General features: G+C 36.1%; 4 protein-coding genes across 4 annotated transcripts; all 4 read right to left on the bottom strand.

The window, feature by feature from the left end:
• Window positions 1-21,481: 21,481 nt before the first annotated feature.
• LOC140835442 (WUSCHEL-related homeobox 3-like) lies at window positions 21,482-25,016 on the bottom strand. The gene is made up of 2 exons (XM_073200937.1): window positions 24,660-25,016; window positions 21,482-21,541 (listed from the first exon to the last, which is right to left on the bottom strand). The coding sequence occupies exons 1-2, from the start codon at window positions 25,014-25,016 to the stop codon at window positions 21,482-21,484; spliced, it is 417 nt and encodes a 138-aa protein (XP_073057038.1).
• Window positions 25,017-46,304: 21,288 nt separating this feature from the next.
• On the bottom strand, window positions 46,305-46,953 carry LOC140834041 (ubiquitin-ribosomal protein eS31 fusion protein). Its single transcript, XM_073198636.1, has one exon. It carries the CDS (start codon window positions 46,909-46,911, stop codon window positions 46,441-46,443), a length of 471 nt encoding a protein of 156 aa, XP_073054737.1. The 5' UTR covers window positions 46,912-46,953; the 3' UTR covers window positions 46,305-46,440.
• A 19,210-nt stretch (window positions 46,954-66,163) lies between these two features.
• Window positions 66,164-67,131, bottom strand: LOC140835441 (uncharacterized). The gene is made up of 5 exons (XM_073200936.1): window positions 67,063-67,131; window positions 66,908-66,977; window positions 66,752-66,850; window positions 66,470-66,553; window positions 66,164-66,327 (listed from the first exon to the last, which is right to left on the bottom strand). Exons 1-5 carry the CDS (start codon window positions 67,129-67,131, stop codon window positions 66,164-66,166), a joined length of 486 nt encoding a protein of 161 aa, XP_073057037.1.
• LOC140835440 (uncharacterized protein At2g29880-like) lies at window positions 66,851-68,872 on the bottom strand. The gene is made up of 3 exons (XM_073200935.1): window positions 68,546-68,872; window positions 67,063-68,454; window positions 66,851-66,977 (listed from the first exon to the last, which is right to left on the bottom strand). The coding sequence occupies exons 1-2, from the start codon at window positions 68,870-68,872 to the stop codon at window positions 67,855-67,857; spliced, it is 927 nt and encodes a 308-aa protein (XP_073057036.1). The 3' UTR covers window positions 66,851-66,977; window positions 67,063-67,854.
• Between the last annotated feature and the right edge of the window lie 3,217 nt (window positions 68,873-72,089).

Genomic DNA, 72,089 nt, shown 5'->3' with positions numbered 1-72,089 from the left:
TTTTTCTGTACATAACTTTATATTCACATTTTTAGTTAATATGAGCAATTACGTTCCGCATCAGTTTTTCTCTTCAATCAGAGTAGTGATAAAGTGAGGATTACATACGTGAAAATGTAGGCTCCTCGCCAGTTTTTCTCTTTTATCAGAGTAGTGATAAAGTGAGGATTATTTGTTCATTTGTGAACATCTGAAATATTTTATTTTCTAATACTATATTCACATCTTACTTCATATGTCTATTTCAAATTATAAGCAACTTAATATAATTTAATATGAACATAATGTGATTATTGATGTATCAATTAATTTTCAATATTATTTATATTTTAAATTTCAAGAATAAATACAAACATAATATTAAATTTGCATGTACACATCAAACACCTATCCATAATATTTGACATTATATCTAACAAGCAAAAATAATTTCTAAACATTTATATAAATTACGTCGAACTTGAAATTATTTTATTGTGTACAAATTATTTAACCAAATGCTATATGTATACCAAATTATATATATAATTTAATAACACATTAATTATTATTTATTTTTTTATTCTTTTTATTTTAAAAATAATAATAAAAAAACAGACAATGTAGACCAATTTGAAAAAAACTTAATCATTTACCGACAATTGCATTTAATTTAATTAGGTTCCCACACTAATTATTATTTTTAAAAAAAAACTTAATCATTTAAGGACAATTGCATTTAATTCACATTAATTATGCAGATAATTTAATTCTCATTCACGTGAAGACCATTTCATTATATTGAAGCATCGTCTTCTCCCTTCAGCAGAAATTTCAAAAACTTTCGTCTTAAAATTTCTTTTCTCACAAATTTTGAAAAAAAATCAGAAAACTGAATGTAAATGAGATATATGTGTCAAGTGGGAGAATGTAAGAAAAAGTGACACATATCAGAAGAAGAACAGATATGTAGGAAATAACGACGACCATTTCCTACAATTTTCGACAAAACATGCGTACGCAGCCTCAACTTTAGAAAATTGAGATGCGTACACGCTTCTTCTTTTAACTCTCTGCTCCCGCAATAACTCATCGATGGTACGAGATGCCTGTAAATAATAGCGATTGAGGTCCTTAAACACACATAATATAAGAAAATTATACCCCATCTATAGAGTGTGTGAAGTGTTTAGAAGACTTCAATCGGAGGAAAAACAGAGAACTTACAAATTTTCAAAAGCCGAAGATAATACCCGATTTATTTCTGCATATTGATTATCATGTTTATACACGTGCAGAAACATGATTTTAGAGAAAAATTCTAACACAAAGATCCTCCCAATCCAAGGTTCACCTAGATATGCTAAAATGGAAATTCTTGCTCCTTAATTGTTTCAATTTTTAGCTCCCATTTCAGCTATTTTAGGACAGAATAGATGAAGCTTCTTTGAGCTAAATAATCAAGTTTATGGGCAGGGGGTTTGAACTCATGAGCCGCTCAAATTCAGTCTCTGCGGTTTTGCGACATCTCGAGCTCCTCTATGCCGAATCTTATGCACCTTAAGATGAAATTTTAGTCTACACACTTAAGCTTTTGATTTGATAATTTTGAACTAATGGTTTTGTGTCCATCCTTACATGTTTTGCGCTTTGAAATTCCGAGGTATCACAAAATATCTTGAGGGAAACATTGATCGAGAAGAATGGGCTAGAGCATACTTTCCAGGTTCTCCATATAATATTATGATGAAAATCGAAATCAATCAATGCAAAGTTGGTGTTTGCAGGCGAGCTACCAATGATTGTTTTGGATGCTATTCAAAACCTTAACTCATTGTGGTCATCGGAAATTTGTTGCTCCTTCAACATGACATATCCCTATCGGCTGAGAGGACCATGCTATCCAGATTTATTGAGATGTACAAAATAGAAGTTTTTCAGATGAATACTTTTGAATACTATATACGTCACTGGAGTTGGTCATGATGCAGTTGTAGAATTAAATTGAAGAACATGTCGTCGAGTTTTCGACATTGATAGATTTCTGTTTGTACAGGCTATTTCAGCTACTGGTCACCATGGTATGAACATATATGAATTGTTCGGTGACCCTCAGCATTCAATCCAGGTCTTCGGATCTTGCTGTCGCATCCACCACGATGATGCATTCTACCAAGCTACCCCGGATTAGCCAGGTTTGTACGGTTTCAGTTTCTATTCTATTTTTTAGATTGATTTTTATTCTATTAGTTTAATTTTTTTTCCTTTTTCTAATGTAATAAATTATCGTAATTTTGAGGCCATGTCGATCAAGGGAACAAATGTTTTTTTTAAAAAATAAAAGTATTTAGTATTTTGAACAACATTGATGGAGAATTTTTCAATTAATTGTAAGAATAGATGTTCTAGATTGTTGGTGGTGAATTAATAATGCTTATTGTTCATAATTTTCTCTTGGTTATATCTGTTTTTACAGCTTTTATACTTGTGTGGTTTTTCAATTTGGATTCTGTCATTTTGTCGTTAAATTTGAGGTAACCAATTTCCTTATATCATGATACCTTGTAACAGGAAGCAAGATATTTAAATTGACATGTATTTTTATTTTTCTTAATTGTATTTCTCAATCACCAGTAAATTTATTGGTGATTGATTAGTTTACTTTTCTTATTGAAGGAACTTGCATTATCCTCTTTATAGATTTGATGGCCGTTCCCTTCTAGACTTTATTCGCGATACCAGTTCACGAAGATCTTGAGGCCTTGATTAAAACTGAAGAAGAAGAAGAAGAAAAGAAGAAGAAGAAGAGCTAGATGTTAGGTGAGTTTTTAATGAGGTGGGGCCCACGCGGAATTAAAAAATCAGAAAATGAAATCCCAAATCGGGAGATTTTCAATTTTGGCTTAAGAATTCTGTTATAAATTGAGTCTTCCTTATTTACTTTCAGTATCTCAAAATCAAAAGCTTTTCAGCTTTGATAAAAAGAGAGTGCATAGAAAAAAGGTGTATTTTTTTCTTGAGTGCGGGAATTCTCTTTTGTGAGTTAGAGAAATTATTTTCTCGGTATACTCGGGTTTTGGAGTGAGGAATATTGAGTGTATTGGTGTATACACTTGTTGTAATATTTCTTCCGGTTATAAAAGTTCCAGTTCTCTGTGGACGTAGCCTATATTGGGTGAACCATGTAAATATTTGTGTTCTTGTTGATTATTTATTCCGCATTTTGGGTACTATTATCATCGTGATCGACATCGCTTTGGTGTAATTCTGCAACAACTGGTATCAGAGCCTTGTTGTGAAAATTCTTAAGAATTCTGAGTATTCTCTATGGTTGCAGCTTTGTCTGATCTTCCACATCAGAAAAGATTTTTTAGATTTTTTGTTAAGGCTAGAGAAGTGATGGCCGGAGATGATGGATCGGAACCGGGAATCAACAAGTTCGACGGAATAGATTTTTCGTTCTGGCGGTTACAGATAAGAGATTATATGTACAGTAAGAAGCTGCATCAACCTCTATCAGGAAAGAAACCGGAAAAGATGGAGGATGATGATTGAGAGCTTCTTGACCGACAGGTTTTAGGTGTCATACGATTGACCCTAACAAAGAATGCGGCACTTAATGTGGCGGAGGCTCAAACCACAGAAGAGATGATGTCCATTTTATCGGACATGTACGAGAAGCCATCAGCAAACAACAAAGTGCATCTCATGAAGAAGTTATTCAACTTGAAGATGGGAGAAGGTATTTCGGTGACTAAACACATCAATGAGTTCAACACGATTGTTTTTCAGCTAACATCGGTTGAAATTAATTTTGATGATGAGATTCGTGCACTTATTCTTTTGGCGTATTTACCAAATATTTGGGAACCAATGCGGGCAGCGGTTAGCAACTATGTTGGAAAAAGAAAGCTTCAATTCAATGATGTCAGGGATCAAATTCTTACTGAAGAAGTTCGCAAGATGGATTCGGGTGAAGGAACATCATCGAGATCTGCTCTAAATCTCGAGAACAGAGGAAGGGGCAGGAGTGGCGAAAAGAGTTTTAACCAATGGCATGGTAGATCGAAGTCAAGAAATGGAAAAGACAACAACACATTTGAAAAGAATGTGAAGTGCTGGAGCTGTGGTGCGACTGGTCACATGAAAAAGAATTGCAAATCAACAAAGAACGACGTTAATGTTGTTACTGAGGAGGTACATGATGCTCTATTATTATCCATGGAAAGCCCAGTTGATTCTTGGGTTATGGACTCGGGAGCTTCGTTTCATATCACTGGTAATCGTGATGTATGCGATAATTACATTGCGGGAGATTACGGAAATGTTTTCCTGGCTGATGGAAAACCTTTGGAAATAATTGGTATGGGTGATATCCGGATGAAGATGACAAATGGATCTGTCTGGAAAATCAACAAAGTAAGGCATGTACCAAAGTTGACACACAATTTGATTTCAGTGGGACAGCTTGACGACGAAGGTCATAAGGTGACCTTTGGTGATGGTTCCTGGAAAGTGAAAAAGGGAGCCATGATCGTTGCTCGGGGAAAGAAAACTGGAACACTTTATTTGACTTCCAGTTTTAGAAATAAATTAACGGCTTTGGATGCTGGAGCTAATTCAAGTCTATGGCATAGTAGGCATGGGGATACGAGTGAGAAGGAAATGAAAATGCTTATTTCAAACGGAAAGCTACCGGAATTAAAGATCTTTGAACACAAGCTGTGTGAAGCTGTATTTTTTGGAAAGCAGAAAAAGATGAGCTTTTCAAAAGAGGTTAGAGAACCGAAATCAGCTGATTTGGAGCTGGTACATACTAATGTATGTGGACCATCTCCTGTGACATCCTTGGAGATCACTCAAGATATTATGGCACTACTGTTGACGATTCGAGCAGGAAATTTTGGGTCTATTTTGCGAAAATTAAATCGGATGTTTATGAGACCTTTACACAGTGGGAGTCAACCATGGAAGATGTGATAGATTCACTGTCATCCAATCACATGTGGGAGTTGTCGGGACTTCCTGAAGGTAAAAAGATTTTACATAGCAAGTGGGAGTACCGGTTAGAGAATGATGGTAGCAAGCGGTACAAGGCAAGACTTGTTGTAAAAGGCTTCCAACAACGGGAAGGAATTGATTACACCGAAATTTTCTCTCCGGTGGTTGAATTAACCACTATCAGGACAGTACTTGGGCTAGTGGCGAAGGAAGATTTACATTTGGAGCAGTTGGATGTAAAGACTGTGTTTCTTCACGGTGACTTAGATGAAGAAATTTATATGAATCAACCACAGGGCTTTGAAGTACGGGGAAAAGAGAGAATGGTGTGCAAACTTCAGAAGAGCTTGTACGGTCTCAAACAAGCTCCAAGACAGTGGTACAAGAAGTTTGATGGATTCATGAGTGAAAATGGTTTCCTAAGGTGTCAAGCTGATCACTGCTGTTATGTGAAAATGTTTGACGGTTCTTATATCATACTACTGCAATATGTAGATGATATGCTGATAGCTGGAGCTTGTCTAGAAGAAATTGATAAACTCAAGAAAGATTTATCAAAGGAATTTGCCATGAAGGATTTGGGTGCTGTAAAGCAAATCCTTGGAATGATGATCTTTAGAAACCGGGTGAATAGATTCTTGAAGTTATCTCAAGAAGAGTACGTGAAAAAGGTGGTTAGCATATTTAATATGGATGAAGCTAAATCTGTTGGTACTCCTTTGGCTAGTCATTTCAAACTAACCAAAGCACAATCACCATCGACGGAGCAGGAGAAGGCTTATATGAATAAGGTTCCTTATGCTTCTGCTGTCGGAAGCCTCATGTATGCAATGGTGTATACAAGACCAGACATAGCACATGCAGTGGGAGTTGTGAGCAGGTTTATGAGTAATCCAGGAAAGCAACACTGGGAAGCAGTTAAGTGGATTATAAGGTATTTGAAAGGTACTGCTAGTTGTTCTTTATGCTTCAGGAGGTCAAAATTGGGCTTACAGGGTTTTGTCGATGTCGATATGGGTGGTGACCTGGATGGCAGGAAAAGTACTACTGGATATGTGTTCACATTAAGTGGTATAGTTGTAAGCTGGGTGTCTAAGCTGCAAAAGATTGTTGCGCTTTCGACTACTGAGGCTGAGTATGTTGCAGTTACAGAAGCTAGCAAGGAGATGATAGTGTGAAGACATGATTGAAATCAAGTCTTCAAGTGGGAGAATTGTTAGGTGAGTTTTTAATGAGGTGGGGCCCATGCGAAATTTAAAAATCAGAAAATGAAATCCCACATCGGGAGATTTTCAATTTGGCTTAAGAATTCTGTTATAAATTGAGTCTTCCTTATTTGTTTTCAGTATCCCAAAATCAAAAGCTTTTCAGCTTTGATAAAAAGAGAGTGCATAGAAAAAAAGTGTGTATTTTTTTCTTGAGTACGGGAATTCTCTTTTGTGAGTTAGAGAAATTATTTTCTCGATATACTCGGGTTTGGGAGTGAGGAGTATTGAGTGTATTAGTGTATACACTTGTTGTAATATTTCTTCTGGTTATAAAAGTTGCAGTGCTCCGTGGACGTAGCCTATATTGGGTGAACCACGTAAATCTTTGTGTTCTTGTTGATTATTTATTCCGTATTTTTGGGTATTATTATCATCGTGATCGGCATCGCTTTGATGTAATTCTCCACCACTAGAGGAGTTTGCTTATTGATGGCACTTGCATTATTCTCAAATTTCAATGCACTTTATCTCATGCTCGCAATTTGTGTTTGTTTCAAAACAAAACAACTGGTATAGTATTCTGAATAGTGTCTGTTTTGGACAGATCAAGGTCTAGATCTCGATCATACTTCTTGTCATAATCAAATGTTATCTCCAGTTGGAATATCTTTCTTCACTGCTTACTCCACTTTATGTTCACTTTGTTCCCGGTAATCAAAGCAAACTTGTTTCTGCTTCTGTTGATTGTTTGATGCGCCTTTTTTTTAATACGAGTGGAAGCATAAACAACGATTATCACTTGGTGTCCGTAAGTGAAACATCTTTCCTCTGGGTTCTCACTGTCTTCTGATATCTGTACACCTTCATCAAGTTTTTCTTTGTGGCAGTAGTTCACACAGTTTTCGTACTTGGTTGAAGTATTGGAAGACGTGGTAGTCTATGCATTTGACATTGTGATAGAATTGCTTGCAATGTCCAAAAAAAATGAATCTACACTACAAGAAAATATTGAATACACAACACTTAGACAACGGTTTTCGATCCATTTTCCTCCACCACGTCCAGATAAATATTTCTCTTTTAGACGATTTTAGTTTCGATTTAAGGTAACTTTTTTTGCTTCAATTCTTGGTAAATTTCTAAGTGTTAGTTAAGGTCATGAATATTATTAGTTTAGTCAGATTGTAAGTTTTTTTGATAGATTTATTAATTTATAAAAATAAATTTTTTAATTTTATTTAAAAATCAGCGACAAATTAGGTCTAAACCGTCGCTAATTAGCGACGATTTTTCTCTAAATCGTCGTTAATTAGCGATGAGTTAGTCAAAAACCATCGCTTATTAGCGACGAATAGCGACGAATTAGACATAATTCGTCGCTAATTTTAGGGATGGTATATCTTAAACCGTCGCTAATTTTAGGGACGGCTTGTCAGAAACCATCGCTAATTTTAGCGACGGTATCGACAACAGTTTAAAACCGTTTTCGTTGAGCGCACTTTCAACAACATTGCCAATTACAATGGTTTCCTGGCAGCTACGATAACGAGTAATATCCATTGTCGATTTGCGTTTTTGTTGCAGTGCTATATAGTCTTACCTCATAAAATAGGTTGAAATGTCCAATTTTCTTGACATGTTATGTCTTATTGTGTGTTCTTAGTAAAAATATATCTTTCGTATTTCAGTTTTGGGGGATCAATAAAGAACTGGTATTACAATCAAGCTCATTATGATGAAACAAGAAGTGAATGGAGTGATTTCGTCTAATGCTACTTGGGTACTTAACTGACTATATTTATTGATAAATTTTTGGATGGTACTTGTGATAAATTTGTGGGTGTCAAACATGTCTTCTCAAAAGTTTGTAGTGGACACATTTGAATAATTTGGTATGATTTTTTATGACTAGCTAGTACCTATACCATATTCTGCTTGAATGATTTAATGAATCTAATTCATTTTAGTAGTAGATATTGTGGTAATTCGTATATTTGTTAAAATTTTTGTGAAGTATTTCGAAAAAATGAACAATTACTTCATTAATTTAAAATTATGTCGAAGTCACTACTTCAGAAACTTATTAAATTCGTGCGGTTGTAATCAACGATTACTTCATTAATTTAAAATTACGTCGAAGTAAAATATTTCATAACACTTCTTTACTACAAATAAATGGTAAAAGTAATAAAATAAATATAATTCGACAAATTCAAAATTGTCGCGAAGTGGAAGAAAATATTGACTTCGGCAGTCAACATAACGTGTGAAGTAATTAATATGTGATCTTTCGCTTCGATAATTTATGAAACTGATGAAGTAAAAGACATTTTTATTTCAGAATCGGTCCAACTTCGAATGGGTTTTGCAAAATATTAAATGATAAAATCTGAAGGAGTAAATATTTAAAATCAAGAGACGGTTATATTTCTAAGTGAGAGTCCAAAGAATGTTATTTTTCTTAAATATTCCCTATCATCACCACCACCACCACTTCCACCATCGCGATAATATTAGAGAGGCGATTTTTCAACAAGACCCTCAAACCTAAACCTAAATTTATAAACTTTTCATATAAAGCAATTCCTAATCGTGTGATTTAGAAAAACCAATTTATGGTTGGCAATAGTGGAAGCAGACCACTTACAAATTGGCCTGCTGCCGATTTTCCGCATGAGTCATACCACTTTCGATGACTTTGCCTCATTTTTAAAAATTTATTCAAAATTTTTCATATGCTGAAATTCAACATCTCTTGTGAATTTAGACATATTAGGATTGTCTTATTTACGATGGCCTACTTGATACTCACGGAAAATCTAGGGTCCGCTTCCAGTAAGTGACACTAGTCCAGACGCAGGTTTCGAAATTGCCCTGAGCCTGAAATCATGAATAAGACTGTTAGAAGGGGGACAGGAGGGTGTCTCGGCGTAGCTCCTACGACGCTCAAGTCAGAGACTGAGGATATAAGTGGAGAGCAGCTAAGGATGCTGCTGAAAAATAATATCGTGAATAAATAGATTAGACACCCAAACCTCGTATTTATAGGAGAATACCTAGACCTATGATGAACCTTCTACCTTGGTTGGGGATGGGCCAAGGAGTTTGAGCTTGACCTTAATGGCTCATCCATAGAGTATCACTACTATTCTTTGATTCCTTTCGGAGATTTTACCCTAATCATCCAGTATTTTTATTTCAATTAATAGAAATTCCAATATATATTTTGGAGATTTGTTTTTTTTTTTAAAAAAAAAAAACAAATAAAATCAAAAGAATGACCCATTTGTAACCGAAGTAATCTAATATGCATTATTGTGAAAGTGGGTTTTCTTGGAGGAAAAAAAAAAGGGGGAAGAGTTGAATATCATATATGTCCAAAACAGGATTTCCTATGACTTAAAACTTTCCTTTATGTTGAAAGAAAAGATAGATGTGTATGGAGTTCCTTTTGGTTTGTATTAGTCAATGACAATTGACAAACACAAATAAGACAATCACGAGTTGACCAATATCTCACCCGCACATATCAAATTCTTGGATTCATAAATCAGTTGACTTTATATATAATAACAGTTCACTGAAATTTCTTGACTATTTTGACATATTGGCATCTAAATTAATTCATATAGTGCAAATTAAATAGTTGACATTCGCCACGATTTGATAGATAAAGTCTATTTTTTTAGCTTCATCACCTTCAAAGTCGTACTTTATATATATGGGGGAAAAAGAAAAAATTTGGTACACTAACTTGTTTTTGTTTTGTTTTAGTCTTCTTAAAATTTCAATTTTTGGTCTTGATATAGTAATTTTGGCTATTTTGATCCATCTACCACCGAAATAATTAATTTTTTTGTCTGAAAACGCTGGTTACATTTTGGTGTTATAATCATTGAATTTTTTTCTTGATTTGTTTATTTTTTTTTATGTTAAGTTGGTTCCAAATAAATATTGGAATTTTATTAAACGATGTCATTTGAATATATATATATATATATATATATATATATATATATATATATATATATATATATATATATATAATTAATTTTGATATCCTCCACACCTACCGTGCACACCTTTGTGAGCACTGATGAGGTGTCACTCACCCATTGGATGTGATGAAATATAGAAAAATCCGCTTTGATATCAACAAAAACCCGCTTTGATATCGCTTGTTAGGATTGGAAATGTGTTTAAAATGAGTGAATAAATACTATAAAATTTACTTTACAAACTTAATTAAGCTAACCTTGATAGTTTTTAGTTATTAATGTCTTTTTCTTGAACAACTAGAGATAGCTAAACTACTGAAAATTATATATATATATATATATATATATATATATATATATATATATATATATATATATAATGTTAAGAAATAATTAACGCCACGACTAGATAAAAAAATGAAGGTAGACAAAAAGATAAAGTGTAAAATAAATATCAAAAGGCTTTTATGGTAGTTCAAAGGCAAAATCCTTATACGTCTCTCCTTCTTCCACTTAAAAAATAATCAATTAAAAGATTTTTATTTATCCAACTCTTTCTACAAATTTACTTCGATTAGAACTTATCACTGACTAAATCGAAACACTTATTATTAGGGGTGTCAATCGTGTCGGGTGGGTCGGGTTTCGGGTCAACCCGCAAATTTTTTTTTCAACCCGAACCCGAAGCAACCCGAAAACCTCCAACCCGAACACGAACCCGTCTAACCCGCCAAACCCGAATTTTATTTATTTTAAAAAAAAAATTAATGAAAAAAATTCGAAAAAATAAAAAAATAATAATAATATTTTAATTTAAACACATAATAACAAAATTTTCGATTTAAATTTGAAAGTTTAATTGTAGAAAATTAAAAGTATATTTACTAAATCAAATAAACAATTATTAAAAAATAAAAAATATAAAAAATAAATATTAAATGCTGAAAATTTATTATATAAATATACAATAAATTTTGTTCAAGCATATAATATATAAAAATATAGATAATATTTTCAAAAAAAAAATCGGGTCAACCCTTGACCCAACCCGAAACTCGTCTAACCTTTCACTAACCCGAACCCACCCAACCTGTACCCAACCCGAACCCGAAAAACCCCAACCCGAACCTGATTTTTTTTCGTGTTGGGTTGTGTCGGGTTGACGGGTCGTATTGCATTTTGACACTCCTACTTATTATTATCATAATAACAATACAAATATCTAGATGTCTATGGAACCCTCAGTTCAAATAGATAAAACTTCAATACTTCTAAAAAGTAGCTTGAATGACTAGAGTTAAAATTAAAGGCAACACAAATTGATCTTTGATGATCTAATATGGAGAATGAGCATATGCTATAGTGAGTGGTTTGAGATTGAGAGATGTAGAGTTAGCGAAATCTAGCATATAGAATTTACTTAATCAATAAAATTCATTTTTTCCTTCAATTTTGAGTATATGTACTGGCTTCTCACTTGAAAGCAAGCTGTCTTTTGTCTCTTTTCTTTTATAGTACACACAATTTATGTATATTGACATGTTTCCAAATATGATAACTAACTAATTCTGAAAAGTTGATTTATGAAAGAGAAATATTCTGCAACAAATTGTCTTTCTAGAAGACATACTTTTCAACTGGAGATGTCGGATAATGTACATCGATTAGTCAAAAATAAAAAATTTTAAATTTGAGTTGATATGCATATGGATAGACTTTATTGTGCGAGCATTGCCATCTAAAAACCAATATGCAACTTGAAATTCTAACATGGTCTGGTTAGAGTCTTAAATACTACTGGTCCGGTTAGAGTCTTAAATACTGCTTGAACTGAAACAGAGAAAAGTGCAACCTGACTATAGGATATTTAGACTAGTACAATTTAACTTGAATATGTAAGAGAACTTTTTTCGACTTGACTTCATAATATCTAGCTAGAAACCATAAGTATATGCAGATAGCGTTGGACTTTGAAACTGGAAGCATTTTCAATCTATTGTTGGGGTTGATGACAAGTGTTCGATCATAACAAACAATTTAAATTATAGTTTCATTATTAATTATAAAATTTAAATAATATGACTGTGAAAAAACAGAAATATAAAACATTTTTTTTGACAAACCATTATATTTTTAAAAAAATATAATTACATCATTCTATGAGATATTTATATTTTATGCTATGGACCAGTTCTTCAATGGGCATGCTGGTGCTAACATAGAAACCCATTTATTAAAACTTCGGTCCAGCCCATAGTGACTATTCTCCTGTCTTGTCTACTTTCATGGCGTTGAATAGAACAAATATTTCAAATTAGTCAAAACGATACTCTAAATTTACAGTTGTTTCATAACTAATCAAAATTGAATCATGATTAGGGATGTAAATGAGCCGAGCCGAGCAGTAGCTGGCTCGGGCTCGGCTCGTTTCATTATTTTCTCGGCTAGGGCTCGGCTCAAGCTCGTTACGAGCCTCGGGTTTGAAGCTCGGGCTCGGCTCGTTCGGAATTTATGAAGCTCGGGCTCGGCTCGAGCTCGGCTCGTTAATGGCTCGTTTAACTTGTTTAATGAGCTTGGCTCGGGTTCGCTAATAGCGACGGGTTTTGAATAGCGACGGGTATTGACACAAACGTCGCTAATAGCGACGGGTATTTACAAAAACGTCGCCGATCTGGATCGGCGACGTTTTTCTTAAACCGTCGCCAACAGCGACAGTTATGCATAACTGTCGCCGATCAGATCGGCGACGTTTTTCTACAACTGTCGCAAATAGCGCTAGTTACAGACATCGTCGCCAAAAAGCGACGGTTCATTTAGACCGTCGCTATTATAGCGACAGTATGTCAAACCTGTCGCTAATGTCGCGACGGTTTGAACAAAAAACCGCCGCTAAATGTTTTTTTTTTAAATATTATAATTATTTAAATCTGAAATAAAAATATATTGTGTTGTATAATCGAAAAAAATTAACAAAATTTGATAAATGTAATCATAGTATTAATCTGCAAATAATAATACAAGTGTTTCATACAAAATGAATCAGCCATGTAGCGCTACATCTCCTCCTGTGATGTTGATTTAAAATGAATCAAATTGAATTTTCTTAATGTAACGTTGATGAGAATAACGAAATTTAATAAACTTACGTGGAGCAGGCGAATCGCGTGTCAACGAAAGATCCATCTGCATGTCGATGTGTGTGAACGTATAGCTCCCATGACGTTGGATCTCTGCCATGTCGTGCTCGCTAAAATAAATTCAATAATTGTAAAACATTAACATTTATAATTAATGAAATATATATTTTTTCCAAAGTACAACTCAATAAATGTCACGAACATCGTCGCTCGAATATTGAACCTCTTCTATTTCACTTTCAGTTCAAATCAATTTCGTTGTCGTACATAAACATCGATTAGAATTTGAGACGATAAAAAAAATTGAGTTGAGATGTCATGAGGTCCACTTTCGTTGTTTTGAAATGCATCGTTCGCATCAATTTGATTATGCTCAGTATTTGGCTCAACATCAGTGACATAAGCTCGCCTACATAGAGTACTCACATGCATCCAATCTGATTCTGCTCTCTTCGTTGTTGTATAAGTCAAATACACAACTTGCGAGGCTTGCGTAGGAAACACAAATGGTTCGTAGTATCCAAGACTTTTTTTTCGATTGACATCCACAATTTTGTACTTTTTATTAGAAAACACAAATGGTTTGTAATTTCGTCTAAATATGGTTTGTTCTGACATTTTTTTCGATTGTAAGGACAACGGATATATCCATTTAATAAACACTCAAGATGACTAAGTGCAAATGTTACAAACGACTCTAAACGCGACAATTTATAGACAGTTTGCTAAAACCCTAAACCCTAAATCCTAAACCCCAAAACCGTTGCTATTAGCGACGGTTTGCTAAAACCATCGCTGATATTAATCGGCGACGGTTTATTCATAACAGTCACTATTATAGCGATGGTTTTATGTAAACCGTCGCTATAATAGCGACGGGTTTTAAGAAACCGTCGCTTAATTTATTATGCGACGGTTTTAATTAAAACCGTCGCTATATAGCGACGGTTTAGTAAAAACCGTCGCTGATATCCCCTTTTTTTTATACCAGCAACTTCCGTGAACCACTTAAACGAGCCGAGCTCAATTTTGAGCTCACGAACCTATTATCGAACATGTTCACGAGCTAACGAGCCGAACATCATTAATCTCAAGCTCGGCTCAACAAAATTGTCGAGCCCAAAATAAGGCTCGGGCTCGGCTCGATAAGCTTAACGAACGAGCCCGAACGAGCTTTTTAACGAGCCGAGATCCGAAAAACTCGCGAACAGTTTGGCTCATTTACATCCCTAATCATGATCATGTAAGTTGTGTATGTTTTTGCCTTTTAGTCACTTATTGAGTCGTAACATTGACTTAAATCTCGAAATACTTTCTTGATGCGATGTTTTTGCCTTTTAGTCACTTATTGAGTCGTAACATTGACTTAAATTCGAAATACTTTCTTGGTGCCGAAAAAATTAGACATATTTATAGAGTTAGGAGATGAATGGTGATTGCACGGACCACATCTCAAAATTTCTCAAAAGTTTTTTTATATATATAAATAAAAATAAACTAAATAATAATTGATATTTTGGATTCTTAAATGTTGTTTTTTCATTAAAGTTTCTTATAGTATAAACCAAATATTATTCATTTTTATTATAAATTGTTTTTAGCTTAAGTTAATTAAATACTATATTTATGTTTTAACATTTTAATGATTATTGATTAAATAGTATACAAAATTTGATTTTGCACCCAGCAAAAAAATTATGATCCTGTCACAACCGACATGATATCGAAAATGCAGATGTGACTAACATCACATTATCATTTTTGCGAAGTAAGAGTAAAAGCCAAGAAGACCTAAGTCATAGGGCTAAATAAAATTTTAACTAGTTAAAGGGTATAAAACCGAAATTGGTAAACTTAGAGCACTATCCAATTTTAAATTATCTTCTTGGATATTTATCTTTTTGTCAAATTGCATAATAAATGAATAATATTCAATCAGCTTAATAAATGATTTAGAAACTTATGACAAACTTGGCATAAATTAGTGTCACTACAAGAAAAACGTCCAACGACAACGCACCTAGGACAACGGTTTTTTTTTAAAACCTTTGTCGTATAGTTTTTAACGACGGGTTTCGTGAAAACCGTTGTCGTAGGTGTGTTTTGACAACGGTAAAAACCGTTGTCTTTTATGGGGTCAAAGAAAACAATTTTGTAAAAACCGTTGTCTTTTAAGGTGTCAAAAGATAACGGTTTTTTAGGGCGAAAGACAACGGTTTTATGAACTGTTGTTTTTTGGCGTGTTTTTTTGAACAATCGACAACGGTTTTCAGAACCGTTGACGATTAGCTTGTTTTTTGGACAAACAACAACGGTTTTGGAAAAAGTTGTCATATTTAGCGACGGTTTTAAGTAAAGTCGTCGCATGTTTAAAATTAGCCACTTTTTTACATCCAAACCGGTTTACATCCAAACCGTCGCATAATCAAAACATGCATGCGATGGTTTTTTTAAACCGCCGCTACATTTATCGACGTTTTTTCGAAAACCGTCGCAACATTTAGCGACAGTTTAATTAAAACCGTCGTTAATTTGAAATTAGCTACGGTTTAACCAAATACCGCGCAAACTTTCTATAAATATCTCAATTTTCGGTTCATTTTCCTCCACAAAACTTAAATTTTTTTCCCTCTTACACAATTTTATCACTTCACACAACACTTAAAATTTTTTCTCTCTTACACAATTTTATCACTTCACACAACACTTAAAATTTTTCTCACTACTTCATAACACTTAAAATTTATCTCTCTTACACGATTTTGTTACTTCACAACACTTAAAATTTTTCTCTCTTACACGATTTTAGTTTCGATTGTTAGTTTCTTTTTTATTTATTAAATTATTAAAAGAATTCTTTCTTATTTTTCGAAACAACTTAGCGACAGAAATCATGATTAAAGACCATCGCTAAAATTAGCGAAGGTCTTTATATGACCGTCGCTAAATTTAGTGACAGTGAAAATTAAAACCGTCGCAAATTCTACCTACCATAACGGGTAAAAATCGTTGTCGTTGAACGGACTTTCAACAACACCCTCAGTTACAACAGTTTTAAAAAGGCTATGACAATGGATTTTATCCGTTGTCGTATGTCGTTTTTGTTGTAGTGTGTCCAACCCTTATCTGTATAATAAACGACTTAGATAAAGTCTTTGAAGATTCTACAGTAACACGAGGTCTATCTTGCAACATAGATCGTGAAATTCGTTCACACATGTGCGCCACGTTATAATGACATGAGTATGAAGATGTCCAATCATTAATGCCATGTTTCATTTATATGGATATGAAGATGTCCAATCATGCACATGGGTAATCATATGATGATTATATTGAACAACCCTCTCTCGAACTTTTCAAGAGGTTATCACTTATCGAGTGGATTAGTTCGCGGTTATGATTATACACTATTATTTCTTTGACCCGGGACAAGACAGAGGCACCATGTACTAGTGTTATACTTTGACTCATTTACCGACTCCACGGGTGTCATCAGATGACGATGTTGGGTATAGTTTTGACATACGTAGTTGCCGAAACATTGTAGACGAGGATTCACCGCTCATCTACGGGTGTGAATATCCTATGTGATCTGATGAGTTAATAGTTCAAGGAATATCTGGCTAAAGTATGAGTTACGTTGTGCTTTAAAGGAAAATATTTTCTTAATTGCACACACGATGCCACTAATATTACTCAAATATACACCACATTGTTATCGAATTAATGTGCAACTCTCAATGAAATAATAGTTGCAGATTCAATCAGGATATATGAGTTGAAGATACTGTATTGTACGCTAATAATAATAAATTAGTTCTTGCAGACACTATCAGTGATTAAAGACCATCGCTAAAATTAGCGAAGGTCTTTATATGACCGTCGCTAAATTTAGCGACAGTGAAAATTAAAACCGTCGCAAATTCTACCTACCATAACGGGTAAAAATCGTTGTCGTTGAACGGACTTTCAACAACACCCTCAGTTACAACAGTTTTAAAAAGGCTATGACAATGGATTTTATCCGTTGTCGTATGTCGTTTTTGTTGTAGTGTGTCCAACCCTTATCTGTTTAATAAACGACTTAGATAAAGTCTTTGAAGATACTACAGTAACACGAGGTCTATCTTGCAACATAGATCGTGAAATTCGTTCACACGTGTGCGCCACGTTATAATGACATGAGTATGAAGATGTCCAATCATTAATGCCATGTTTCATTTATATGGATATGAAGATGTCCAATCATACACATGGGTAATCATATGATGATTATATTGAACAACCCTCTCTCGAACTTTTCAAGAAGTTATCACTTATCGAGTGGATTAGTTCGCGGTTATGATTATACACTATTATTTCTTTGACCCGGGACAAGACAGAGGCACCATGTACTAGTGTTATACTTTGACTCATTTACCGACTCCACGGGTGTCATCAGATGACGATGTTGGGTATAGTTTTGACATACGTAGTTGCCGAAACATTGTAGACGAGGATTCACCGCTCATCTACGGGTGTGAATATCCTATGTGATCTGATGAGTTAATAGTTCAAGGAATATCTGGCTAAAGTATGAGTTATGTTGTGCTTTAAAGGAAAATATTTTCTTAATTGCACACACGATGCCACTAATATTACTCAAATATACACCACATTGTTATCGAATTAATGTGCAACTCTCAATGAAATAATAGTTGCAGATTCAATCAGGATATATGAGTTGAAGATACTGTATTGTACGCTAATAATAATATATTAGTTCTTGCAGACACTATCAGTGATAATTAGATGAACATGGAGAGGTGCTAGTAGACGCTTCTAGCACGATCCAAGGGGTGCAATCAGACTTTAGTTATGATGTTTTTTAGCAAAGAGTTGATGAAAAGAATGTGGTTAATTAGGGTAAGCCTGAACAAGTACAAATATTATACAGAATCAAAATAAGTTTTGAACTCGCAACTAGCTATAACTCAGAACCATTGAGGGTCATATCAATGATTTAATTTTGTATTCCCGTTGAGATAGTTGAATTCAATGAGTTGAATTTGATGACTTACTTTGATGAAGATCAAACAAATTATTTCTAAATAAGTTTACAAGCAGATCCCATATTTAAAAGTTGTGGAAGTTAACATGAATGCTAATTTTGTGAGGAGAGTGCCACTGCCAAATTTAGTGAAAGAGTTTCAAAATGGCCAGTTGTAAAAAATTGAACAGTGGAAATTTTTGAACTTCAAAATTTTCACTTTTATTATAATATAAGATTTGTACAGAGACATCGAAGCTTTCTGTTCATCGATCGGGATTACAATGAAATCACAATTATTTAATTAATAAATTTAGAATATGCCAATTAAAAATTAATTAAATAGTTTTGACTACTATGTAAAAATTCTCAAGGAATATTCTAAAAAATTCTAAAATCAATTAATTAAATAATATTTATTAATTCTATCATGTATTGTCAAAATTTGAAAATACTAAATGAGATATTTGGCAAGAGAGACACACTTGATTTAGAAGAGTTCTAGTAGGATCATGACCCAACCATGGAGTGTTTTATAAGGATTATAAATAAATGGTTGAGATAAAATAAATAATGATTATCAAAAGGTGATAACACACAATGCAAGAAAATCTAGTCTTGGATTTTCTTTTATCTCTCTGTCACCTCTAAAAATCACCCCCTGAGTTATACGTCACGGTCAATCACCAACTTCAACCTCCACATGTCACCGCGTCACCGCTGAATCGCTTCCGCCTTCCGATCGTTGATCTCAACGTAAAATTACGTCTATATCTCTAATGCGATCTAAACGAGTATTACAGTATTCAATTGAGGTTCGTTTTTGGAGGATTGAATAACAAAGTAAATTTAGTTGATCGTTCATAGTGACTTATAAAAATAACTATCTCCGCTAATTCCAAAATAATTTGGTATCCAATATTTGGAATAGAAAGTTAAATAATCCTCAAAATCCTATGTATGAATTTAATTATACGACGCCCAAATCATATTTTGAATGTCAATGCTAAAAATTGTTGGAAACTGAATTTCGGATGTTTGACAAACTGAGCATCTAAACCGATCTAAAAGAATGATAACTGATCTAAAATATGAAAACTATATATTGTCATTAACTGAAGGATAATACGTAGATTTTCGAAGGCAACTGAACCAGCAACTGATCTACGTAGACAACTGACTGATCAGTTACTACAAATAATTGTGAGCTTATCAACTACATTCAATCAGCTGATCCCTCAACTGAACATGTCATCAGTTAAGTCATTCAACCGAAAAAAACTGACTGCAACAAGTATTGGGATCGTCACATTTCAGAAAAGCTGCAGTGTACGACTGTTAGAAGAATGTTGGCGTGGCATGCAACAGATAGAAAGGTTCAAATTGTATTTAATATTACCATTGGAGGGAAGCCTATAAATAGCAGAGAAGAGCAACTGAAGAACAACTCTCGAACTTTTGAATCCTTGAACTCAGAACATCTATCGATTCAGTTACTTTGCTGAAATCCTTGCAAATATCGAAGTTCACACTTATTGTATACATTCATAGCTTTCAGGCTATACTTCGACCTTCCAACACAAACTGTAACATTCGATATTGAAGAAATCAGTTGTGTTAGATTACTTTAGTTCTATTGAGTATTGTAAACAAGTTTATAACTAAGAGTTTTAGTTTGGCATTGTTAAGTCCAAAACTGAAGTGGGTCTGTACATTCATTTGTATCGATCAAAGTCTTTTAGTGGATATCATACGCTTGAGATAGAAGGGGTGACATAGGAGTGTTTGAAATCTCCGAACATCCATAAAATCTTATGTCTTCGTAATTCAGTTTATATTCTATCTATCAGTCAGTTTGTTTCCGCACACTGTTTGTTAACTGATTGATATTAACTTTACAAGATTCCGAGTATTTGTTTATTACTAAACTGACTCATCAGTCAAAAAGGTTTCGAAAATCGTAAGTGTTTATTCAATCCCCCTTCTAAACAGTTTTCCTCCTTTAAACCGATCATATCAAGTGGTATCAGAGCGGTTGAATCTTTTTTCTGAATATTTCTATATGCAAACTGATCAATATGTCTTCATTCAACAAAATTTCAATGTTCTCTAGAGAAGACTTTGATGATTGAAAAACCAGAATGTAGGCTCATCTAGCTGCACAAGACCATGACATGTGGTACATTATCACAGACGGAACCATGAATATATTGAAGGCAAACACAGCTGTTGCCATAACTGATGGGGCACCACATCGCATTGAAAACCCCCGAGATGAATGGACAAGTGAAGACGAGATAAAATCCAACTTGGACAACGTGGCTAAAAACATCTTATACAAAACGCTGGATAAATTCACTTTCAGCAAGATAAAAACGTGCAAAACTGCCAAGGAAATTTGGGAAAAACTAATTCAGCTCTGTTAAGGCAATGAGCAAACAAAAGTGAACAAACTATCTGTTGTTGTTCAAAAGTTTGACAATATCAAGATGAGGAGTGAAAAATCCATGCATGAATATGATGAGAGATCAGCAGCATAGTAAATGAACTGAATGCACTCGAAAAATGTGTACTCAAATAAAGAGGTGGCACTGAAAGTTGTCAAAGGTCTTCCCAAGGAATGGGACGTTAGGACCATGACAATGCGAGAATCAAAGGACCTGAACAAGGTCGAATTTCATGACTTATTTGCTGACTTAAAAGTTTACGAGTTTGTTTTACAAACTAGAGAAGTGGAACCTTCTACATCAGCTGCTACAACTGCCTTAACTGATGTCAAACTAGAATCAACCGGTTCAATTGACAAATTTGCTGATCAGTTAAATAATGACGCTATGTCATTATTCGTCAAAATTTTGGGAAGATTCATGAGAAGAAATCAAGGAAACACGTTAAGTAAACGTGTTTTGGTTGATGAGTCAGAAAGGACTCTTAAGTATGCTCAAAAATCTTGGAAATATGCAGAATCTTGACTTCATGAAAGTTTCAGCAATTTGAAAAACACTTCGATTGCCTTCTCTTTGAAATGCACTGCATTTTTATAGTGGAGTGCTCAATGATCAAAATTTCTTTTCGACGATCATCTATACTATTTCTCGACAATATGTGCATACTCCATACTTATCATTAAATGCTTATAAATTCTCTCTTAACTTTAAGTCCACCATATCCAAATAGAGTGGCTTCCTGTCATTTTGGGATTTGGTATGATACTGCGTAATCTTTCTATATTGAGCTTTCAACTGAACGACTTGAAATGCATCATCTTTTTGGAAATCCTCAATGCTGACCTTCCTGCAGTACGGTTGGAAAACAATTGTTCGAACTCGTGCACTGCATTTAATAATTTGGACCAGTCACTTGTGAGATGATGTCTTTTAACTGGAGTTCAATTGAGTTTAGTGGTTTAATTTCTAGACAGAACGACTTGTACTCCTTAATGGTTTGAAATAATCAGGCGGTTTGAAAAACCTGTTTTACAATAAAGTGAGCAGCTGGATCCTGAAATAGCTTGATGTTGTTTATTTTGTCAATCACTAAAACTTAGAGATAATAAAAATATTCTAACATAATGCTTAAATAATTATTGCAAAAATCTTTATATAAATTCGCTTTTAAGTTAAAAATATTAATTGTTATATTATTTTCTATAAAACATACTCGACACTGTAAAACATAAAAAATTTATTTTATATTGTACATATGTGTAGGACCGAGTGCTTACCGCTTTACCAAAAGCTATAGCTAGTAGTAATGGTGTAACTCAAATCTTTTAAACCGCACAGCAGCTCAAGCACCACGGTTCGATCGCTTTACCAAGCAGGGACAATTATTGCACCCAACAATCTCCCTCCCAATAATTGCACTCCTTGCAGTCAATGGGAATCGAACCCATGACCTTGGCTCTGATACCAATTGTAGGACCGAGTGCTTACCGCTTTACCAAAAGCTATAGCTAGTAGTAATGGTGTAACTCAAATCTTTTAAACCGCACAGCAGCTCAAGCACCACGGTTCGATCGCTCTACCAAACATGGACAATTATTGCACCCAACAATATGTGCCCAATAATTTATACTTACAAAATAATAAAATATCAACCTCTTAAAGTAAATAACTTGGTCATTTTAATAGACCGACAAAAATACTCTTTCTTTCATTTAATAAAAATTATTATTTAAAGTAAATGATTTTTTAATCATAATCCATTAATATTAATATATAACTTCAAATATTAAAAAGTAATTGGTTATGTTAAAATATATATGTGCACAAGATAATTAGCGTGAGTGAGTTTCTAGTGCTTGTAATCTAATGTATTATTCGACTCCAGTGGACGCAAGTTCTGAAACATGCAAGACAAAAACAGTGGTGAAAACTGGAAAGTACACTACAAAATAGAAGCAAACTGCGAGTAAATACTGTTAACTTCAAACTTGGACAATCGGTACATTGCTCCAGCTTGTAGACACATAACAGAAACAGATTTTTTTTTTTAAAAAAAAAAAAGAAGAACACACACACACACACAATGTTGTATAACCAACATGTCACTAGGGAGGGAGGGAGGAACAAAAATGTAGGTGAAATAAGGAACGAGACTATAAGATTCTATATTTAATCCGTAACCTTTCGAAATTTTAAACAAAATACACCAATCGAGTTGCTTTCTTCGAGTTTGGAGAATATATATTGTTGAACCGTGAACACACTCTGGTGACTAATTAAGAAGCTGTTTCTTGATTCTTGGCATGTGCTGATATGAGAGGGAAGAGTTGTAGGGTTTGAAGCGGCCTGTTTCTGCAGCAGGTGAAACCGGAGCCAATATTCGTTGCCATCGCTAGATCGTGGCCGTATGTTGGCTTCATCGAGCAATCTTTTGTGAGATCGTATATCCATGACATGTTGGGGAAATCTTTTGGGAGGCAAACTGCACCCTGCAATATTTGGTTTATTCTATTATACTTTCTTTTGAAGTTATAAACAGTATAAATGACAAAAGTATGCTCTTGTCTAACACCTATTTTTTCATGTTTTCATACTCTTCCTCTCCCTACAATCATCAATGAAGCAAAGCTGATTTTGACCATTTACCATAAACATATATCAAATCATTTAAATCAACGTCGCGCATACCGCCGGAGCATCCCTATCGATTATTTATTATCATTATCTTACTTATAATTAATATTATTACTCATTTATTGTATCGTCTTTTCATCTTTTCTCTAAAAAAATAGTTGCGATCTCTATTTTTTTATATATTCTTTCGACTTTTTAGGAGTTAGTACTTAGTAGTGAACACTAATTTTCACTGGTATGAAAATTAACAAGATCCAATTATGATTGTAAAGCTGATTCTCTTGTTCATTCTGCAAGAAGTAGATGGCAAACGTAGGATAGTATTTAATGATTTTTATGAAGATTGTCGACTGTACCCTGCTTCAACACCCAATACTCAACATTTAACTTCATATAGTATATACGTACAGATATATTTTTTGTACTTAATTTATGATGTATTTTTCAGAACCTGGAAATTAAATCTCCCGCTGTGCCAAGTATTTTTCAAATCCTAAACTTTAATTTTGTGTCAATCTTGGAACAATATTAATTGATCCTATTTTTAGGCGATTGTAATCAAAATCAAACAGATAAAGAAGTTATTGTGAAGAAAAATACGGGTTTTTACCCTAAAGTAACCGATATAATCATAGGAAAAAATTAATTCAAATGATTTTTACTTAAATATGATTATATACATTAATTACGATAGTAATATAAAGTTAGAAGTTTTTCTCGCGATTAAATAAAATCTCAAAGTCAGCCTAGTCGAGCTAGAATCCACGTCTGAGTCACAAATTGAGTTACAAAATATATTTAAAACTACAAAATTATTCATGCACTTTATTAGGAAAAAAATCTTTTCAAAAATGCATTTAATTAAGATAGTATTGTAATTGTAAATGTACTTTGTAACCTAATTTATACATGTTAACATGCAATTTTTTTAAAAAAAATAGTATACTAATGAAAGATAGAGAAAATCTAACATGCAAATTGAAAAAATGTTAAAAATAAATGAAAGATAAAGAAAATCGTTCGTGAGATGAAACGATGAAAGAATTGTCATGAGTAATATGAATGATAAATATTAATAGATATAAGAAATTATGTAACGCAACTGTTTGCTAGACAAACTGATATAAGAAATTATGTAGCGTAACTGTTCGCTAGACAAACTACTGCTAGCTTATCCATTATACCAAACAGTGATAACAAGATACATGTGAGTAAAGATGTACCTGGTGCGGAATGAGAATCTCTTCTGTAGAAGAAATGGAAAACCGATGAAACCCAGAAGGAGAATGAGATTGAAGATTGGTACTAAATAGGTTCTGCGTCACAATAGGGTATGCAGGGTTCGGTTGGTGAAGTTGCTTAGCAAGTTTCTTCCTCAGCTTCTGCCTATCCCTGGCTTTGTGGTTCTGAAACCAGTAAAACACGCTTTTCCCTTGAATCTTTCCGTAAATGGAGAGATGGTCAGTGATTTTCTGAATCTGAAAAGAGTTGGGACTTCTCAGTCCAGTTCTGTACAGTTCCTCCAGTATCATGAGCTGTTCCGGGGTCGGACACCATCGGGTCGAGGGGGATGGAGACATGGTGCGTGCTGTAACTCAACTGCAGGGATAAATAATTTGTGTGGGATTAACGAAAAGGGTATAAATAGAGAATCGTTATGAAGGAAGAAATTAGAGAAATAGAGATAGATAGGGCTTTCGATGTTTAATGTGAATATAAATTTGTACCAAACTATGTGTCATGCTGATGTCCTGCACTGACAAATGTAGGGTATTCTTCCGTTTGCGCACGTCAGTTCGGCCATTTAATATTTGTCACATACATACATATATATTTTATATATATATATATAATATATTTTAATGTTTTTTTTTTTAAAAAAAATAGCATATCTTAAATCTGAAAAATAATTATAGCTTCTATTGAATTATATCATATTTATGTATTTCAATTTGTATATTAATCATACATGATACAGAGTAGGTCTATTGTATGACGGTCTCACGAATCATTATTTTCGAGACGTATCAACCCTGCCGATATTCAAAATAAAAAGTAATAATATTAGAACGAAAAGTAGTATTTTTCATGGATGACTCAAATAAGATATCTGTCTCACAAAATACGACTCGTGAAACCGTCTCACACAAGTTTTTGTCCATTATACATACATCATATTTCCAGACTCATAGGTGCAACAAGCCTTTTCGGCATGCTGCGTGGGATCGCTTCAAAGTAAAATAAGACAAATCTTTATTTTTATAGGATCTTAGACAATATTGAAAGATTTTGTAGCGAAGCTTAGAATTGTTTATAGACGCAACCCGTAAATAAAACATGCATGCGTGCATATGGTCGTGAATGTGGAAGTAGCTGAAGCGGATATATCAGAGGAAATAAAGTGAGGAGGTCGCTGCTTAGGGGTTAACGGGTGCCTTAAGGACATATAGTATGCTACTCCGCAGCAAATGGACGCAGGACTTGCCATGCTGGTTGGCAAGCACAAGAAACCAGGGTCATGCTGCTTTCCCCATTGCCATCATTGTGATATTCCAAAACAAGATCTTGTTTTACGAGAAACCGTCGCAAAATTTAGCGACGTCGCGATAAACCGTCGCTAAATGTCATTAAGCGACGGACAAAAACCGTGCCATTCTTTTTTTTTTTTTGTAGTGACATAAAGAAAGACAAGACATGGTTGAGCAATCACGTAAGATATCGAGAGTTATCCCAAGTACATAAATATGAAGACTAGTACCTCAATTAATCAAGGGATAATGGATCAAGATGCATGTTGACTGATCTTTTCGGTTGGGAAAAACTAGCAACTGGACCATGTGAAGTTAGGATATAGCAAGTTAAAGTCCAAGTAGATCTCATAAAGACTAATATTTAATTATTAGAATTTTAACTACTTAACTTAAGTTAGACTGACTAAATTAAAAAAAAAAAGATAAAATTATATTGATCAAAATTAACAAACTAGGGAATATTTCCAATTAAATCTAACGATACTCAATGATCAAGGAAGAACCTTGAATTCAAATAAAGGAAACACGTACACACAAATGTACCAAACTCTACTATATTGACAGATGTTGAAATCCAATTAATTATAAATTCCTTGCAAAATCACAGTGAAATCTTCCATTTATTTATTAAACAATTCAACATATTTATAAATTAATACTAATTTAAATCTAAAAAGTCTATTATTCCTAATTGAATTTAATTAGATATAAAAGAATTAAATCTTTATAGAATTTCTGTTTTCACCTAAAATCGTACATAGAAATCGAATATATTCCTACTCAATTTTACTAGATGTTGATTATTGAATTCTTTGTTGCAAGCTATATTTAACTAATCATCTTCCGATTTCTGATTAATCAATAAACTTGTAAAAGTCATAGTCAAATCCACAAAAATATAGTAGCAAATCGAGTTTTTGACCCATACACTAACAAAAACAATGCAGGAATGTTATCGTCGTAAAAATTGAATTCATCAGCTGTAAAAGATAATTTTCTACTCTAAAACTACTCTCTAACCCGAAAACACCTGGAATAAGATCCCATGAATTTGACAAAACGACGACTTCTAGTTTTGTGCAATTTCCAATCTCACTTCGTATACCACTACCAAAATCATCTAGCACTTAAATTTACATGATCGTGTCACCAAATTTTGACTTGGTATATGACTAGTTTCAGCAACTCACATTTCCAAATGAACAAGAAAATAGATTACTAATCATCATGGCTGCAAAAATGATGATGCAGAAGCTCCCCTCCTTCCATTAAATTTCGCAAATTCTACATAAACCAAAAAATTATTTCAAATTTGTGAAGAAACTCATAAATCAGTCGTAATCCAACGATATTTTCTTCCGACGCCGAAATGATTTTAGGAATTCTCAGCAGCCTAATTGCGTTGAAAAAATTAATGGTATTCATGGGAAAGCTCGAAGATTGGTCCAAGAATTTGACCCCAAAATTCCGATAGAAGAAGCTTGGACCCCGCCAAGTTCTTGGTACATTGTTCACGATTTATACGTTCTTGAGATCGATCAAGTCTTACTCGAAGAATATCAACTCATTAGTATTCTTTTTGACAACAATTTATATTTTGGAAGAAATATTTTTATTATGTATTAATTTATTATAGTTTAAAACTTTAAAAAAAGCATCAATGTGCAATTTAATTGCAATGTGGAGCTAGAACTAAAAACTTTTGATAATAGAGAACCCTTAATATGAAAATCTGACCACTGATTCATAAAATGAAATATGGCTAAGTAGCTCTTAATAAATATTTTTGACAGAGAGATTGGCTAATAAATTGAAAATGTGGGTGAGGATTTTAACCTAAATTTCCCATAATATATACGAAGTATAATAAAATTCTTATAAAATATTGTAGATAGCTGGCTTTTACGAATATGAAAGTTTTGAACTGTAAATTAGTGTATCTATCTGGTTTATGGAAATGCACGCAGTAAATATGAATGCCACCTCAACTCACTGAAAGACATGGCTTAGAAGTTCAAAGCGCAGGAGACGAGGATTTCAGCTATGGAAGCTAACAGGAAGACAAGTATTCTGCTAGTAAATTGAAATACTAGGAGATTTCTCCAATCGAACAAAATTAGTACATTGAAATCGACTGTCATTTTATACTATAGAGGATAAATTTACGGACATGTGTCAAGATCACCTCTCATTTTTGTCAAATTTTTTTGAAAGACATTCACCATCCAATTACTTCCAAGTTGATGGAGAGCATTAGAGTTTCACAAGAGCTTAATTTCATAAATGGATTACATACAATTGAAATTGAACCAATTTACATTGTTCTGTACATATATATATATATATATATATATATATATATATATATATATATATATATATATATATATATATATATATTATTTTAAAGAATTTAATGCAATTTAGTGTTATGGACTATGGGATCCCATGCGTTATATATAATTATCTGAATCATGTAGAGCTCTTGATATTCCCCTTTAATTCTTAATGAATGAATACAGTTTTCTTTGTCTCTTTGCCTCAGCCCATTTATTATTTGTCCTGAACCTAAAAATGTATATCCGTCGAATAAATATTTTAATGCCCTTGCGAAGATGTCCGAGTTGGTTGGAGTACTACTAAGTAAACATTTCACTAATTGTTAGAAGTTTGATTCTCTCTATAAACACTTTCTCGGACGAGCTAGCCTGTCGCACAGGTTTGCCCAGAGTGATTTATCTTGCTTGCTACTCCGGAAGTCTATCCAATATGCGCCGATCGTGAGTCATAAAACAGATATTTTAGTTGGCAAAAGTAAATATTATATTTTTGAATGAAAAGCAAGCCTTTTCCAAACGACAACAATTAAAACTTTGCCCACGCAACTGGGCTCCATATTTCGGCTCGTCGTTGCGCCAGTGTGCGTCATATTTCGTCAGTGTAAAAAAGACATCAATGTCCAAATTATATATAGGACCTCACAAGCGGTCCCAAAAATTTAATTTGAGCTTGGCCATATTAATTACTGCTATAGTTCTTTCATCCCCAACCAATTGTATTTCAAATTTAAAATGTCTTAATTTGTTATTGGTTTTTCATTCATACGATATGATGTTGTGATACCTCGTTCTCACATCCACTGACATAGCAAAATTTCAATTTTTTTCGTTCATACAATAAACGAGAGGTGTGCGTATGTATAAAACAAATAAATTAAATAACCATGCATATGATGTTTTAGTTTTTTATCTTAAAGAAAAATTGTTGGGTCTCCAACTACTCTGGTTATTAAGCAGATATATCTCTTCTTTGTTTACTGCTCTTTTGAAAGTCTAATTAGGTCTACGACCAGAATTCAAGTTCAATTGTTTGATAAAGCTAGAAAAACAAACAAGATTTGCGAAGAGAATGAGAAAAAATAGAGGGAAACAACAACAGCGACCGATGGTGGTGGACAAAAGCCAAGCACGACGGATGGCGGCCCAACTTGGCAGCCGAACGTGGAATAAATAAAATTGAAGTAAGGTAGGGGAGATATTTTTGCTTGAAGGCTATGCTAGAGTATTAATTATGTCAATCAACATTACCTATTTATAATTCACTACAACAAAAACGGCTTTCCGCAGCGCACATTGCAAGCTGCAAAGCTCCAAGCCGTTAAAAGTTCAGGATTATCCGCAGCGTGCACGTGCACGCTGTTTATACTATTATCAACAGCGTGCATACGTACGCTGTTAATACAATTTTTCGCAGCGTGCAATGTACGCCGCTAATAGGCATAAAAAAATAAAATATGAGCGACGGTTTTTGATAAACTGTCGCTTATTGGCGACGAATAAAATCCACCAAACCGTCGCTAATTTAGCGACGGTCTTTAAATTTAGTGATCTTTAATAATTTCGCGACGGTTACTAAACCGTCGCTAAATTTTGCGTAAAAATAAAAAAAAATTTACTTTTACAATTTAATAATTTTTTATAAAATGTACCATACAACTATAATAATAATACTAATGATTATAATTAACAACGAAAAAATTAACAAAAAATTAAAACAAAAACATGTATCTAAATCGAAACTAAAATCGTATAAGTAGAGAAAATTTTAAGTGTTTGAAGTGGTGGGAGGAACGGATATAAATAATGAATATGCTTTTCTTAGCGACGGTTTTATAATAAAACGTCGTCGATGTATGTTTATTAGCGACGGTTACTGATAACCGTCGCCGATTTATCGGCGACGACTTTCTTTAAACCGTCGCTAAATTTGGCGTCAAAATCGTCACTTTATAATTAGCGACGGGTTTAGTCACAAACCGTCGCTAATTTAAAAAATTTGAACTCTTATTCCACAGCGTGCTAATAATATGCATGCCGTGAATAATATTATTGACAGCGTGCGATTAATGTACGCCGTTAATGTCTTAACACGATTTTTTTTAAAAAAATGATTTACTATCCGCAGCGTGCTTTCAATGCACGCCGTCGATAGTAATATCTGCAGCGTGCTTTAACGCACACCGTTAATAGTATCAAGTTAGTATCTGCAGCGTGCTTTGAATGCATGCCGTCCATAGTAATATCCGCAGCGTGCTTTGAATGAACGCTGCGGATAGTAATATCATCAGCGTTCTTTTAATACACGCCGTTAATAGTATGAAGTTAGTATCCGCAGCGTGCTTTGAATGCACGCCGACCATCGATAGTAATATCTGCAGCGTGCTTTTAATACACGCCGTTAATAGTATCAAGTGCAACACTATTAACAGCGCACATATGGGTGCACGCCGTGAAAAGTAGTATTCGCAGCGTGCTTTTAATGCACGCTGTTGATGACGTGCTGCGGAAAATCATTTTTCTTGTAGTGATTAGACAAAAACTTGTGTGGGATGGTCTCACGAGTCGTATTTGTGAGACGGATCTCTTATTTGGGTCATTCATGAAAAAATATTACTTTTTATATTAAGAGTATTACTTTCTACTGTGAATATGTGTAGGATTGACCCATCTCACAGATTAAAATCTGTGAGACGGTCTCACATGAGACTCCCTCTTATAATTAACCTCATGGGCCCACTTAATTTACTAGATGAGCTTGGTCTTGGTCACTTACTTTGAGCACTTGATCGTAGTGTAATTATAATCTAGATCTAGATTAGATGTCATTAATGTGATGAGTTTAAATAGCTCGTTATTGTGATGCAAAGTCATACTTTTCGAACCACTAATTCTAAACATGGAATTTTCCAGTTTTGAAGCATATCTTTAAATTTTTGGCAGTTTCACCCCCTTTTCACTTTGTCAATAAATGTATTCTCAAATTCTTCGAAACATTTATAAACTCTTTTATAACATCAATATTTGATCATATATATCAAACTTCTTCATCCAAATTAAACTCCTTTATTTATAAATTTCAAGGGGAACAAGTAAACAAATGCTTGTGTGACCCTCAATGGTTCAACGATACGCCTTGTCATTGTTTCATAACTCATTGTGATTAAGGACCAAATAAGTCCTTTATGTGGACTTACCATATTTAACTTCATTTTATGCATCAACTCATTGATCATAAGAATGTAGAACTCTTTTCTGATTAGATCCTAATAATCATGGTAAGATAGTCTAGTTAACAATATCGTTCCATGATTCTCTATGTATTACTGGTAGTTCCTACAAAACCAATCGATTATGGTTAGCATACAATACGATCTATTCGTCTCATATATCTCGATCGATTATAAAACCATTAGTTCATCGAGGGTTATTCGAGATTCGATAACCACTATATCATATTGGCATTGCCTATGCAACTATGGAGCTCACTTCCCCTAAAGCACATCTCAAACTTTGTCTAGAGATTTCATTCACTGTTATTTCATCAGGTCTCATAAGATATCCACGACCGTAGGTGAGTGATTGATACCCGATTATAGTGCACGGGCTCCTACATGTATCGTGACTACACCCAGTATCTTTACCTAATGACTATCATGGATTCGGTAAACGAGTAAAAGCATAACCTTAGCACCCTAGTCATAAGGAATAGTGGTGTATAACTATAACCATTGATTTTATCCACTAGATAAATGATAATCGCTTAAAATATCCGAGTAATAGTATTTTAGTTAACCCATCATATGAGCACTAATATATTTCATTGAACATCTCTATGTTCATAATAATGAGCGTGATACACAAAACACATATGCTAATCTCAAGATCGAGCGGTTCTTATCCTCTTTTTGGATGACCCAATTGAATAGGAACTTGGTTTAGAATATTGAGTAATTAAATATTCGTATATCATGGTATTCATTTACTATTTATATATTTAATATCCTTATCTATGTAGCTTGCATGGTAAACCAATAAAATAAATACCAAAATAAATATAAATTATATTAAAATAAATATTGTTTATTAAATTTGAGCCAATCAAATAACCAACCAACAGTTGGCTTTCAGGACATTTACTCTACATGTAGCCAACTACCAATAAGCTTCAATCTTATTGCTTCACGATGCTTTTCAAATAATATACCTGACAGGGACTTTTTCAATGGATCAACAATGTTATTTGCATAGTTGACTATCTCGAATGATATATCTCTTTTTCCCACAATCTTCCGGATGATGCGCAACTTCCTCAGTATATGTTTGGATTGCTGAATAAACCTTATTTATTTTTCTTGTGCAACGACGCCAGTGTTTTAGAATTAACTGGGAATGGATCAACTCCATTAAGAATGACACACAGTTCTTGGGACGAAATTACTCATCCAAACTGACCTTTTTGCTACCGATGGTGCTGCAATGTATTTGGTCTCAGTGGTGAAATCTGATGTCTTGATTGGAACTCTTCCAAGAGACAACAACACCCATTGAGCATGAATACAAAACCGGAGTCCAATTTAAAAATAATCCACTTATGATTTGAAGCTAGAATCAATGTAGCCTTCCAAGTTAAATGTCGTAAACCATGAACAAATTATTTGTCCTCTTCAAGTATTTAGAATATATTTCATGGTTTTCCAATGCTTTGGTCCAATATTCGACTGATAGCGGCTTGGATACTCAAAGCATATGCTAAATCAAGTCTTATATATATATATATATATATATATATATATATATATATATATATATATATATATATATATATATATATATATATATGTGCACTCTTGGACTCATTCATTGAGAATATCTTCAGTATGGTATCAATATATATTTCTTGGGTGAGCCCCGACACCCCTTTCGATCTATCCTTGAAGATTTTTTCCTAATATATTGGATGTTTTACCCATGTCGTTTATGGAAATTATTTTCTAGACATACGTTAGTTGATTGCAATAATCATACATCATTTACAATGAAGAAAATATAATCAATGTAAAGTATTAGGAATTTTACTCCACTCCCACTAACTTTCTTATGCTAACATGGTTCTTCAAAATTTTTAACAAAATCGAACTCCTTGATAGTGCTATCAAATATAAGGTTCCAAATTATTGATGTTCGTTTGAGGCAATAGATCGACCTTTGAAGCTTTCATACCTTATGCTTGCTTCTCACTTATGTGAATCCTTCAACTTGAAACATATTGATGGATCGCATGATGGGAACCTTGAGATGCATGCTTCGAACACAACAAATCAATGAGTTGCAATAGCTCGTACAGCCCTTGAACCGACCACCTAGCCATAGGAACCCCCACGCTCCAAAACAAGTCAACACGCACGCCCTATGGAGTCACGGTTGCTGAGCTTCACCAGCTCGTCCAGGCCCTATCCACACCCAACCAATACCTTCCTAGGACCCTAAAAAAACCCTCCAGACCATGGCTAAGGTCCCATGCAGCCCCCATGGCCCATAGCACCCAAGCCGCGCCCCGCTTTGAACTCACGGTCTGCACGCATTTGAGTGCAGGGCTGGGTAGCCCTATGGGGCTACTTGATTCATCCTTTTTCTCCTTGATTCATCCTTGGTCCCTTAAATCCTCTTCTTAAACATCTAGATCAGCCCTTGGATACCTTGTTTTGCATCCTTCCTTCAACAATTCACAAAACGTTAAAGATCTTTTATGAAAACATGAAATTCACAAATATGGAATTGAAAACCATCCTCCTTACAACTTTTCACACAACATAAGCATACATGCAATATTATGGATTTAATGGTGCATGAAACATGGTTTGAAGACAAGCCTTGTTCCTTTATTCTTACGATATACGAGCGACATCACGACGAGAGACGAACGTGACGCAAAGCCTTCTTCTTTCCTCTCCTCTTAAGGTTCGCCCTCCCTAGGAATTCTACTGTGTGTGTTTATGTGTGCTGAATGGTGTGAGTGGCATGAGTTGTTTGGGTGTGGGGTAGGGTTTTCTTTTTTATTTAAGTTGCTAGGTGGGCTTATTGTGGTTAAAGACCCTAATTATTTAGTTAATTCTTTGCTAATCTTGGTCCATTAAGAGGTTAATTAATTAAATATATAATTAGTCCACTAGAAATCTCAAACAATAATTAAAAATATTTGGTGCTACTCGTTTTAATATCATACGTCCGAAACTTCTCATTTCCTAGCACAAATTCGTTGTTCGTCCCTTACTATAAATAGATCGCCGCTTTCCTATTTTGGACTTACTAATTATAGAGTTTTTATTTATAACTTTTCGAAAAGTAGAAACTTTATCAAAATCGTCCCTGGTTCTCTTGCCTTCTGCCATGCATCGTGTATTCGACTACAGAAAGTTCACATTCATATATAACATTCAATTAAATAATCATTAAACCATGCAAATACTTAATTATGTTTATAGACCACTCATTTAAATAAATTAAAAATGAATTTTCATGCATGCATGTGGCTATTATGTTTGAGTTTTCGGGCGTTACACTATCTCTCTCTTCATGAGAACTTTGGCCAACCCATATTTTGGAGGACAAAATTTCGGACACCACTCTTCCACCACGCCACCACTGCAACACTGTCGGATGAAATTCCAGCGACCTAATCTTGATGCAAATTTCATTTAGATGTTTAGTACGATCTATACGAGGAAAAAAGTTTCTGATCGTAAGATTGATTTTACAATCGAAAAATGAGACAGATCCGTTCATAGAAATTTACCAGAAAGGTTATATTCCCTTAAAACCCGAAATAGTTAGAGTCAACATTATATATGCAAAGTTAAGTAAGATCTTAATATTCTATGAATGGTTTAAATTATATGACGTTCGTTTTGAACGCCAAAACTAAAATTTTTTAACTTTCGTAATACCTTAAGTACGAAAAAACGGAACAACAACACATATTTGTATGGTAAAATTACAAAAAAAAATAACCATAAAAAATAGGAAACAGATCCTCTGCAGTGAGAGGCCACAATATATTGTGCCATTTTTCCTGCTCAAAATATTTTCTTTTGACCTGATCATCCGAGTTCAAAATAAAAATTATATGGGCCCCAGGCTAAACGACATCATTTCTCTTTAAAATATTTTGAAAAATAAAAAATGCATATAGTTATTGAATGCATAAACGTGAATTATGAGACCCAAGTTTAGTGGTTATGCCCTGTAAGATGGATCGGGCTAATCTATATTTGGAGTGAAAAGTAATTATTTTGATGTAAAATCAACACTTTTTCATGGGTCGGGTCGAGTAGAAGATTCATCTCAAAAAAATATTTCGTAAGACGATCTTATAAGAGTTTTTGTAGATTAACTCCTACATGTTCTACCCACATTATGTGATTTAATGTTTCTAAGAGTAACTTTTCAATTTAAAAAAAAAAAACAAGAAGAAATCATTTGGATGGCTAACGAAACCTAAGCTCTCACCCTCCGGGTTTGTTTGAAATGAGACGACATAAGTTACATGAAAAGTATGAGATTGAATAAAAGTCCAAAATGAGTAATGCATTTAAATGAGTTACATATTTAAACTTGTAATACTTAATTCTTAAACCCAACGCTCCATATTGTTCTACAAGGGTATACAAATATTTAATTTTACATTAATTTATGGGTCTTATTTTATTGTTTTCTTAGCAATTCTCCATCTTTTTTTTTCACTGTAATAACTATTTGATAAATAGCAATTAATAGATCGATCGGATCAATAATACATAGACACGTATGTGTATGTGTGTGTGTATATATATATATTTAATGATTATTTAATGTCTTCTGTTAGCAGATTTCAAATGACGTCACTAAATATGTACACTTTTAAAGTTGCATTGAAATTATTGCTTTGGCATTTGGCTGACAAAATTTATATGAATTTATTGTGGCTCTATTGTTATGTTTCCATTGGTCCAGTGCGTTAGGCATAGACATTCATGAATTATGTATACATAACTGTTAAATTGATTTAAATAGATTAATAAAGGAAAAATGTGTCGGAATTGAGTATTTTATGAGAAGCTGATTTGAATAGTATTAATTTAATTAGCCTAACATAAGATATATATATATTATATATATATACATAAGTTTGATAGTGTAGGTCAAATCACATGTGATTTTTTAAACGAAAAACCTTAATGAAATCGTTTTACAGATCAATTTTGTGAAACAGATCTCTGGTTGACTCGAATATAAAAAAATATTCGAGCTTACCTTAATTAGCCTCCTTTGTCGCAGCCGATGCACAGTAATGTATTCGGTCTAAGTTGTTAAATCCGCTATGATGTCTTGCTTGAAATTCTTCCAAGAGATATCATCATTATGAAATTGAAAACAAATACAAAAGTTGATTTCGAATCATCCGCATCTGATTGGAAACTAGAATCATTATAACTTTCAAATTTTAATTATCCATCATGTAAATCAAGAACAAATTCTCATTTCTTCTAAAATACTTAATAATATTCTTCACTGTTTTTCAAATTTTAATTATCCACTCTGATAAATCAAGAACAAATTCTGAGTTCTTCTGAAATACTTAATAACGTTCTTCACTGCTTCCCACCAGTCACCGGAGAGAGAGCAGGAGCCCAACAACTCTTTTCCAGCTTTGGATCGAGCAAGAGCAGTGAAAATCGAAGATTTTTCTGTGATTTTGATCATTGGAATCGATTTTGTTGTTTTCTGGAATGTTTTAGGATTTTGATTGATTGGGCGTGATAGGGAACAGGATGATTATGAGGTGGCGAGAAAGGTGGGGGGAAATATAGAGAGGTTTTTGAAGGTGTTAATGCCACCAATAATGAGAAATGCGTTATCAAGATCCTTAAATATGTCAAGAAGAAAAAGTTTATTTTTTTTTTTACCTTTGCTCATTTTGTCTAATTTCAAGTTAATTATTGTATATTTCTTTTGTTTTTTTGCGCCTAATACTTGAGGTTTAAATTTAAGGAATACCATTAATGAAGGGATGCATTGAAGTTAATGGCAAATTATTTATTGAGTTCTCATTATATAGAGTTTAGTGTTGCAGAATCCCTGTTATTTTATCATATATATGAAAAGCTTCTGCTCAGATCAAAGAGTGGAGTACCTTCATCACATATGTTTTCGGTGAATGGATTGCATGAAGATCTAAACTGGTGGCCAAACCTTATGTGAAAGGGGGTTGGGGATTATCAAGTATATCTTGCCTATTTAGTTTATGCCTCTTTGAAAAGTGTGCGGTATTTTGATGTAAAATGAGTTGCCATGGTCTAAACCTGTCCGACTTTTTTTTAGCTGTCTGTTGTTTGTTTCTTAGACTTTCTGCGCTTAGTTATGGTTATGTTTGGTTCTTATGGATTTAAGTGCACCAAGATTGTGGCATTCTGTTTCAATTTAGAAAAGTGTTTGTTCCTGGCCTTATGAATGAGATTTTGTAGAATTATTCTACGCAGGCCATAGTTATCTGTAAAATCGCAGGTTGTTCTTATAATGTGTCAACCCATTTTTACTCTTTCTTTTGTTTTTGTGGAAGGGTTCGATGCTTCTTTGGAGCATGGAGATGAATATATTGGAGGACTTGCAATCATATTTACTGGTGCAGATCAAGAGGGAGATAAAAATATTACAAAATCTTTGTGGTGGGCCTAGTATTGTAAAGTTGTTTGATGTTGTAAGAGACCAGCAATCAAAGACACCAAGTCTTATATTTGAATATGTGAACAATATAGACTTTAAAATGCTGGATTTGGCTTCAAATTCAGTAATCTGTTCCATGACTTCTATTTTTCTAGTCTTGCTCATAGTTATTAACTGTCTATAGTAATACCATGCTTTCTTTAATTTTTCTTGATGAATCACTAAACACCCCACCCCCCACAAAAAGAAAAATGTTACTATATTACTCTTCCATAATATGATTTGTTATTGTTGTTTATTTTGGTTTCATAGATTCTGTTTATATACTTTACTATGTGCAGGCTTTAGATTACTGCCATTCTCAAGGTATCATGCATCGATGATGTCAAGCCTCATAATGTCGTGATAGATCATGAGCAGCTCAAACTTCGCCTTATAGATTGGGGACTAGCTGAATTCTATCATCCTGGAAAAGAGTATAACGTTCGTGTAGCTTCAAGGTTTGCCATCTCGACCTCCATCTTAATGTTAACATCCCTTGTGGTTTCCGTGTCTGTGTTGCTGTAGTTACTGTTGACCTACTGGATTTTTATATTAAAAACTGGTTCTATGTGTTAAGTGGTACATGTTTTAATTTATTACAGAAGTTGATAGTGATGCTTACAAATATTATTATTGTTGTAGCCTAATCCTCTACATTTTGGTTGTAGTATTTCTTAGCATGCTGATCTTCATTTATTTTATTTTATGGATTTATGGCCCTGTTCTTGAGCGAAATTCTTGTCCGATTTAGGTGAGCTTGTGACTTGTTTTCTTGGTTGATTGGTTGTTAAATTCTTTTTCTATTTACTAGGTGAGGGATGAATATCGGACTGACTGTGATCCAGATATCCTTTTAACTTATTCTTCAAAACAACTATTATTTCAACTTCTTAAAGTATTGGATTCATGCTTGATTTTACTCAGTTTCTTATGAAAGTGTTATTATTCTCTGTGGAAAGATTTTGTATGCTTTGAAAAGTAACCTTATTAGTTAATTGTTACTAAATCAGATTTTGTTTGTGCTTTCTTTTTCAGGAAATCCAAAAGGAGATTCATAATTCCAAGGTTGTTTCATTATAGTGTTGGAGTTAGTGAGCTTTTTTCCCGGAGAGTGGTTGAGAATTGATCTTAATTTCATGCACTTTGTGATTTCTTTCCCAAGAGTGGTGGCCTGGTTTCGAGTCGGGTGCTAATTTATGTTGAAGAGAATATTTCAAGCTTATCAAGATTAATGCATATCTCTATTTTTTAGTGTGCATGGAATTAAGATCCGAATTTTTAATCTGTAGTGATTTATAATAATTTATGAAATTTGTATATTAAATTTTATTTTCAAATTTTAACTTTTGAATGATTTATAATAAAAATTATATATTAAATTTTATTTTTAAAAAATAGTTTATCTGTTGTCGTACACCATCTAAAACGGATGTAATCGACATTTTTGTTAAAAGTATAGTCTTGTTAAATCGTTGTCTTTACGTGCAAGGACAACGGTCTTTGACCACATTTTTAACAGTGCTAATTACAACAATTTTAAATGGTCTACGTCTGCTATCTTTTAGCGTTTTTCTTGTAATGAAAGATGTCCTCTCTTGGACTCCTCCATAAAGAATCTCCTTAGTATGGTATCGATATAAGTAGATTGGGTGAGCCCTAGTATCCTCTTTGATCTATCTATGTAGATATGTATTCCTAATATATGGGATGCTTCATTCATATCCTTCATAAAGAATTTATTAGATAATCATATTTTAATTGACTGCTATATCTTTACATCATTTCCAATGAGTGGTATTCATCACCATAAAGTGCTAGGAATGTCACTGAATTCTCACTAACCTTCTTGTATACACAAGGTTCCTCAAGATTCTTGACAAAATCAAACATTTTGATAGTGTTGTCAAATCTGATGTTTTCGTTTCTTCATGTCAGTTTGAGTCCATAGATGTCTGAAGTTTGCATAATTTATGCTTACTTCCTACTGATGTGAATGCTTCAGGTTCAGACATGTAAATCTCTTCATTAATGTGACATTAAGGAACGTCGTTTTCACATCCATCTGTCATATTTCAAAGTCACATCATGCTGCTATGGCTAGAAATATTCTAATGGACTTAAACATTACGACTAGAGAAAAGGTTTTCTCATAGTTAATACCTTGCCTTTGAGTATATCATTTTGCTACCATTCATGTTTTGAAGGTCGTTACCTTCTCCTAGAAGCTTGTGTTTCTTCAACTGGCTATTGAGACGTGGGTTCTATTATTTCAGACGTGGGTAGATCCTGATTCTCTTTGAGTTCTATCATTCCACATTTTCTATCCAATATAACTATTTCTCTAAGAAGGTGTCATTCCTTGAAACAAACACGTTTGTTTCATTAGGATCATGGAAATGATATCCAATGAAATTATTTGAACATCCTACAAAGTAGCACAAATTTCTTTTATCATTCAATTTTTTTCCCACTGTCTTCTTCATATACGCATCACACCCCTATATTGTTAAGAAAGAATATTTGAGTAGCTTCTCATCCATATCTCATATGGAGTTTTATCCACTGCATTTGTATTGACTTGGTTCAGCAACTTTGCCGCAGTTTCAAGCGCAAATCCCCAAAGGGATGACAACAAGTTAGTGAATCTCATCATAGATCAAACCATGTTTATCAATGCTCGACTACGACATTCTGGCACACCATTAAACTGAGATATGGCAGGGGAATTCCACTATAAGAGAATCCTATTCTGCTTAAGGTAGTCTTGAAACTCATTACTTTAAGTATTCTCCACCTCGATCAGATCAAATGTTTTAATATTCTTTCCTAATTGTTTATCTACTTCAGCTTTGAATTCTTTGAATCGTTCAAAAGCTTCAGACTTGTATTTCATTTAATACACATACTCACACATCGTACTAACACTTAGCGGGCCGCGCATGTCTGTATGGATCAAATCCAATATATCATGTTCACATTCCACTTTCCCTAAGAAAAGGGCTTTGTTTATCTTTCTTTTCAGATAGAACTCACATATTTCAAGAGAGTTAATATCTGACATACCAAATATGCCCTCTCTCACTAGCTTGTGCATCTTTTTTTGGGAAATATGTCCTAACCTAGTGTACCACAAATATGCTTGATTTAGACTATCTTGTTTTCTTCGGTTTGTTGTTGAAATCATGTTTACTTGGATATTCAATTATCATTGCCAAAATATTTCTGGCCTAGAGACCTTATTCCAAACTCTTTTATAGTGAAACAAACATGTTCTAACTTATCGGACTTTTTGGCCCTTTAAATATCTTTTGTAGCTTGCCTCTTATTGAGTTTGTTTTTCTTGTAAGGGGCAGAACATTTATTTTCCTTATCTTGTGGGCTATTTTTCGTCCTTGATGAGAAACCCACTAGAAAACAACATTTTCCTTCTTTATGGTGGTTTAATAAGTCATATGCATGTTGACTAACTTTTCAAATCTATTATCTATCATATTTAAATTGAAGTTCACCATAAACCTGTAAAATGAGAAAGGAAGTGACAACAAGACATTGTCTACTTAAGTATCTGAATTTTCTTGTAATATAGGAAATTACAGTAGGGAAACTAGCCAAATCATGTAAATTTATGTGAAAATATTTTTAGTAAATAACACGGTCTCACAGGTCAATTTTGTGAGATAAATATTATATTTGGATCACTCATGAAAAAATATTTATTTTTTATACCAAAAAATTATTTTTTATTGTAAACGTGAGCAAAGTTGACTCGTCCCACGAATAAATATCTATGAGATCATCTCACAAGTGACCTACTGAATAAAGAAATGATGAATGAATGTAAAAATATATTAATGAAATTTATTTTGCAATCATAATGGATAGTAGTGCTTGATGAGTCAAGGGTGGGAATACATATATCTTTGAGCCCTCTTTCTGTTTAGACTTACGATGACGTCAACTCGATGGAATTGGCGTCTTACATTTAGGTTTTTGGTTTTATTGCACGCTTTTCATTCATTGCACCATCTATAACAATATTGCATGGGCGGCAGCCTTTATTTCATTTGTGAATGCTATTTAATGTGATTTCTCGGCCTCTTTGTACATGTAAATTATAAGTTTTGTTTGAGGTTTTAAAAAAAAAATTAGCCCCTGCACTATTTTGTGTCACACCCGGGATGCATCGACATTGGCGTAGTTGAAAATTTTGACATTCAAAACAACAAGTCTCGTACTACATCAAATAGTCAAAGACTATATATTTCTTAAATATTAATGTCTTTACGAACCAAAAATCCAAAAGAGATATAGCGGAAACGATTACAATAAAAATAAAGTAAGAACTTGAAAAAACACGAATTGAAACCATCTTCGTTACCAATACCGAAAGATAGTTTGTTCTTCATCATCTAGCTGATCTTTGTTCTTATCTAGGGAGTGACGTAAGGGTTGAGTGTTTGGGAACACTCAAGAAGCGGAGGCTGATCGAGCACGTATAACAAACACATACAAAATTTCGAACAAGGATATATCTTGACAGAAAATAGAGCACTGAAATTTCATTTACTATATATCGATTACCGATATCAGTATCTAATTGTTAATCTTCTAAAGGTCGCGACCATACAGGTTATAATTACATCATATAGATGACATATCTTATCATAGTTTGGAATTTCATTCTCATATCAAGTTGAATCATAAAAGTATTTGAAGTAAAATTTTAGAACATAATATGAAACAAAGGAAGCACGCACGATCGAAATTTTAAAACCAAATTATAGAACAAAAACATTTTATGAATACGTGATCTTTTAAACAGTAGCCCAATTACAGAAATTGCTTAAAAAATTTCGGTGGTTGCTTGATGCTTGAAAATGTTTTGTTACTTATTGTCAAAGAGCTGCTTGAACAAGATTCCTACTTGATGCTCAAATGTCTCGAAATTGGACAGATCTACTCCAAAATGTCCAAACCAAATGAATCTGGCTCATATGGGATGAGCCCGAATGAAGAATAAAAAAAGTGTATCTTAACCCAGTTTGATACATAACAAACCGCCAAAAGAATACACAAAAGAAAGAGATTGAAATGAATTTTCGGATTTGCATATGTCTGCAAATTGGTTGAATTGCAAAAGATTATGTGACATATTGAACCGTCGGATTGAGCTGAAATTTTGTCAGCATATTTATAATGAAGTTTAATAGATTGTTAATGGTAGATAAGTTTTGAAGTCATTTGTATAAGTGCAGGGATGACGAAAAAAAGCTATTGTTTTCTATCATAGAATCTGTACAGTTTGTTTGTGAAGGTAATAATTTAAGAAATTATAACTATGGTATTGGGCTGAAATATAGTAGAATATTCATAACATCTAGTGTACGTTCTGAACGATAGAGATTAGATTCCGATCTCTATATCGATGGAAATAACTTCTGGACAGTGACCTTATACTTGCTGCTAAAATGCTTCGAGAATTTGTTGCAATGAGGATCGAAATTTAGAATGTTTTCTCTCTCTTTAAATTGGTTGTCCTTCATGGTTTAACTCTCTATCTGGAGATAGACAAGTTTATGTCGTTAGGAAATACTTTTGGAAATTCATAAACAACAATGTCATTTACTTTTAAAGTAAAGTGATTGCTTATGTCTGTTATAACAGCTAAAAACCTCTAATATCTTTTTTGAATAATCTTTCTTGCTTTCATAGAAAGATAACGAAGTGGATGAAATGAGGTTGTTATATATATTCTGAATAAAATGTGGTTTACAAAGTTGTCAAAATGTGCCTTTAACTAGGCCATTTTAATTTTGAAAATGAGGGCTAGCTGCAAATTTTTTTAGTTTCATGCCCTGTTAAGTTTCAAAAATGTGCCACAAAAATTGGTTTTGTCATGGTTTGGTTTGTTTTGAATTTCGGGTCTTCACGCATACGGAGTAAAAACGTACCTGATTGTTATCACTTTGAATAACCAGAGTCGAAGTAGATAAATGCCATAGCAAACTTAGAGATAATTGTTAGAAATCAGGATTTTGAATTGTTCAAATGAACTCTCTTTTTCAAGGTTTGATTCTTAGGCATTTATCACCCAACTAAATCACAATCAAGGGCACTCAAAGCCCACTCCTCCACTACCATGTATTGGTGGCCATCACTTAATCACCATTAACATGGTTTTGATGGTTATTTGCAAGTAGGTCTCTGCAAATCTTTATATTCTTTGTTCATATTTATTCTTAAATATTTATTATGTTGCATGTTGTGGATAGGTGTTACAACACCTATCCACAACATAGTTTGCAAAATGGTACCAAATCATATCTAACACAAGGGTTTTGGCCAAATATATATTGGACCTCCAGCTTCTGTCGACGGCATTGAGATCAAGTCAATCTTGGAAATACAGAGACAGAACAACATTCAATAGACAATCTTCCAGTTGCATTTCCAAAACAAGTACAAGAATCCCCGATGAAACATAGGATCCGATGGTTATCACCACATCACGCACGACGTAGAAACTACCTTTTCCGAAAGTGAATTTGAGGAGAAGACTGTAGACTAAACCAAACTTTATAGAACTCCAGGAATGGGGCCAAATTTGTGCATAGCCTCAAGTATAACCTCACTTAATTTTTTCAAATTGACGAGTATTTTACTTAGTTTGTAAGGCTAAATTTACTCTAGCTTCACATTTGAAAAGGTGAATAAGGTGTTCATTATTTAATTTAATGGAAGACGAAGAGATATGGTTGGATGTGTAGCTTGAGCTACATTAAGTTGAAGGATTTTTCAATATTTGGCATGGTTAATCTAGCAAGGTCAATTGTGGCTGGAATTTAGCAGCTTTGAATCATTATTTACGGGATCCTCAATTGATTCAAGATCTTTGTAATACAAAGGGGGAATTTATCAGATTTGAATCAAGTGCCTTCCATCAAAGGTGAAAGTCGAGGTCAAGTTGGAGGTCAAGGTTTGATTCTGCATTTTAGTTGAGCAGTCAGCGGCAGAATCATAGGTTTGGTTTTAAGACCTGCAGATTACAGTTGATCTTGAAAATTGAATTTCTATCTATCAAAGGCTACAGCCATTGGTCTCCTTGATTAGATTTGGAGCTTGTGAAAGAAAAGACGAAGCCATACTTGTGAACATCTAAAGCCTCTTTACAAGAGCAAAAATCTCCCCATCTCAAGCAGACAAATTTGATACATGTATATGTGCTTCAAGAGTGATTCACAACATCCTTAATCGTGATATAAAATGCCTGAACAGTCCAGATACAGGTTGCAAAGGTTTTCAAGCTTTGTCCACTCAAAACAGATCCCAAGCTTGGTCAAATGTCAGACACATCACACAACGGCGAAAGGAAGTTTCAGGGACCAGGAATCTAGGACACGGGGAAGTTAAGAAGATGACAGGTAACAAATAAATCAGATATATTCTTCGGGGTAGTTTATTTCAAAGTATATCGTGTTAGACAAGAACTTAATCTAAGTCTAAGTATTCTAAAACAAAACAGGTTAGTTCAGCAGATGGGGACTTCTAAGTTCTAAATCATAGGATGTGTAGTTTAGAGGACATTATTGATCAACATATCAAAAGGGAGAGTGGTCCTCTAAATGCTTGAAATTGCTTTCCAGGGAGTGCGGCAGAATGTGCGTACTAACGTGGCCTTGATCATCAGTTAATGGGACAAATCTCCAATACTCACTTGCACTGCAAAATAATCTCCGATGGACAAAAGGTCATATCTGAACAAATGTTGCATGCCATGTATGCAGGATTATTGAGTATTCAAAAGTAGAACGAGACCTCGGAGATAGCCCAGGTGGATCGAGTCCCCCAATGTAAGGAAAAGGAAAAAAAGAGAGAACGAAATATGAAAGGAATTGAGGTCATAGTTCAAATGCAACCTTGCCACATGTATGAAGTCTTTGTTTACCCATGTAAAGAAGGTACCCCCACCAGAAAGAGAATTAAAAGATCCAAAACCTTATATTATACTGAAGCTAAAGAGACCACTGAAGTAGACAATGTTTTGACACAAAGAGATCCACAATCAACGTGTAACATGCATGTATCCTATGCACGAGAATCTCAACACTACCTACACCACCACGGTTTCTGAAGAAACGGTACATAACTAACGTTGTCAATAAGGCAAGCAACAGATTAACAAATTCAACAAGAGTTCATTTTGCCAAGAATTAAATAAATAAATGCATATCGACCATAGAGCCATTGAAAGCCAGCAGAAATAAATCAGGCAAAACTTCATAACAATCGTCCAACAGCATTAAAAGTAAAATATCCATGTCTCAACACAAAAGTCTAAAAACAAAGCAAAACCCACATGCGGAGACAACAAAGTTTTTGCCGTGAGTGATTTATCAATCACCACCAGCCTTATTGTATACATAGGTGAGCCCACATTTACCACAGTAATGCCTATCAAAGTGATTGGCCATGAAAGTACCTGCACCACACTCGGCGTTAGGGCACTCCTTCCTGAGTCTCTGCACCTTTCCAGAATCATCCACTTTGTAGAACTGGAGAACGGCGAGCTTGACCTTCTTCTTCTTGTGCTTGATCTTCTTGGGCTTGGTGTAGGTCTTCTTCTTGCGCTTCTTGGCGCCTCCGCGGAGGCGGAGGACAAGGTGGAGCGTGGACTCCTTCTGGATGTTGTAGTCGGCGAGGGTGCGGCCGTCCTCTAGCTGCTTGCCGGCAAAGATGAGGCGCTGCTGATCCGGGGGGATTCCCTCCTTATCCTGGATCTTGGCCTTCACATTGTCGATGGTGTCCGAGGATTCAACCTCTAGTGTAATGGTTTTCCCCGTTAGGGTTTTCACGAAAATCTGCATTTTCGCCGCTGATATCTGTCAAATGCAACGGAGATGCGTCGCTGCACTCTTAAATAATTAGGGTTTCGAATCTGGGTTGGGCCTCATCTGAGACATGGGCTTTCTTTTTTAAAAAATTTCTAACGAACCCTACTATAATATTTTAACAAAATATTTGGCTGTGTGTTGACAATTAATTTTTAATTTTTTTTAAAAAAAATTCCACATTAATCAATTAACATATTTAATGGGCCGGTTCGACCCGGAACTGACCCATTAAGATCGGAATCGGAAGCGGTTCGGCGGAATCAATTTCGAAACATACGCAAATTCATTAGTGAATTAATGAGCAAAACTTAGAGTTCCTTGAGTTCTTTAAGAACTCGCCACTCTCCTATGTATTTTCCAGCAATTCTCGTTCGTTTTCATCAACCCTCGCATCTTTTTCGTTTCGATATCGTCGGTTCGGTAATTTTAAATATCAAAAGGTATGTATATTTTTTCATTCTTGCATCAATCTTGTCATATTATATGTTTTGTTGTTTATCATGCGTGAAAATTCCTGTATGTTGTGCAAAGTTTAAACAAAAAATTGTTGGATCGATTTTGAAACGCTTTTGGATGTAAAAACTCAAAATTTGGTGTCATTTTAAATACTGCGACTTTTTCGGTCGATTTTCTGGAAAATCTTTCAATATATAAATCGTATAACTTTTCGATGCCTTCGATTTGACAATAAATTCGTAATTTTTGGACAAGAAACGAGTGAGTGATGATCATTTTCGTGAGACTGCTCCAACTGTAATTTTCTGAAAATGTGTTCTTGACGTGTTCTTGAATTTTTTGTTTGCAAGATTCGTTGAAAACCGTTGGGTGATTGCTACTGCGTTTAAGTATGGTGAGTATGATGTTGGGTTGATTTTTGGTACTTCATTTTGTGTCGATAGGCACTTGGTTGCATTAGAAGTCGCATGAAACATTTTGGTGTCAAAATGTCGTGCTCACGGTTTGAGTTGCGTTGTATGATTTGCGTCGTTGTTTTGAGGCATCATGGGAATTTGAATCATTTCCATACCATCCTAGGATGGGTCTCGAAGTGTTGGTTCATGGTCCGTATGATTGAGTTAAGAGGATTAAACCATAAGTATAGTGATTCCGTTAGTTTACAATTCAAGAGTCTACAAGGACCCGGACCCTGACACGTAGGTCTGTGCCCTTGTTTCTTTCGGAGTGTGAAAATTCTAGAGTATACAAGGACCCGGAGCCGGACCCTGACATGGGATCCGTGCCTTTGTTAATTCCGTAAGTTAAATTTGCCGAGGCTACACGGACCCAGACCCAGAGGTGTACACGGGGTACTTGTCTTCCATGTTTGGGAAAATATAGAGATTGTTTTGGGATTCGATGTCATGGTTTAGTACGATGATTAAACGAGGTCGAGTCCCGAGAGATTTAGAACATCATAAGAAATTTGTCATTTTTGGTTGTGAGCATGATTAATATGTAAGGTCCGAGATTTATTATTATTCATTAATACGATACTCGGAAAATATGAGAATACATGACGTGAAAGGAGAGGAGAAAAGATATGAGAAATTAGGGTTTTGCAAGACCGCACCCGCGCCCAGAACATGAGTGCACCCGCGGTCATGAAATTGTGAATTTTTGCAAGAAAAGTCGAAGCCACACCGCACCCGCGGTGCAACCCAGACCGCACCCGCGGTGCATGGACAGAAAGTTGGCAAATTTTATTCGAAGCAAGACCGCACCCGCGGTGCAAGAAGACCGCACCCACAGTGGTGTGACCGCACCCGCGGTAAGAACAAGACCGCACCCGCGATCGTCATTTTTGAAAAATAAAAACCCCCCCGAAGCATGAGCGCACCCGCGGTCTGGACATGAGCGCACCCGCGGTGCTGCATGCGAGAGATCCACCTTGATTCTTATGATGACACATGGCATACATATATATAGAGGTGTCCTCATTATTCCTCATTTCAGCAGATGACCGAGAAAGGTAGAGAACTCTTAGAATTCTTCAAGTGTCTTCAAGGCTTTGAAGTTAGATTTCTCAATATTTAGCCATCCGAATTATATTCCGAGTTAAGATTTGGATTCCTCTCACCACTAGCTTCAAAAGGATGTAAGTTTCTTTATATTCCTGCATGAATTAAGATATTGATGTTGGGAAAATGCTGATATGCTTGTAATTATATATTCTGGGGAGAATAGACATCGTAGTAACGTAAACGGATCGAGAAAATGATGCCATACGTGATTGTTATGAAATTTCAGATGGTATGAGTCGAGATAATGCAGATTTTGGGGAGATTATGACTTTGTGATTGATGTAATGAGTGGTGGATAATCCACTAACTATTATTGAGAGATTGGTATCAAGAAATCATGCCATTACACTACTGAATTGTATTGAGATCGAATTATGAATGGTATAAGACTCGCCTTGAGTTATGTCTTGATAGAGTGTATCTTTACATTGCCATTTCAGATTGACATCGGTAAGATTCGTCTTCGAGACCTCGACATCAATAACGATTTAACAAGAACGGTATAATAGCATGTTTCATGTTTTAGATTGATTTATGCATGTATACATGTTTATACTGGGATTTGTTCTCACCGGAGTTTCCGGCTGTTGTTATGTCTGTATGTGTGCATAACAACAGGTGGGGCAGGATCTGGGTCGAGACAGAGATGAGATCGTGATAGCGTGGTGACTTCGGGCGCAGCAGAGGACTAGTTGTGACTACTAGCTTTGTACTACTTGTAGATAGTAGTTGTTTTAAACACTAGTTGTACGAATGTATAATAACCAGACTGGTATTTACATTTTATGAAATAAAGTAGAAGTATATATTGTGCTTAGTTTTATTAACATTTGATGTAATGTTAAAAGCAAAAATTTGACCCACTTTTTATAATAAGGATCCATTTAATCCCAAAGAAATGAGTTAGAGCCCGGGTCCCCACAACAGGTGGTATCAGAGCGATAGATCCTTTAGAGTGAGATAAGATAGAATGAGCGGGGTAGATTGAGTCTTCTTCCTTGCTTTATGATGTGCTAGCATGATTTATTTTTTTTCTTAATTACATGTTGTGTGTTATCTGATGTGATTACAGCATGTAATGACTGAATTAGAACCGATTCTGGATCAGAGGTAAATGATCAGAGGAGGGCTGAAACAGTTTGTATAGTCTGTACACTAATTTGTTTGAAAATCAGATACATGCCTCCTAGAAGAGCAGACGTGCCTTTGCGACCCACAGCACCAGAACAGGGTAGCACATCCGGGGATCCGATGGATGTTACTGCTACACCCATGGAGACTCTGTTAAAACGATTCCAGTCTTTCAGACCACCTACCTTAAGGGGTACAGAAAACGCAATCGAATGTGAAAGCTGGTTGGAGGATATCGAGATGTTATTCGAGTCTCTAGAATATAGTGATGAGAAAAGAGTGAAACTCATTGGCAATCAATTGCAAGATGTGGCTAAGAATTGGTGGTTGAATATCAAAAGAGCATTCGAGCAGCGTGGCACAGAGATTACATGGAAAGTGTTCAAGACAGAGTTCTATCAGCGATTCTTTCCTATATCCTACCGTAAAGATAAAGGCGCTGAGTTTGCAAACCTGAGGCAAGGGCAATTGAACATTGAAGAGTATGTCGCTAAATTTTCTTCATTGCTTCGCTTTGCACCTCATGTTTCAAGTAGTGATGAGGCCGTAGCAGATCAGTTTATAAACGGCTTAAATCCCGACATCTTTACATTGATAAATACTGGGAGACCCAACAATTTTGCCGATGCATTGAATCGTGCCAAAGGAGCAGAAGCTGGATTGCTTAGGCAACGGAGTGTTCCGTATGTTGCTCCGATTCCGAGACCGCCACAAACTGTAGTGCAACCTTCTCCTAGAATTGAGAGTGGTGGTAGCAGTAGTGGGCAAAAGGATCAACTGAAAGCGAAAGGGAAGCAGTTTAAAAGACCCGGGAGCAGTTCGTCGAGCTCCAGTGGATCAAGACAGAGTGGTTTTGATCGGAGTACAAGGTACACGGGTGTATATTGCAATTCTTGTTGTGGCAGGCATGCCACAGAACAGTGTCAGGGAGTAACGGGGAGATGCAACATATGTAGACAACGAGGACATTTCGCCAAAGTCTGTCCTCAGAGGAGTGGTGTACCGAGATTTCAGGGTGCAGGGTCATCTGCATCAGTGACTCAGCCTGAGAGGCAAGCTTCATCGGTTCACTCCTTTCAGCCGCCACCTACACAGACCCAGCCTCGAGCCAGAGGTGGTCAGACCGGGAGTCAGCAGACCCGACAACAGGCTCAGGTGTTTGCATTGACAGAGGAGCAAGCACAGGATGCACCAGACGATGTCATCGCAGGTAACTGTTCTCTTTGCAGTTATCCTGCTTATATATTGATAGATACAGGTGCATCGTATACATTCATCTCAGAACGATTCGCGTTATTGCATTCCTTGCTTGTTGAGTCTTTGTTGGATGTAGTGTCTATTATTTCTCCGTTGGGAAGTGGTTTGATATCTGTAACTACGGTTAGACATTGCATTTTACAGTTTGAGGGTCATGAAATTGATCTAGATTGCATAGTACTTGGGCTAGCTGATTTTGATTGCATTGTTGGGATTGACATGTTAACAAAGTACAGAGCCACCGTGGATTGTTTCCACAAAATTGTCAGATTCAGACCAGAAATGGCAGAAGAGTGGAAATTCTACGGTAAGGGTTCCAGATCTCGGATTCCCTTGATTTCGGCTTTGACTATGAATAAGTTGTTGCAGAAAAGAGCAGATGGGTTCCTTGTGTATCTGTAGATGTACAGAAATCGAGCCCGGCATTGGCAGACTTGCCAATAGTACGGGAGTTTGCAGATGTGTTCCCAGATGAAATACCAGGGTTACCTCCAGCACGAGAGGTAGATTTTAGCATAGATCTTATGCCAGGTACTGTTCCTATATCTCGAGCTCCGTATAGGATGGCGCCTGTTGAACTGAAAGAACTGAAAGCACAATTAGAAGATCTTCTAGCCAAGGGATATATCCGAGCTAGTGTATCTCCTTGGGGCGCACCAGTGCTCTTTGTGCGAAAGAAAGATGGATCGATGCGATTATGTATCGACTATCGGCAATTGAACACAACGACAGTGAAGAATAAATATCCATTGCCGCGCATCGACGATTTATTTGATCAATTACTGGGATCATCGATTTATTCTAAGATCGATTTGCGATCCGGATATCATCAACTCAGAGTTCGAGATGTAGATATACCGAAAACAGCATTTCGAACCGGGTATGGACATTACGAATTTATTGTCATGCCTTTTGGTTTAACAAATGCTCCAGCAGTGTTTATGAGTTTGATGAACCGAGTCTTTCAGAAGTACTTGGATGAGTTTGTGATTGTGTTTATTGATGATATCTTGGTGTATTCTAAAAATTTGAATGAGCATGCCAATCATTTGAGAATTGTGTTGCAAACACTGAGAAATGAAAGATTATATGCTAAACTGTCCAAGTGTGAGTTTTGGTTGAGACAGGTTGTCTTCTTGGGTCATATTATATCTGGAGATGGTATTGCTGTAGATCCGAGTAAAGTGGAAGCTGTGATCAATTGGCTGAGACCGACTTCTGTGCCAGATATACGCAGTTTCATGGGTCTAGCAGGATACTATAGACGATTTATTAAAGATTTCTCCAGTATTGCAAAGCCGATTACCCAGTTGACACAAAAGAATGCGCCATTTGTATGGTCCGAGGATTGTGAGTCTAGCTTTGTGGAATTGAAGAAGAAGCTGACCAGTGCTCCAGTACTGACGATACCTTCAGGTACGGGTGATTTCGTTGTATATTGTGATGCCTCTCACCGAGGGTTGGGATGTGTTCTTATGCAGCGAGGTCATGTGGTCGCATACGCCTCGAGACAACTGAAGCCACATGAAGTCCGATACCCCATTCATGATCTCGAATTAGCGGCTATCGTATTTGCATTAAAGATCTGGCATCACTATCTCTACGGCGAGAAATTTGAGATTTACTCCGATCACAAGAGCCTGAAGTATCTATTTTCTCGATCAGAACTGAATATGCGGCAGCGTAGATGGCTTGATCTACTGAAAGACTTTGATTGTGAAATCAAATATTATCCAGGGAAGTCAAATGCAGCAGCAGACGCCTTGAGTCGAAAGGTTTGTTCTCTATCCTTATCGACGATAGGTGTTACAAAGTTAGTTGAAACTTGCTGTTTGTCTGGATTAGAATTTGATACAAAGAATAGGCCACTACAACTTGCTACAATCCTAGTTGAGCCTGATTTGATTATGAGAATCAAATAAGCACAAAGAATTGATCCAAACGTGCAGAAATCGATTGATATGGTCAGATCAGGGCATATATCAGAATACCAGATACGTGATCATGTGCTGTATGTGAATAACCATCTTGTCGTGCCAGATGTTTCAGACTTGAAACATCATATTCTATCAGAAGCACGTTGTAGTCGGTTTAGCATTCATCCTGCTGGCAGAAAGATGTACAATGACTTGAAGATGCAGTTCTGGTGGAAGCAGATGAAGTCAGATATTGCAGAATTTGTGTCTAAGTGCTTGAACTGCCAACAGGTGAAAGCGGAGAGGAAGAAGCCCGGAGGTTTACTTCAGAGTTTAGCCATTCCAGAATGGAAATGGGATCACATTTCCATGGATTTCGTGACGAAGTTACCTCGATCATCTAGAGGCTGTAATGCGATTTGGGTCATTATTGGCAGACTGACCAAATCAGCTTGCTTTATTCCGTACAGAATGACGTATCGACATGATCAGATGGCGGAGATATATGTCCGAGAGGTAGTTAGATTACATGGTGTGCCGAAGTCTAACGTATCAGATCGTGATCCACGATTCACTTCACACTTTTGGCACAGTTTACAGCAAGCTTTAGGTACGACATTACACCTGAGTACTGCTTATCATCCTCAGACAGACGGACAGTCAGAACGGACTATCCCGACTCTAGAGGATATGTTGAGAGCCGTATTGCTAGATTTTGGCACTAGTTGGCAAGATTCTCTACCTCTTTGTGAATTCTCTTACAATAACAGCTATCAGACAAGCATTGAGATGTCACCGTTTGAAGCTTTATATGGCAAAAAGTGCAGATCTCCGCTGTACTGGGATGACATCTCAGAGGTACCAGAACTTGGACTGGATATGATTCGAGACATGACTGAGAAAGTGAAGATTATTCAGAAAAGAATGAAGACGGCACAGGATAGGCAAGCCAAATACGCCAATATTAGACGTAGACCGTTGGTATTCGAGCAAGGAGACAGAGTATTTTTGAAGATTTCTCCATTCAGAGGCGTTGTCAGATTTGGCAAGCGTGGGAAGTTGTCTCCTAGATACGTCGGTCCTTACGAGATCCTAGAGAAGATTGGTGACCGAGCCTATCGACTTGCTCTTCCTCCTTCGTTATCCGGGATACATGATGTTTTTCATGTGTCAATATTACGTAGATATATGCCGGATATTTCCCATGTCATTCAGCCTGACGAAGCGGAGCTTGATCAGACCTTGAGCTATGTTGAGCAACCAATACAAATTCTTGATCGGAAAGAAAAGAAGCTCAGGACAAAGACTATTTCGCTAGTGAAAGTCCAATGGAGTCGACATGGCCTCGAAGAAGCGACTTGGGAGACAGAAGCAGATATGAGACAGAGATATCCTGAATTATTTACATAATGTAAGTAAATCTTCAGTCCTGATTATATTACTTGTCATGTATGTTTAATAGATTGTCTGTGATTTCGAGGGCGAAATCATTTCTTAGAGGGGGAGAAATGTAAGGTCCGAGATTTATTAGTATTCATTCATACGATACTCGGAAAATATGAGAATACATGACGTGAAAGGAGAGGAGAAAAGATATGAGAAATTAGGGTTTTGCAAGACCGCACCCGCGCCCAGAACATGAGTGCACCCGCGGTCATGCAATTGTGGATTTTTGCAAGAAAAGCCGAAGCCACACCGCACCCGCGGTGCATGGACAGAAAGTTGGCAAATTTTATTCGAAGCAAGACCGCACCCGCGGTGCAAGAAGACCGCACCCGCGGTGGTGTGACCGCACCCGCGGTAAGAACAAGACCGCACCCGCGGTCCTCATTTTTGAAAAATAAAAACCCCGCCGAAGCATGAGCGCACCCGCGGTCTGGACATGAGCGCACCCGCGGTGCTGCATGCGAGAGATCCACCTTGATTCTTATGATGACACATATATATAGAGGTGTCCTCATTATTCCTCATTTCAGCAGATGACCGGGAAAGGTAGAGAACTCTTAGAATTCTTCAAGTGTCTTCAAGGCTTTGAAGTTAGATTTCTCAAGATTTAGCCATCCGAATTATATTCCGAGTTAAGATTTGGATTCCTCTCAGCACTAGCTTCAAAAAGATGTAAGTTTCTTTATATTCCTGCATTAATTAAGATATTGATGTTGGGAAAATGCTGATATGCTTGTAATTATATATTCTGGGGAGAATAGACATCGTAGTAACGTAAACGGATCGAGAAAATGATGCCATACGTGATTGTTATGAAATTTCAGATGGTATGAGTCGTGATAATGCAGATTTTGGGGAGATTATGACTTTGTGATTGATGTGATGAGTGGTGGATAATCCACTAACTATTATTGAGAGATTGGTATCAAGAAATCATGCCATTACACTACTGAATTGTATTGAGATTGAATTATGAATGGTATAAGACTCGCCTTGAGTTATGTCTTGATAGAGTGTATCTTTACATTGCCATTTCAGATTGACATCGGTAAGATTCGTCTTCGAGACCTCGACATCAATAACGATTTAACAAGAAAGGTATAATAGCATGTTTCATGTTTTAGATTGATTTATGCATGTATACATGTTTATACTGGGATTTGTTCTCACCGGAGTTTCCGGCTGTTGTTATGTCTGTATGTGTGCATAACAACAAGTGGGGCAGGATCTGGGTCGAGACAGAGATGAGATCGTGATAGCGTGGTGACTTCGGGCGCAACAGAGGACTATTTGTGACTACTAGCTTTGTACTACTTGTAGATAGTAGTTGTTTTAAACACTAGTTGTACGAATGTATAATAACCAGACTGGTAGTTACATTTTATGAAATAAAGTAGAAGTATATATTGTGCTTAGTTTTGTTAACATTTGATGTAATGTTAAAAGCAAAAATTTGACCCACTTTTTATAATAAGGATCCATTTAATCCCAAATAAATGAGTTAGAGCCCGGGTCCCCACATAATACGTCTAAGTTATGAAAGATAAGTGCTTGAACTCATATTAGTATGTGCAGCAGTTGCCTCAAACGAGATCCAACGAATCCCTCAACGCCATGTAAGTATTTATTTTCGACGTGCAAAATGAGAAAATATTTTATTTTTGAGGTATGCTAAATGTCTTGTGACCAATTAGAACGGGTTTGGAAGTCGATGAACGTGATCGAAGACCTCTCCACCCCGGTAAAGCATGATCGGGTTTAGATCATGATTGAAAAGCGGTAAAACATGACCAGGGACCAATCCACTCTGTAAACATGACCGGGGATCTCATGTATGTGGTAGTGGATTTTACCTGCCAGCCCAGTACTATGGTTTAGTCTGACCAGGTGCATTTATGTATGGGTCACTTGCTTTGAAACATATCTCTATGCAAAATGATGAAGTTTATACATGTTCAAGTATGTATGATGCAAGTATGTTTATAAAAACTTTTATGATGATGACACCTATTTTTATGATATTACGTTCAAGTTTATGTATGTACGTCCTACTTTTAAGTTGCATGTAGTTTTATTACGTATTACTTGTGATCTCCAGTTTATATATGTTGAGTCTTTAGATTCACTAGATTTGATCGATGCAAGTGAGGATGACTTTGAGGAGACGAGAGGTGGGGACCAATGAGCTGTCTTGGACTACGCAGGAGGCTAAACCCGAGGACCGATCATATTTTGTAGTGACCTGTTCCAGAATCACCTACTAATCAAAAACTAAGCATGCAATTAACCTAATTAATTATAATCAGAGATAACAGCGGAAATATGGCCAACAACAATAGTTATACTACCATAAATGTAGTGACCCGTTCCAGAATCACCTACTAATCAAAAACTAAGCATGCAATTAACCTAATTAATTATAATCAGAGATAACAGCGGAAATATGGCCAACAACAATAGTTATACAACCCAATCGAAATCGAAGTCTAGACTAACTCAAAATGAAATATCCAGTACAACCATATCGAATCAAATGGAAAACACTGAAAACTAAACCAACCAGCTACTCAACGTCCTCCTCCTGCTCCTCCTGAGCCATCCAACCTGAGGCCTGCCCCGTGGGAATGGGGTGTCCAAGAATAAACAAAACCGAGGACGTGAGCGATAAGAACGCCCAGTACAAAAGTATGAGTATACAAACCTATATGAAATGCACATGCTATGATATGATACCAGGGTAGTCAAGAAACAGGAATCACAAAGGATCTCAAAATGCTCAGTCTAGAGGCGCCAAGTGGATAGTGCCGCGCGGTCCAACCTCTGGGTCACTGCATCCACTACAAGACAGACGTGGACCTAAAATGTCCCGGACCACCGAAGCCCTCCCGACCCGTCGGCCACTGTGTACTCTCGGTGTCCATGCGTCCACAAGACAGGGCTGAGCGGCCCCAAGATATAGCTTATCTCGAAAGAGATACAGCTCAACAGTAAAGGCTATCTCGAAGGAGATACGGCTCAACATGATATGCAATATGCATCATAACTCGTGACATAATAGCATGCATCATATGACATATAACAATGCAGCAAATACTCATGCAACACATATATGAATGTATACTCAACCAGGATATCTCGGATAGTACTTTTGTACCTCTATCACAGCAAGCCTAGCCTTACGCAACACCGCTAATCAGGTCTAGCACAAGCCTACGCATCAAAAGCATACTCAATCAATACTACCATGCTCGACTAGCAAAACCAGTACTCCCTAGTACTACCAAAGGTTTAGGGTTTACCTTCGTCCTTCGACAGCCCTTTGATGTCGATTGCCTTGAAACTCAGGCGCCGCTACGCTACTACTCCTGGCAGCTCTTGGCTATCGCTCGACCAACAACTAACCCTAAAAACCTTCCAAATCCTCTCAACTATGAGGCAAAATCATAAATTGGCAAGTCACAAATGAGAAATCCGAGCACTATTTATAGGCCATGTTCGGATCCTCCGAACAACACTTCGGAACGTCCGAACGCTACGTGTCCATTGGCTCTTGACAGCTCATGATCGGATCCTCCGATCATACACTTCGGACCGTCCGAACATGCATGGAAAATGACGTGTCGATCAACACTTGACACCTATGATCGGATTTACCGAACTACACTTCGGATCGTCCGAACTCTTCGGTGCTTCCGAACCCTCTTCGGTCCGTCCGATCATGACCATAGCCAAAATTACACCTTAAACCTTCTTAATCACCATTACTCCGTTAATTACCCAATTTGGAATTCGGGCTACTACATTCTCCCCCCCTTAAAAGATTTCGTCCTCGAAATCAGGCTTAGAGAATGAACAAAACGAAATAACAACATCATTAATACATCTCAATTGTTGTTGAATACAACTGATACTATGATTACAACTGAAAACACAAACTTATACAAAGCACAACTCAAAAGAGCTCTGGATGCTCCGAACGCATACGACTCTCTAACTCCCAAGTGGCTTCTTCAGTGCCTCGACGCTGCCACTGCACTAAGACAAGAGGAATGATCTTATTCCGCAACACCTTATCTTTGCGATCTAGAATCTGAACTGGTCGCTCCACGTAAGACAAATCCGTATCAAGTTGAACTTCAGATGGATGTAAGATGTGCGACTCATCTGCTACATAACGTCTCAACAAGGATACGTGGAACACATCATGAATACTTGATAGATACGGCGGCAACGCAAGTCTGTAAGCTAAATCTCCCACACATTCCAGTATCTCGAATGGACCAATAAATCTCGGAGACAGCTTACCCTTGAGACCAAATCTCAAAATCCTGCGAAAAGGCGAAACTCGGAGAAACACCTTCTCACCTGGCTGAAAATGAAGAGGTCGACGCTTTGTGTTCGCATAACTAGCCTGTCGATCCTGAGCAGTCTTAATCCGCTTCTTGATTACTGCAACCTTATCTATAGCCTGCTGGACTAACTCCGGTCCCTCTACCTGTCGTTCCCCGACTTCATCCCAGAATAATGGAGTACGACAACGTCGCCCGTACAACGCCTCAAATGGTGCCATACCAATACTACGATGATAGCTGTTGTTGTACGCGAACTCAATCAAAGGCAAATGATCCTGCCAAGCGGGTCCGAAATCCATAACACAGGCTCGCAACATATCCTCAAGCGTACGGATAGTCCTCTCTGATTGACCGTCAGTCTCCGGATGATAAGCAGTACTCAGACTCAGTGTAGTACCCAAAGCTGACTGGAAACTACCCCAAAACCGTGAGGTAAAACGAGGATCTCTGTCACTAACAATACTGACAGGCACTCCATGCAAACGTACAATCTCCTGAATGTACAATCGAGCCATACGATCGAAAGTGAAATCACGATTATACGGCAGAAAATGAGCAGACTTGGTGAGTCGATCCACCACTACCCAGATAGCATCGCTGTTCCTCGAAGATAATGGCAAGTGAGTAATGAAATCCATCGTAATATGCTCCCACTTCCATTCTGGAATAGGTAAGTTCAACAACAATCCTCCCGGTCGACGGTGCTCTGCCTTAACCTGCTGGCAAACTAGACACTTGGAGACAAACTGATACACGCTGCGCTTCATCCCTTTCCACCAAAACCGCATCCTCAAGTCTCTATACATCTTGTTGCTTCCTGGATGAACACTTAACTTGCTTCGATGCGCCTGAGACAATATCTCGTCCCTCAAAGTGTCATCCTCTGGTACTACAACCCAATTAGATAAGCACAGAAGACCATTGGACTGATAATGGAAATTGCTATCACCACCAACTAACCGAGCTAATCTCTGAGTCTTGAGATCAGACATCTGAGCTTCTCGAATCCGAGTGAACAAATTGGGCTCAGATAAAATGGTAGCAACACGAATGCTCTCCATACCTTTCCGATGCTTGAAGTTAAACCCCAACGAGCAACTATCCTGGATGGCACTAGTCATAGCACAAGTCTGAAGTGCAGAGGCTCTCACCTTGCGACTAAGCGCATCAGCTGTGAGATTCGCAGAACCTGGATGGTACTTGATCTCGCAATCATAATCCTTCAGCAAATCCATCCAACGACGTTGCCTCATGTTCAACTCAGCCTGAGTGAACAGATATTTCAGACTCTTATGATCAGTAAAGATTTCAAACTGAACACCGTACAAATAATGACGCCAAATCTTCAGCGCAAACACAATAGCTGCCAATTCCAGATCATGAGTGGGATACTTCTCCTCGTGAGATTTCAGCTGTCTGGAAGCATAAGCAATCACATGACCGTTTTGCGTCAACACACACCCTAAGCCTTGAGTGGAGGCATCGGTGTAAACACTGAAACCATCAGATCCTGACGGTAACGCCAAAACAGGTGCGGAAGTCAGAAGTCGACGAAGCTCTCTGAAACTATCTTCGCACTCGGATGACCACTCAAATGGAACATCCCTCCGAGTAAGTTGCGTCAATGGTCTGGCTATCTGAGAGAAATTCACGATGAAGCGACGATAATACCCTGCCAGACCTAGAAAACTACGGATCTCAGCCACCGTCGTCGGACGTGACCAATTCAGCACTGCTTCAATCTTGCTGGGATCCACAGAAACTCCTTCCTTGGAAATCACATGACCAAGGAATACCACACGATCAATCCAGAACTCGCACTTATTCAGCTTAGCATACAATTGCTTCTCGCGAAGAATCTGCAACACAATCCTCAAGTGTTGGGCATGCTCTTCCACACTGTGGGAATAGATCAAGATATCGTCAATGAAAACCACCACAAACTGATCCAGAAAATCTCGGAAGATTCGGTTCATCAGATCCATGAACACCGCTGGCGCATTCGTCAATCCGAATGGCATAACTAGAAACTCGTAATGCCCATAACGAGTACGAAATGCAGTCTTGGAAATATCATCATCTCTGACTCTCATCTGATGATAACCCGATCGCAAGTCGATCTTGGAGTAAACAGAAGTACCCTGAAGCTGATCGAACAAGTCATCAATACGGGGTAAAGGGTACTTGTTTTTGATCGTCACCCGATTCAGCTGGCGATAATCCATGCACAACCGCATCGATCCATCCTTCTTCTTGACAAACAAGACTGGAGCTCCCCAAGGCGAAACACTCGGGCGAATATAACCCTTATCAAGAAGATCCTGCAATTGCTGCTTCAGCTCTCTCATCTCTGACGGAGCAAGACGATAGGGGGCACGAGAAATCGGTGCAGTCCCTGGCATTAAATCTATGCCAAATTCCACCTCTCTAACCGGAGGAAAACCAGGAATCTCATCTGGGAAAACATCAGGAAATTCACAAACCACTGGAATATCCTCTAGACCAACACTACCTGTGGATGAATCAATCGCATAGATGAGGTAGCCTTCCCCGCCCGACTCTAAAGCACGACAGGCTTTCAGAGCAGATACCAGTGGCATCGGAGGTCGCGCTCCCTCACCATAGAAAAACCAACTAGAGCTTTCAGTCGTACGAAACTGAACAAGCTTCTGGTAACAATCCACAGTAGCTCGGTAGGTAGTCAATAAGTCTATACCCAAGATACAATCAAAATCTTCCATCTCTAGGATCATAAGATTCGCCGTCAACTCGTTACCCTCAAAATCTAAGGGACAACCCATCACTAGACGCTTCGCTAACACCGAATGACCCATCAGAGTAGAAACAGAAAGAATGAAGTCTAGAGAAACATAGGGTAACCTATGACGCTTAACAAATCGTGCAGAAATGAAGGAATGAGAGGCTCCTGTATCAATAAGAACAAAAGCAGGAATACCGCATAAATGAAAAGTACCTGTTATGACTCTCTCCGTCTCATCTGCAGCCTGATCCTGGTTCAGCGCAAAAACCTGACCTTGGGCACGAGGTCGAAGATTCGAACTACCCACTGCCTGACCCTGCCTCCTCTGCTGAACAGTCGTCTGAGATCCAGAACCGGATCCTGCTCCACCTCGCAACTGAGGACAATTCTTCTTAATATGCCCCATCTCTCCGCACTGATAACAAGCTCCTGTGGCTACTCGGCATTGCTCCGATGGATGGTTCTTCCCACAATGCGCACAAGACTCCTTCTTCTTACCAAAGCGGAAAACACCACTAGATCGAGATCCAGATCCAGAAGAAGATGAACCAGATTTCTTGAATGACTGAGATCGAGGCCTCAAAGTACTCGGAGGTCTAGAAGAAGAAAGAATAGCCCTACCACGCTGGAGACTGATCTCTGCCTGGCGACACCGGTTCACTAACCCATCATAAGAAGTAGGATTATCACAGACAGTGACTCGATCAAAGATCTCCTGATTAAGGCCCTGGAGGAAATGATCATACTTGGCCTCAGAACTGCCACTGATATGAGGAGCGAAGGGTAACAACTCAAAGAATTTCTGCTGATACTCATCAACAGACATACTCCCCTGCTTAAGGTTCAGGAGCTCAATCGTCTTGGCCTGGCGAAGGGCTGGAGGAAAGTACAGCTGCATGAACGCTGCACGGAAATCGACCCAAGTCGCTCTTCCCTGCGACTGAACTATCGGCGCAGAAGTCGATCGCCACCACCTGCGAGCACGGCCCTCGAGAAGAAAACTAAGGGTCTCCATCTTCTGCTCATCGGTGCACTGGAATGCGCGGAAACAACTCTCCATGCGCTCTAACCAATCCTCCGCATCATCGGGAGTCTCACCGCCAACTAAAGGCTTAGGCCCCATCTGCATGAAACGATGCATATCGAAACGCCTAGGACCATCCCGACGATGACGATGCTCACGATGACGTCTATGATCGTCCTGGTCACCCCATCGACCTACACTCCCCTGACTACTCCCGTCATCAAAATGGTCAGCCATCGCTACAAGATAGAATAGGGAAAATGGTAAAATGGTCAACGGAAATCCCAAAACAGAATCTATATCCCAAAATCATACGCATGCTCTGATACCATAAATGTAGTGACCCGTTCCAGAATCACCTACTAATCAAAAACTAAGCATGATGGAAATGTAGTGACCCGTTCCAGAATCACCTACTAATCAAAAACTAAGCATGCAATTAACCTAATTAATTATAATCAGAGATAACAGCGGAAATATGGCCAACAACAATAGTTATACTACCATAAATGTAGTGACCCGTTCCAGAATCACCTACTAATCAAAAACTAAGCATGCAATTAACCTAATTAATTATAATCAGAGATAACAGCGGAAATATGGCCAACAACAATAGTTATACAACCCAATCGAAATCGAAGTCTAGACTAACTCAAAATGAAATATCCAGTACAACCATATCGAATCAAATGGAAAACACTGAAAACTAAACCAACCAGCTACTCAACGTCCTCCTCCTGCTCCTCCTGAGCCATCCAACCTGAGGCCTGCCCCGTGGGAATGGGGTGTCCAAGAATAAACAAAACCGAGGACGTGAGCGATAAGAACGCCCAGTACAAAAGTATGAGTATACAAACCTATATGAAATGCACATGCTATGATATGATACCAGGGTAGTCAAGAAACAGGAATCACAAAGGATCTCAAAATGCTCAGTCTAGAGGCGCCAAGTGGATAGTGCCGCGCGGTCCAACCTCTGGGTCACTGCATCCACTACAAGACAGACGTGGACCTAAAATGTCCCGGACCACCGAAGCCCTCCCGACCCGTCGGCCACTGTGTACTCTCGGTGTTCATGCGTCCACAAGACAGGGCTGAGCGGCCCCAAGATATAGCTTATCTCGAAAGAGATACAGCTCAACAGTAAAGGCTATCTCGAAGGAGATACGGCTCAACATGATATGCAATATGCATCATAACTCGTGACATAATAGCATGCATCATATGACATATAACAATGCAGCAAATACTCATGCAACACATATATGAATGTATACTCAACCAGGATATCTCGGATAGTACTTTTGTACCTCTATCACAGCAAGCCTAGCCTTACGCAACACCGCTAATCAGGTCTAGCACAAGCCTACGCATCAAAAGCATACTCAATCAATACTACCATGCTCGACTAGCAAAACCAGTACTCCCTAGTACTACCAAAGGTTTAGGGTTTACCTTCGTCCTTCGACAGCCCTTTGATGTCGATTGCCTTGAAACTCAGGCGCCGCTACGCTACTACTCCTGGCAGCTCTTGGCTATCGCTCGACCAACAACTAACCCTAAAAACCTTCCAAATCCTCTCAACTATGAGGCAAAATCATAAATTGGCAAGTCACAAATGAGAAATCCGAGCACTATTTATAGGCCATGTTCGGATCCTCCGAACAACACTTCGGAACGTCCGAACGCTACGTGTCCATTGGCTCTTGACAGCTCATGATCGGATCCTCCGATCATACACTTCGGACCGTCCGAACATGCATGGAAAATGACGTGTCGATCAACACTTGACACCTATGATCGGATTTACCGAACTACACTTCGGATCGTCCGAACTCTTCGGTGCTTCCGAACCCTCTTCGGTCCGTCCGATCATGACCATAGCCAAAATTACACCTTAAACCTTCTTAATCACCATTACTCCGTTAATTACCCAATTTGGAATTCGGGCTACTACATATTTTAAGATTCTATGCATGATATTTTTAATACTTTGATTTTCATGAGATGTATTTACAATGTTTAAACAAGTTTTTTTTTAGCAAACTTTATTTGTGATATTTTATTTGCAAGTATTTTTTAATGAACAGTTTATTTTAATTGGAATTTGAAGGTTTATTTCATATCTAAGAAAATTTTTATTTTTCCGTAAATTTTAAGTATGTTTAAAAGTATGGTATGTTACATAAATCTTGAATGAATGCATACTTGAAAGATATTAACTTGTATTTGTGATTCGACTAATTTTTTTAAAAATCTAGAGTCTGCATATTTATAGTTGAAAATTTTCAACGGTTGAAAATTCTTTCCAACGATCATCTGTACTAATACCCAACAAGTATGACATTGTTTAATTAAGTCACCGTGCATATCATTAAATGTTTCTTTTATTTTGCGACTTTTAGGTCCTAACTTCTGAAAAGACGATAGACCATAGACAATTTAGGAAACTTTATGTCATTCGATAGCTAATAGTATAATGTTCAATCATACTTTATCTCATAGCCATTGAACGATTTGAATCAGAGTATACATCTTGATGTGCTCGTATCTGACCGGTTACAGAGCGATTGGAATAAAAATATATCTATTTTATTATAATTAGAATTATCGATTTCAAATCCTTTGTTATATTCAAATATTTTTTTAAATTTAATTTCAAACTCACCCTTCAACATAGTCATTTGAAGTTTACGTATTTCAAATATCTTTTGTAAAAACAGAACCTTAGTGAATCTTTCAACATTAAAGAAAAAAAATTCAATTATATATTTTTCTGTATCAAACCTGTATCGAAGATATCACCATTCTTGTGAAAATAGAATTAAGGGGGGTGTATTCATTCTATACTTTTAAAAAAATTTAATGACTTTTTTTAAAAGGTGGACTTTTGTGGAGTTGATGGATTTTGATTGATTTTTATAGAATCTCATAGAATTGTAAAACATATTTCATAGACTTTTTTTCAAGATTTTTGTAGACTTTTGTAAACTTTTCCATAGAATTATATGAATTTTGTAATTTATAATTGTTATTTATTTTTTTATTAATTTCTTTTAAATAATTATCGGACATGTATAACCTCTTCAATTTTAATTTTTTTTAATTTATGAAAATATAAATGAATTTTACTTACTTAAAGGTTAAATAAATTTAATTTTTGAAAAACGACAAATAAACTATCCAATTTATTGAAATCAAAATTTCAATTCTTTATGTCAATTCAACATATTAATGAACAACATTTTTATAAGTTCATAATAAAATTTTATTAAATGAACAATCAAAATAATAAGTAGACTTTTATATAAAAAAATCTAATCATTATTTACAATTTGATCAACATCGCTCCACATTCCATTGGCTAAGGTATCCCTCCATTCATTAGCTTTTGCTCGTTGTTGTTCTTGAGTATCAAATAACTGATCAAAGTCGTCATCTTCATAAACTTGTGCCGATGAAGACAATTGAGCTTCATTATCTGGTTCAATTTGAAATTCATCACATCGACACTCCTTTCGAAGAAAATTGTAATCCAGCACAAGCCAATACAAACTCTGTTTGGGTCGTATATGGAAATGGAGGAGCCATCTTGAATATTTTGAACTGTGATTTAAATATACCAAATGTCCGCTCTATAACATTCTTCAAAGAAGCATGACGAAGATTGAACAACTCTTTAGCATCTTCATGGTGACGACCTTGATCTGTGAATTCTTGAAGATGATAACGTACACCTCGAAAAGGAGCCAAGAATTGACGTCGATTTGGAACCATCCACTAAAAAAATATTTACCTATCAAATCATATTTGTAAAGTTAATTAACTAATGAATAATATACATACTCTTTGAACATTACAAAAAATATAACTAGTCATGTAATATATAGGAAACAAATATATACCTCGTGGCATTTTAAGTCCATTATTTCTTGATAAAGCATCAGTCAACACGTGTGAATCATGAGCAGATCCCTCCCATCCGCTGAGTACGTAAATGAATTCTAAATCAAAGTTACAAACTGCCAAAACATTTTGAGAAATTATTCAGTGGCGATTACGGTAACTGTTATTGTCACGCCCAGACACCGTAGCTGGAATATGAGTTCCATCAATAGCTCCAATGCAATCCTGCACCAACAACATGAATAGCAATAACAATAATTACAACAATAAAAACAACAAAAAATAATAATATAAGAATCTCATTACTTACTTGAAAGTAAGGGTAGAATCTTGTGCTCCCTCTTATTCTTTCTGGTACAGCTGATCCAGGTTTAGCCATCATATCTACTGCAATGCATATTAATGCTCTCAACATCTTGTTGAAGTTTTGACTAGTATTGTAGTGCGATCGACCAAATGTTTTACGAATCAAGCAATATCGAGTATTTTGACCAACAATAAGTAAAAACATGGCAAGCATTTCATCAACACAAATGTATCTTGTGTCTTGTAAGGGTGTTCTTTCTCTAAGAATGGTGCATAATTTTAAAAAATATCGGGGTACATTCTGTAAATTTCTCGAAAATTTGTTGGATCCTCTTTTAATATTCTATGAATATAATCGTATCCACTTGTAGTTATTGATCGTCTATTTAGGGAGGATGGACACGTTCTCTATGAATGTTAATTATGTGCTCATTTAGCACATATAGGATCTCAAAAATTTGGATCCACAAATACTCAAAAGTTTCATGTAATTCTTCTCCCAGTTCTTCTTCTTCCATTTGTTCATCTACGTTGTGCACATTGATATTTGACATTTAAATTAACCACTTGACATAAAACAAGTAATGAAAATAAAAAAATCTATGAATCCATGAAAAAACATCATATGTCTAACCAAAACAAGATATGTTCAATAAAAAAACGGAGTAATTATAGAATAGAAATAATCCAAAAATTCAAATTCGCTATCAGTTCAATAATTAAAAAGCAATTCAAAAAAATATTAGTAAACATTTTAACACAATGTTTATCACTCACTTATGCCACCAAAAATCAATCATTCATTTAACTTATAGTCTATCCATTCCAAGCGCTCTTCGATTGTCATTTTCAGGAAAGCCATCTTCTTTGATCTAGTATTAAGCAAGTCAAGCACCTTGTACCGAGTACGATTCTCCAAGTTTGGGACTTTCTTAATAGCATCCCAACAATTATCATCTACATCACCAATTGATTCAATCTTAGAAGCTACCTTCTCAAGGTTGTAAGAGAGCTTATGCATAATATCTTGGTCAAGATTCTTTGATGTGCTCGATTTTCTTTCAAACTCTATCATATCTCGTTTTCTAGTGGCTGGTGGAACATCTGAACTCATTGGTTGAGAAGGTAGTGGAGAAATAAAGTCCTCATGAAGTGGAGGCTGATATAAAGATTCTTGCCTTTCACTTTGAATGAATTCACCACTATCGTAATCAAACATGTAATCATCTATTAAGCTAGTACTTTTATTTTGTTCAGTCTCAAATGTTCTCGCATCAGTGTCATCTCCTAATCCCATTGAACACTTTCCGGTGGCTGTTCCATTCCCAACTACAATTCTCAAATCTTCATAATCTTCAAAAGTTCTTGTCTGATAATGTTCATGTTTAGGATGAGACTGTCAAAGAACAAAAAGCAACAAGTGTTAAAAATAATTCTAATTTTAACTGAAAAATGTAAATTTTATTATTCTAATTTCAGATTCTCACCTTAAAATATTCATCCCACACTTCATCATTAGCCGTGAATTTTTTTGTCTCAGGATCCCATCCAAACCCAGAACTATGACATATAAGCTTAGAATAATTATTGTATAGTTGTTTGAACCATTTCAAACGACTTTGATATTGTGCGAAAGACTTTTCATACCCCAGTTTTCTGTTAAGAGTAGAAAGTATATTCTTTTCCACTGTTCTTTTGTTCAGCATCCCATTCTTATCACGACATTCTTTCATGGCAGCATCGACTATGAGTTTTAATAATTTATTGCTCTCCTCAGTCATCCACAAATTATATTTTGTTTGTGAATCACCCATTTATAATTTCTTAAGAAAAGGTAGAAGTTAAATATCTCAATAATTATATTAAAATATCATCGAGTTCTTAAATTTTGTCAAACATGTTAGAACATTACAAATGCATCAGCTTACACGTGTAAAAATGCATCATACCTTCATAGTATATATATTGAAACAAAAATGAATACTTGCAAAATAAAAGGGTTCACAGTCGATAAGGAAAAATTACTATGCTCCTAACTCTTCTACTCGTAACAGCTGAAAAATGGCGTTATCTTCCCACACTCATTAAAACAAACAAAGAAACACTGTATAATATGTGGTGAATAATAATAAAAAATTTAGATGAAAGGCCTATTAAAAAATCACGAATTTTTAAAATATAAAATAATCGATTAAATTAAGTCAAAAATTAAACTTCAATATAAAACAATCAATTTTACTGTGTACGTATGAATGATTTTAATCAAACTATTAAGATCACTGTCTTTTTTAGCAAACTTTTTACATATGTGAATTATTACATCATTAAAAAAATTAAATTAAAGAATGTACTATATATTAGATCAAAGATGTGTTACTCCTCCTACGTCCATTTCGAATATAATTATTTTTAATATTTTCATGGTTTTCTTTCGCAAAAAAAATCGTTTTAAATACAATAACCATAGTGATTCAAGAAAAAACAACTCATCTATTTACACATAAATATTGGCAAGAATGACCAATCATACCTTTGAATAGAAGAAATTTTTTTGAGCGAGTGAAGAACCCTAGAAACGGTTTGAGATAGAAGAGAGATAGCGTATTTTTCAAAGAAAGTCCATCAAAATGTTTGGTATAGGTGGAAGAATATTTTAGATTTTTTGTAATTGTACATAAGGTTTCAAGGTTTGTACATAAATACTAAAATAAGAATCCTTGAAAATATATGGATTTTTTGGATACCTCTTAACTTAGTTTAAAAAGTCAAGTTTGAATACCACATGACTTTTTAAAACTCTACCAAAATCCATGTTGAATACCACTAAACATATATAGAGTATATAAAAGTTTAAATTGAATACCTCTAGATTTTAAAATTCGGTAAAGGTCTTTAAAAGTTTATATTGAATACACCCCCTAAAAGTATAGAAAAGAGTACATTTATTTTGCTACACCAAATTTGATTTAAGTATGTTGGATTAAGCGTGTATGTGTGAGACCAGTATTGAGATGAATGACATAATAGAAAGTTCTTGTGTATCAAGCTACTGATGTTGTGCCGCTTGATCTGGTTTACTATGTGAGCTGTAAAAATGTGACGTCGGATCTTATTGTGTAATAATGTCTTTGCTGGAGATATGGTCAACCTTGTTCATATTTTTAATGGATGACTTAAATAGGATATCTTCATCGGATTACCATTGACCATAAAACTGATCAGACTTCAATTTAATATAAATAGACTAACTGGAAGACCTCAACTCTGACAACCGATCAAACATGGCCATGGCTGACCCATGTCATGGGCCTAAGAGTCATACCCATCAGTATCTAAGTACGTACACTTTGCGTTGCCACAAGTATAAAAAATAAAATTGTGCATTGACTAACAATTATAACTTTTGATCTCGTGATAAAAATTTGATCATAACAAAGGACAATAAAATCATATTAACATCTCATTATCAATTTTTCTACTCCCGCCATTTAATGTAAAAATATGTAGGCTTCAATTTAAAAGGCTTACCAACTCCTTAATTTTTTTTTTTTGATATGAAACTAGATATTTATTAAAATCATAGAATCTTAGTTTACAAAGTAAGTGGATGAGTCATCCACCGAACTTTTACAACTAAAAAAGCGTAGGATTTTCAATATAGAATGAAACGCCAGTCCCTAACTAGATCAGATACAAGTAGATGATGAAACGCTGGCACCGTAGTAGTCCATGTAGCCACTTTGAATCTAATCTTCTCCCATAATCCCTCTGTCGACTCTTCTTTGTCGCTGAAAATTCTGCTATTGCGCTCCGTCCATGTGGACCAAAAAATGCAGTGCACAATGATATACCAAAACAACCTTCCTTCCTTGTTATTTAGAATTCTGTTTTCCATGACCAACATTTCCCTCGAAAATTTAGGGAAAACCTACTCGAATCCCATATGTTGCATAACCCTGTTCCAAATTTTTGTTGTGAAAGAACAATGTTGCAGAAGATGATCTTGAGTCTCCTCATTTTTCTTGCATAAGATGCACCATTGAGGATAAAGTACCTGGTTTGGTTGTCTCTTTTGTAAATTGTCACACTTTTGTAATTTTCCCAAAGCAACTATCCAAGAAAACACCTTTACCTTTTGTGGAATTGGTACTTTCCAGATGTTAGCGTAGAATGGTGAAAAGAGATTATCTGATTCTTGGAAGAAGGAATAGTAAAGAGATCTTACAGAGAAAACGCCCGACGAGTCCCCTAACCATACCGCGGAGTCAGACGAACCTACACTCAAAGAGACCGAGTCTAAAATTCCTAAAAGTGTAGTAAACTCACCCAACTCGACATCATTCAACCCTCTTCTGAACCTCACATCCCAATGATAGACCGAAGTACCCTGATTATCAGAGACCGAGTAAAATTGAGAAACAGGTTTGTTAGGAGTCGAAGACACGAGAAAAAGATTTGGAAATTGATATTTGAAAGACACATCACCCACCCATCTATCCTCCCAGAATCTCAAAACGTTCCCTCCCTTAAGCACGGTACCAATCAAGTGCTGACATGAAGAATGGGCCCGAGTGATAAACTTCCAAGGGCTTCTAAAAGTCGAAGTCCTAGCATCCCTGATATCCCTTCCATTATCTTCGATACCATATATGCTTTCCACAACTCTTTTCCACATAGACTCATGTTCAACCGCACATCGCCACCACCACTTCCCTAACAGCGCTTTATTCCTCAATCGTACGCTTCCCACTCCTAATCCTCCCATTTCTTTCGGTTTGCACACTTGAGTCCATTTAACAACATGACAATGAGCCTCCCCATCCGCACCATCCCAAAGAAAATTCCTCATCAAAGTTTCCATTAGCTTCGCTACTTGTTGAGGCACCATGAAGTATGTTGGCTGGGCGTTTAGCACCGAAGAAATCAAAGTTAATCGGCCCCCCCTAGATAGATAAGCCTTTTTCCAGCTTGCCAACTTCGCTGACATGTTGGAAACTACCGGTGCCCAAAATTCTGGCTTCTTGGGGTCAC

The sequence above is a fragment of the Primulina eburnea genome, chromosome 6 (assembly GCF_022965805.1).
Source record: "Primulina eburnea isolate SZY01 chromosome 6, ASM2296580v1, whole genome shotgun sequence".
NCBI lineage: Eukaryota > Viridiplantae > Streptophyta > Magnoliopsida > Lamiales > Gesneriaceae > Primulina > Primulina eburnea.
This window is presented reverse-complemented; position numbering and strand designations above follow the sequence as displayed.

Bases quoted from the DNA above. Each gene is read 5' to 3' on its own strand.
- LOC140835442 (XM_073200937.1), bottom strand. From the start codon at position 25,016: ATGTCTCCATCCCCCTCGACCCGATGGTGTCCGACCCCGGAACAGCTC. The intron at 21,542-24,659 runs GTACATCTTTAC...CCAAAATGACAG, and splicing joins AGATTCTCATTCCGCACCAG to GAAGCCACTCTATTTGGATA.
- LOC140834041 (XM_073198636.1), bottom strand. From the start codon at position 46,911: ATGCAGATTTTCGTGAAAACCCTAACGGGGAAAACCATTACACTAGAG.
- LOC140835441 (XM_073200936.1), bottom strand. From the start codon at position 67,131: ATGGCTAAACCTGGATCAGCTGTACCAGAAAGAATAAGAGGGAGCACA. The intron at 66,554-66,751 runs GTATATATTTGT...AAGAATTCACAG, and splicing joins TGGACTTAAAATGCCACGAG to ATCAAGGTCGTCACCATGAA. The intron at 66,328-66,469 runs GTATATTTAAAT...AAATTGAACCAG, and splicing joins TGTTATAGAGCGGACATTTG to ATAATGAAGCTCAATTGTCT.
- LOC140835440 (XM_073200935.1), bottom strand. From the start codon at position 68,872: ATGGGTGATTCACAAACAAAATATAATTTGTGGATGACTGAGGAGAGC. The intron at 68,455-68,545 runs GTGAGAATCTGA...GTTCTTTGACAG, and splicing joins TGTGGGATGAATATTTTAAG to TCTCATCCTAAACATGAACA.